The sequence below is a fragment of the Ruditapes philippinarum genome, unplaced genomic scaffold (assembly GCF_026571515.1).
Source record: "Ruditapes philippinarum isolate M1 unplaced genomic scaffold, ASM2657151v2 ctg6272_1_1_1_1, whole genome shotgun sequence".
NCBI lineage: Eukaryota > Metazoa > Mollusca > Bivalvia > Venerida > Veneridae > Ruditapes > Ruditapes philippinarum.
In genome coordinates, this window is record NW_026857250.1 from 1 (window position 1) to 57,795 (window position 57,795).

A 57,795-nucleotide genomic window follows, 5' to 3' on the forward strand; every position below is an offset into this window, starting at 1 on the left:
ACAAACCTCCTCTTTATTTCCTCGTTTGAGGAAATGTTGAGCAACATGTAGTGGCAATATATTGGCAACTAGTTTCAGATTGTAAGCTCTCAAACTCTCCATCTCCTCTTTCTCCTCTGTTGCCTGAAATCATAAAATCATAACCCCATTTATCACATAACCGTGCCTATTTTGCGGCTCTGTAATACTGGTATTGCATGGCCGTGCATATTTTTTTATGTGACTCATTAACGTTATTTATCACATACCCGTGCCTATTTTGCGACTCCATTAAAATTGTATTGCACGGCTGTGCATATATTTTGATGTGACGTATTTAACATTATTTATCACCTACCCGTACCTATTTTGCGGCTCCAAAAAAATGATATTGCCTTGCCGTGCATATATTTTGATGAGACATCATTTTTGTAATATAAACATAGCGTTAAGACGGGCTATTAATGTAAACGTTATACTACAGGCGCATCAATGAAATTGTTTATCACTTAAAATGGTCTTTATTTTATGTATGTGATAAATAGAATATTACAGTTCATTACTAAATTTATTGAAATATTCAATAAAACAATATTATGCTCGCCAGAGGCTCGGTTAATATAATTTTATTCAACTCATTCAATAAATTCTAAATATCAAACTTACACTTATTCAATATCCTCTTTATGTCAAATATTATACACACAAAATTTTGATGGTTCTGGTTAATAACTTTATACAGAATTTACTTTTGTTTCATTAGTTCAAACATATTTTATTTCTCAGAATATAATTTTAATACACATTACAATTAACAATATACAAAAAGCATTTGTAATATTCTTACATATAAGATTAGAATGAAAGAGAAAGTGTATTATCAAATTCTTCTCCTTCAGTTTGATTGCTTATCAGGAAGCTATAACCTTATAGACACACTTTCGAATCATGACTAAAAACTTAGACCCTGACAAACCCATTTGGCAGATCTAACAACTGAGTTATACATTGCCACTACATATAACACATATTCACCAATATAAGTCAACAGTTCTAATATTATACAGTGACAAATGAAAGTCCTAAATTCAGCTTAATCATTTATTCAATCTCAAAATACAAACTTTTAGCTACCAATTGTAGCAATTACAGAGTGAGATCAGACAATGCATGTACATGCTGACTTTGCTCTATTGTAGGCAATTCTAAAGCACATTTTTATTGTATCTTAAATGATCAGTAAATGGTAAACCATGAGCTTTACCTGAACTTTCCACAGGAAGTCTAGCCTAGCTGTAGACTCCACTTGTTGAGCATGGATGAACAGTATAAAAGTGAACACAATAAGTATTACTATTGTCTCCCATTTCTGTGGAATATTAGTTGTTGGCTCACCCATCTCTTTCCTGAAAATATATTGTGATATAAACACAGAACAATCACTGGCAATTTGTGATATATAAGCAAATCTAAAAGAAAGATTTGTCAATGCCATACTTTACTTGCCTACCAATCTTTAGACAACTAACATTATTCTTATTTTACCAGCTACTTGTGGACTTAACATCCAGCCGAGTATTTCAATACACTACATGCACTAAGAAAAATTACTTTAAGTAAGGGTCAGATATAAGGTGAAAGAATATGTCAAAAATGGCAAATATTTCAATGTCACAAAATTAACCACTTATACAGTATTTCATTACAAAGTGCCAAGAAAAAGATAATTGTGGTTTAAATTAAGTCATATTTGAGTTAAACTTTATCTTATAAAACCCAGGCAAAGGCAATATGGATATAAGCCCTATTTGATTTTTTATTTATTAACATCATCATTTAATTTATTCATTTATATCACAAACTGTCTTGACTTGAACATTTTGAGTTCAGGACCTATTTGAGTTACATTACATCACATAATTCTTAGGCTAAGACTAATAGTCCTCTCTGAGTTATATCATATCATATAAATGTCTAGGCTAAAACATTGAATGCTCAAGTCCTATTTGAGTTATATTACATCACATAATGTCTAAGCTAAGACACAGTCTAAGGTTCAATTCCTATTTGACTTATATTACATCGCATAATGTCTAAGCTAAAACACAGTAGTTTTAAATCCTATTTGAGTTATATTACATCACATAATGTCTAAGTTAAGACACAGTCTAAGGTTCAAGTCCTATTTGACTTATATTTCATCACATAATGTCTAAGCTAAAATACAATTGTTTCAAGACTTATTAGAGTTATATTATATCACATAGTGTATAAGTTAAAACACAGTCTAAGGTTCAACTCCTATTTGGCTTATATTACATCACATAATGTCTAAGCTTAGAAAGCACAGTAGTTTCAAGACCTATTTGAGTTATATTATATCACATAATGTCTAAGCTAAGACACAGTGGGTTCAAGTCCTACTTGAGTTATATTACATCATATAATGTCTAAGCTAAAACACAGTAGGTTCAAGTCCTATTTGAGTTATATTATATCATATAATTTCTAAGCTATTTAGACACAGTAGTTTCAAGACTTATTTGAGTTATATAATATCACATAGTGTATAAGTTAAAACACAGTCTAAGGTTCAACTCCTATTTGACTTATATTACATCACATAATGTCTAAGCTAAAGCACAGTAGTTTCAAGACCTATTTGAGTTATATTATATCATATAATGTCTAAGCTAAAACACAGTAGGTTCAAGTCCTAGTATTTGGGTTATATTATATCATATAATGTCTAAGCTAAGACACAGTAGGTTCAAGTCCTAGTATTTGAGTTATATTATATCATATAATTTCTAAGCTAAGACACAGTAGGTTCAAGTCCTATTTGAGTTATATTATATAATATAATGTCTAAGCTAAGACACAGTAGGTTCAAGTCCTAGTATTTGAGTTATATTATATCATATAATGTCTAAGCTAAGACACAGTAGGTTCAAGTCCTATATGAGTTATATTATATCATATAATGTCTAAGCTAAGACACAGTAGGTTCAAGTTCTATTTGAGTTATATTATATAATATAATGTCTAAGCTAAGACACAGTAGGTTCAAGTCCTAGTATTTGGGTTATATTATATCATATAATTTCTAAGCTAAGACACAGTAGGTTCAAGTTCTATTTGAGTTATATTATATAATATAATGTCTAAGCTAAGACACAGTAGGTTCAAGTTCTATTTGAGTTATATTATATCATATAATGTCTAAGCTAAGACACAGTAGGTTCAAGTCCTATTTGAGTTATATTATATCATATAATGTCTAAGCTAAGACACAGTAGGTTCAAGTCCTATTTGAGTTATATTATATCATATAATGTCTAAGCTAAGACACAGTAGGTTCAAGTCCTATTTGAGTTATATTATATCATATAATGTCTAAGCTAAGACACAGTAGTTTCAAGTCCTATTTGAGTTATATTATATCATATAATGTCTAAGCTAAGACACAGTAGGTTCAAGTTCTATTTGAGTTATATTATATAATATAATGTCTAAGCTAAGACACAGTAGGTTCAAGTCCTATTTGAGTTATATTATATAATATAATGTCTAAGCTAAGACACAGTAGGTTCAAGTCCTATTTGAGTTATATTATATAATATAATGTCTAAGCTAAGACACAGTAGGTTCAAGTCCTATATGAGTTATATTATATACCATAATGTCTAAGCTATAACACTGTGGGTTGACATCTTATTGAGCTATATTTCATCATTTTACACCAGTACCAATTAGTGGTAGGTTACAGATTGATTTATACATTAACTTTTAGCATTAATTTATACATAAGCTTTCAGCATTATTTATGCATAAGCTTTCAGTATTAATTTATACATAAGCTTTCAGCATTATTTATGCATAAGCTTTCAGCATTAATTTATACATAAGCTTTCAGCAATAATTCATACATAAACAATCAGCATTAATTTAGACATAAGCTTTCAGTATTAAGTTATATATAAGCTTTCAGCATTGATTTATGCATAAGCTTTCAACATTTATTTTTACATAAACTTTCAGCATTAATTTATACATAAACTTTCAGCATTAATTTATACATTAACTTTCAGCATAAATTCATACATAAGCTTTTAGCATTAATTTATACATAAACATTCAGCATTAATTGATACATATGCTTTCAGCATTAATTTATACATTAACTTTCAGCATTTTATCTATACATAAGCTTTCAGCGTTAATTTATAAATATGCTTTCAGCATTTTATCTATACATAAGCTTTCAGCATTAATTTTTACATAAAATTTCAGCATTCATTTGTAAATAAGCTTTCAGCATTTAATTTATACATAAGCTTTCAGCATTCATTTACAATTCAGAATCTTTTAGCATTCATTTATACATAAAATGATAAATCCATTAAAGCCTTAAATCTAAATCAAAATATTGATTTCTTCCCATTGATTTTAAATCTCATCCTAGAAATGTAAACAAAACAGCTTAAAGGCAATGTAACATGAATTTCTATTCAATAAAACATTATAATTACCCGACGTTTGCACGTAACAGTAAATCCCTGTTATCGAACATGTTAAAGTATTCTAATTCAACCATGGCTATGTACACAGATGACAGACATAACAGTAGAAGTAGCTTGATGATGCTGGAACTGTGAACATAAACTGAACTGCTTGTCATAGCCAGGCACACACAGAATGTAATGTACTGAAATAGATCAAAAATAATAATAGAGAATTATAAGCATGCTTATGTCTGATAAGGTAAAATTTATCAGGCATGGCTTATAGATAACAAGGGTGCCATGGTCACAAAATACGCCGTTTACGAAAGCTTTAGATGGAGATGGGGGCATTATGGATAAGTGTTACCTAGCAAGCAAGTTTTTATTCTTGGCACTGTGTTGTTAAATGAACCTTAAAACAAATTAGTAGGGAAGATATGCACAGGATATGTGACCTTGACCTTGGTCGCAGGGACCTGAATTTTATGCACGGCACTTAGCCTCACAATGATGAACATTTGTGCAAAATTATATTGAAATCCCTCTATGCATATAGAGGTTTTGCTCCAGACAAGCGTTTTTGTATGAGCTCTAACTGTGACCTTCACCTTTGACCTAGAGACTTGGTTCTCATGTGCAAGGCACTACGTCTCATGGTGGTGAACAATTCAATAAAGTAACATTAAAATTCCTCCATGCATGTAAAAAATATGCTCCGGACAACATCTGGATATTCAATCATCATCAGTGACCTTGACCTTGCAAATATTGACCCAAAATTATATGTGTAAAATTAAAATCATGTTTAAAAATTTGTCTACAAAAATAAAAGATGATAAAGGGTCCCTATACCATTTCAAATTTTTTATTGAACTTTATCTATGTGTATTATTTGGGCGCAGGATTTAATTTTTTGGTTGGGAAAGTCCAATGGTGAAATTTGTGAATTATTAATCCCCTAAAGAATTGAAAAAAGTTTTTCCGGACAAGTTTTTAATGACTTAAGGTGACTTACCTTTGACCTGGGACCTGGATCGTTGGAGCAATACATATATGGTGGTTAAACATTTCCATAAAAAATATTATAAAATTTTTTCCATAATAAAATGGGAAAATTGCCGACAAATTTGGATATTTCCCTCTTTAGTGACCTGGACCTTGATATATTGACCTAAAGTCTTTGTCAGGTGTATGAAATAATTTGTGTTACAATCCCTTATATAATGATGATATAAATCTTCCCTATACACATCTTTCATATTTTTATCTAAACTTTGACCTCTATGTGTGACCTTGACCTTGGCTGCAGGGACCTAAATTTTGTGTGCGACACTCCACCTCACAATGATGAACATTAGTGCCAAGTTATATTGAAATCCCTCTATGCATGTGGAAGTTTTGCTCCGGACAAGAGTTTTTCAATGAGCTCTAAGTGTGACCTTGACCTTTGACCTAGAGACCTAGGTCATATGCGTAACATTGCTTCTCATAATGGTGACTTTTCATTAAAATCCCTCCATGCGTGTAGGAGATATGCTCCGACAAAATCTGGATATTACATTATCTTTAGTGACCTTGACCTTGTATATATTGACCTAAATTATATGTATCACAGCCATAGTCTTGATAATGACCATTTGTGTTACAATCCCTGAATAAATGATAACTAAATGGTCCATATACACATCTTCATATTTTTATCTGAACTTTGACCTCTATGTGTGACCTTGACCTTGGCCGCAAGGACCTGAATCTTGCGCCCGACACTCCGCCTCACAATGGTTAACATTTGTGCCAAGTAATATTGAAATCCCTTCATATCGAATTTTTGCTCCGGACAAGAATTTTTCAATGAGCTCTAAGTGTGACCTTGATCTTTGACCTAGAGACCTGGTTCATGTGCGCGACACTGCTCCTCATAGTGGTGAACATTTCTATGAAGTTTCATTAAAATCCCTCAATACATGTAGGAGATATGCTCCGGACAAAATTGGACGCCGCCCGCCAACCGCCCGCCCGCCAGGGGCGTTCCCATAATACGTACCTTTTTTCAAACGGGCTTAAAAAAAAAGAAGGGAGAAGCTCAGTGCCGTCCGAGTCCTTATTTTTTTCATGCTGAGTCTGATAAATTATATAATATCAGAAACTTGTTTGGTACTATGTTAGTATTCTTTTTATCACATTTTAACTTTAAATATGTGTGTATTTTTTGAAAGTAAATATCTTTATAACTTCATGTCATGTGCAATAACATACATATTTAGATTGCCAATGTTCCCTTTGATAAGAAATAGTCCCAAATGATTTTAATCAATGTTATGTGAGACTTTAATGCTTAAAAGTTCTATTTCACTTAAAGTTAAACATTTCGATATTTTAAAAATAGTATGAATATCAGATATTCAGTTTTTTTGCATTTAATTTCAATGTGTAATATTTTATGGACCTGGTTGCTGATAAAGCTGGGGTGACTGATAAAGATTTCATCAGAAATGCAGTCTATCAACATAACCACATTTACCACAAAAACAGTGTTTGAGTTACGAATGTGGAAAAAACAATAACTCTATTTACCACAATGATATGTTCACTCAGGTTACTGCTGCAAAAATAATAATATAATGAAGGTTATGTCCCATTCAATCACTAGTTCTATTTACCAAAAGTCACACAGGGGCATCCGTGGCCGGGTGGTTAAGGCTGTTGATTTCAAAGCACTTGCCCCTCACCACTGTGGGTTCAAATCTTGCCAGGGACTTTAAATGTTTTGTGTGAGCAAGCTTTCCACTAACTTTGGTGATTCAGAACTCAGCTGTCTATTTGTGCCTGAAATAATGCACAGAGGAGCACCTGCATGAGGTCTTCCTCCACCAGTAAAGCTGGAAAGTCACCATAATTATGACCTTTAAAAAAGTGATATAGCCAAAGCATATTGGTTATTTTTTTCCAATCATAATACATAAGCTATTGACCACAAGGACATAATTATTCAGCTATGCTTTTAATGAATAACTATAACTATAATATACCACTTTAAACAAAACATTACCTCTATTTACCATATTGACAAATAGCTCACCTCTGGGTAATGAGTTGTAGGCACTTGTAAGTTACACAGTGAGATTTCTACCCCCATTGAGATATTGGCCTTCTCTATCAGTGAGTTATTGATACTGCTCTCAGATACCCCGTAATATTCCGCTAAACACGACTGTATATTTGTCCGATCTAACAATACCTGAAAATAAAATTAGTAAAGGTTTTGTCAATTTGGTTAGAATCACCATATTCTTGCATATCAGACTGGCGTTTCCGTTAGTTTTATACTCATGCCCGAAATTTTATCATGGCAGAATATGCAAGAAAAAATATCTGACATATTTGCAACTTAGATCAGAAAATCTGTCCCTTGGGAACCCGCCAATAAGCGGTAACTAGGCAACCTATGGTACTGCCCAATCATGGGTGGGTCCCCTCAAAATGGATATTCCGATTAGAACCACTATGACAGATATCAGTAAGTTAAACCCCAATAATTAATGTTATAATGAAGAATCAAATACATGTACCTTATGTCTTTTTATATCATTCTGACATAAAGTGAAAATAATAGACTTTTAACGACAATCCATGTAGTCTAACCTCAGGCTCTACACACACTATTGGCTGACCAATATTAAAGGCATAAATCCTGCTGTTACATATTACAGACTATATAGGTAGAAATGAAAACTGTATAACAGAAATTATCTCAACTGTGCATCACCTTATCATCTTACAATAGGATATTAACAGAAAAAAATTTAATACAGATAAAATTTGGGTTGGGGAGGGGAGGGGCTTGCTTTGTCATTCACTTACCATTGGTGAGAAAGCTATGATGTGGGATGAGATTGGAGGGGCTTGTTTGATCATTTACTTACCATTGGTGAAAAAGCTATGATGGTGGGATGGGAGGGGCTTGCTTTATTATCACTTACCATAGGTGATAAAGCTATGATGGGGGGATGGGAGGCCTAGGGGCTTGCTTTATTATCACTTACCACTGGTGAGAAAGCTATGATGGTGGGATGGAAGGGGCTTCCTGTATTATTACTTACTTACCATTGGTGAGAAAGCTATGATGTAAATCACAATAACTGCCACCAAAAGGATAACCTGTCGTAACCATCTGGTGACAGCAATTTTTGTTGCAATAGTCCGGAGACCCTTCGGTGTACATTGAAATACCTCTGATAGCATCAGCATGAACAGACTACCCGTAATCACAACCCCTAAAGGGTACACAACTGCCATTACTACCGTCCTGAAGAAAGTGAATAATGAAGAAAATGATATTTTATGACAGTCTTTTATAACTGACACTAATTATGGAATACAATATGTACAAATCCTGTAGTAAATGTATCAATTATATTTTGCCAAAACAATGTATTAGTTCATTTCAATTTTTGCAAATAAACATTTCTTAAACTAGTAACAATAAAAAATGTGCAGGTGCATGTTAACCCTTATTATGTTCAGTTTACCACTCCAAATTGCACTCGTTACCATAGTAACAAAAATCTTCTAAGAATTTCTAAATCAATGCTTCCAATATTAATTACTATAATCAGAGAATACATCATTAAAGCATGTTGAAATTAATTATAAAATCAATTAAAGGAGTGCAGGCATTGCTTTAACAATTTCATTTTTTTACTGTATACATGTATATAAATCAGTTCAATGAAAACAAATGCTTTTCTCTTTGAAACAAGTTTGTTTGTTGCTTTGTTTTGTTTTTTTTTGTTTTTTTTTGTTTGGTCTGGTTTGATCTTGGTTTTGCACTGGCTGCAAAATGTAGATCAGTTGTCACCAAGAAGGAAAAGGTTAATCTCTGAAGTGTCCATGTTGTAGTCACTGTTATCTATAGATTGGGTTTGCCCAAGGTTAAGAGATGCTGACAATAATTATAATGGTTGTTCTAAAAAGTTTCTTAGCTATATCTGATGGAAGAACCCCAAAATACCTTGCCCCATATTATCTTATTTCAGAGCTGTCTTCAAGGAAGGCAAATAATTTATAAGACCAGTTAAAATATTCCACAATATGCTTATGAATTAAACCATAGAGAAGATTGGGAAAATAATTCAATGATGGTTGTGGAAACATATACTGAAGAGCATTTTTTAACTTGTTGAACACCAATTGGATAAGAATTTTGAACTCATTGAGATATGATCTATAATAACTTGAGCCACCCATTGCACATCTGCAAATTCTGATTAGACTTTTGCATATATATGTGTACACTTCCTATGTTTTTATGCCATCTGATCATGGTCTAATGCCATCTGATCATGGTCTATGCCCAATCTGATCATGGTCTATGCCCAATCTGATCATGGTCTAATGCCATCTAATAATGTTCTTTTGCCATCTGATCATGGTTTATGCCCAAACTGATCATGGTATTTGCCCCATCTGATCATGGTCTATGCCCAATCTGACCATGGTCTATGCCCAATCTGACCATGGTCTATGTCCATCTGATCATGGTCTATGCCCAATCTGACCATGGTCTATGCCCAATCTGACCATGGTCTATGTCCCATCTGATCATGGTCTATGCCCAATCTGACCATGGTCTATGTCCCATCTGATCATGGTTTATTCCCAATCTGACCATGGTCTATGTCCCATCTGATCATGGTCTATGCCCAATCTGACCATGGTCTATGCCCAATCTGACCATGGTCTATGTCCCATCTGATCATGGTCTATGCCCAATCTGACCATGGTCTATGCCCAATCTGACCATGGTCTATGTCCCATCTGATCATGGTCTATGCCCAATCTGACCATGGTCTATGCCCAATCTGACCATGGTCTATGTCCCATCTGATCATGGTCTATGCCCAATCTGATCATGGTCTATGCCCAATCTGATCATGTTCTATGCCTCATCTGATCATGGTCTAATGCCATCTAAAAAGTTCTTTTGCCATCTGATCATGGTGCAAGCCATCTGATCATGGTTTATGCCATCTGATCATGGTTTATGCCATCTGATAATGGTATAGGCCATCTGATCATGGTCTTATGCCATCTGATCATTGTCTAATGCTATTTGATCACGGTCTAAGCCATCTGATCATGGTCTAATGCCATCTAATAATGGTCTAATGCAATCTAATAATGGTCTATGCCATCTGATCTAGTCTAGTCTAATGCCATCTGATCATGGTGGAGGTGTAATTTTCTCTGTGACAAATATCTCTGGTATTGAGTCTAATGATTATTTTTTGATTTCAGGATAACATGTCCATCACTTGTAGAGAAATTTGTAGAAACAAGTTAGTTATCCGGAAAAGCCAACAAGGTGGATCAACAACAAAGATATGACCAAAAAACAAAGTTAAATTCAGTGTAAAAGTCCATGAGAAATCAAACAAACACATCTTATACAGACTGGATTTGTGCTTTGTTTTACGAACCTGGACATTAAATGTAACATAACTTTCTAAATAATTCCTTTTTTGTTAATCATCGGATCACAAATTAATTTTGTTAAGCTTCCATTTTTATTTATTTGTCTCATATTCATTTTTGAGGACACCATTATGAAATTTAAAGTTGGTCAACCGAAAGTATTGAGCTTAATGGTTTAAAGTCTTTGCAGAGTAGTGCAAGCTTAGATGCCTTGCTCTAGTAACTGCTGGCAAAGGTTTCAACAAATTCTTCTGCCTCAGAAATGTCGAAATGTTTAGCATGCACCTTTAAATTGTCTGCAACAATGCTGCATTATTAAAGGGAAAGACAAGGTTAGAATAAAAACTTGATTTCAGAAAAAGAATACTATAAATAATAAATCTGCAAATTTTCTGCCGCCAAATAATAATATTAAACGAATGATAACAAAATTTAAATCGCTAAATCACCGATTTCTACAAATCAGAAGGCGCGGCCATGTTTGTGTATTGGCCGTATAAAAACAGGTGCGCGTGATGTCATTTCCCCACATCTTTCGACTTATGATAAATCTAGTTGAATCGTAGCGAAATATTAATACAATAAAGTATTGACCAGACAATTTAATTTTCACAGGAGAGATTTTCAGAGGAGATTTTTTATGGTTCAAAATAAGTAACAATAACCAAAAAAAAAAAAATAATAAAGAAACAAATAAAAAATCAACGTCTACCGGTCACACCATTTCAGGCCAGTGATGCCCGATACTCCAAACAATGATATGTTTATTAAAGTCTCATCTTAATGTAATTAAACAATATTTCACAGATTTAATAAATACACATGTTATAATTTAACAAAGTTTCACTATCAAATAATGCAATTAAATAAAGAAACGCACCAAAGAATAATTGGCTGTTAATTATTGAACGGCGATAATTATCATTAATATAAAAATCCTACTAAAACGTGTTCTTAATAGTACATGTAATTAAATTTTTGCAGTTTGATTCTGACTTTCAAATTAAAAGGTGTGAACATGTGTTATAAATGATGTACACATTTCAAAAATATAAGCAACTATTTTGAAAAGTAAATTGTTAACATGTCTGTCAACGTATGATGCTGCGTTGTATTTATTTACTTTGTAATCGTTGCAGGCAAAACATTTTTATTGGCTGCTCAAAAATCTAATTTGCATAATTTATTCACACAATTGCTGGTTCTTACTACTTATGTCTAAACTGTGCATTATCCATTTTAATTGTTCCTAATTTGCACCAAATGTTCCTGTCACACTGTGTACTGACGATTTTTATTGCTCCTTGTATGCCTCTGTGCCGACAGACCTTTTGATCATGCACAATGTTGCCCTGATTGGTTAATCACCCTTGTCAAATATTCTAATGACGAAATAGACATCTATTTCTTTACGCTTCATCAGTGAACTGAATGACCTTAGGGGAAATTAAGTTCCGCGCCTGTCAAGTTATACTGTAATTTACAGCATTTCATAAAATAGCAACACATTTTTTTTTCAGTTACCAATAATCATTTTAAATATTAAGTAGAATTATGATTTTTTGTTTTATTGGATTAAATTTACGGTAGTAGAAATGCGTATCTGTGTGGGAAAGGGATTGGGTAAGTAGATAACGTGGAAAAAAGCTATAGGGAACTGAATAAATCCGAGAATATGCGTAATTACAGGGGAATGGGCAACCTGTTGCTGTTGGTACCAGTTTTGACTGGGTGCCTAAATAACCTAACGGACAGTTTTGTTTTCATACGATATTAGTCTGGCTGCCGATTTTCCTGCGCAATTCTCATTTTTAGCGTCAATGGCGGAAAATCGCGTCCTCAGCTGATCTCTGGATATTGGATTTAGTTGATATTTTACGCTGAAAAAAAGATACATGACCGGCGATGTACCCTATTAGGACAGCTTGTCTAGCGAAAATTAAGTACAAAATAAAAGGATATATCGTCAATTTGAAGAAGTTTCTCATAGTACCCAAATTAAATTGATATGGTTTATATTTGAAAATTAAGCATTCATTGCTTAAATCATGTGGTGGGATCATCAGCAAGCTTGAAAATCGGACAAATGATAATTAATGTCGCGGCGTCTTCAATTAATTAATTAAAGCAATTCACTTCCATATGATGTTTTCATATATGATATATAATATGTACGCAATAAGATTAATAAGTTCTTCATCAAGTTGTACCAGCGTGTACACCTATACCGGAAGTGGGTGTAACACGTCACATTCTCGGTCTCGTCTGTCTCGCGAGAATGACGGAACGCAAAAATGGCGGCGCCCATGAACTTATTTCTAAAGTAAAAAATAGTGTCTTAAAACACGAATTTCTCACTTATAAGGTTGATGTCAACAGAAAAACTGTCATGGAACCTCTTTTTAAATGATGAATATTTATATTAGACAGACATCAATCCATCCATTCCTATTCCTTTAAAGTCATGTTCAAGTTAATTTATAGTTGGATGCCATAGCATAATTATAAACCTTAATTGAATCACTGAACAATCCTTCAAGAGAAAGATTTGATTGATTTACTAATGAGCTCTTCTTATAATTAACTTTACCAAGCAAAGTGATCAATACAATGATTCTGTGATTAAATGCAGTAATATGAACGGATAATGAAGTGAAATAACAAAATATGTTTGCACTTTTTACAAGAGGCTTAGTAAGGATATATTTACAGTGTATGGACCTTTATGGCTGTTGGATGCAAACAAGTTTTACAATTAAGATCAAGTAAATGGGGGAAACAACTAATGTATTAGTATAAACAAGATAAGAAATAAAGGAAAGTAAGGTCAAATATCTAAGTCAAGTACAAAGGACAAATCTGTATTAAGACAATATACCGGAATATAATATTATAATACATGTAAACTAAAGGGGCTAGGCTAATCTTTAGGGCAGACGGGTGCTGAAAAAAAATTTAAACTGGCCTGCCCGTGGGCAAGTAGATTAGTCTTGATTCCTCTTGCCTGTACTAAAATTTCACTTGTCCAGACAGCTTTAAATCTTACAATAAAATTCCAAATTAAGGTTGCCTTGAGTTTGTAGTTTATTACTGTATAATGATGTTTGTGGCATAAATTTTTTCATGAAAATATATTTGTATGTCAGATACCAGTGAGTTAGGCATTAAATTCGCAATTTTGTATCAAACAACTTTTGACAAGCTGTACATGAAAATAATTGCCAAAGGAAAAGTTATAATTTAGGACAATCATAATGTGTAAGTAAATAAGGCATGTTATTTAGACAAGTATTAATTATTAAAGCAAGCCTTTAAGAAAAAAATAATCATGTGATATGAATATATAGACCAAGACTTTAAGACAAGTATTTAGAAGAAAAAATTAAGACCTTCTAAAGTACATTGTAGTATTGAAATAGCCCCAAAAACAAGAACAGCAACCCCTATTCTTATCTGTACAAACCTGGGCTTTGATCAATCATTTGACATGGCAATGTAATCACTTTCAAAATATAAAAAATTATGTCAAGACAAAATACTTAATTAAAATACAGGTATCATGATATATAGAAAGTATTTAGGACAAGTATAAGGGGGCAAAATTATAAGAAAATAATGTGTACAGCAAATAACTTAAGGTAAACCTATAAATAGTATACATGTATTATTTTAAATTAAAGAACATATATACACACATATATCGTCACTTTAGTGCAAAAACTTGATGTTAACTTTTTTATTAAAGTTAAGAAGGGCTTTACACGCTAATGCACTATTAGGTGGCAACATATACATGTATGCATATCAATTGACAAAAACTTCAATCAAATGTGTGAGGCAAGAATATACAAAAGTATTATATATATGCAAAACAAATTTATATAGTTTGTGCAGAGTTAGTCAAGTCAATAGGAAAATCACATTTATCATATCAATGTTTATGAGAATAATTATGTTACTCTATTTTTCAACTCTGTTCTTAGGGCTGAACAGAGCAAAACAAAAATGTTTCATGAGATGTTCACGTTGAAAGAATTAAAAATCTCTGATGTCCCCAAAAATATGCAGTTTGAAATGATTTAATACTAGAAATGTGTCATCATGCCACGGATGCCCCCGCATGCAGCCAAAATTTCAGATGGTGCATTAATTTTTTTTTATTTTAAGTTCAAAGCCCTTAAAACTTTTCAATGTTAACACAAACCATTTTCATACACTGTTTAAGGCACTGAAATTATTCAGTCTTAACCTTTTAAAAATAGCATATTGCATATTTGTAGCCAAAATAATGGCTAAAAGTATGAGTGCTGAAACTGAAAGTTCAAAATATTTCCTACATTCAGGAAAGATAAGTTTGTCTAAAATCATTGAACCACAACCAAATTCAAACTTAAACTGCTTATTCCTAAGATGTATCTATATTATTTTCAAAGTGAAAGGGACATAACTCTGCCAAAAAATCATCAAACCATGACCAAATTCCAACTTGACCTGCCAATTCCTTTGACATATCTATATGTAAAATTTAAGTTGAATATGTAACACTGTTGGGTAGATAATGAACAGAAACTGTAAATTTCATATTATTTTTCAAAGTGAAAGGGGCATTAGTCTGCCAAAAATCATTGAACCATGACCAAATTTGAACTTGACCTGGGCATTCCAAAAACATATCCATATGTCAAATTTGGGTTAAATGTGTTGAACCATTGGGGAGATAATGAACGGAAACTGAAAATTTCATATTATTTCAAAGTAAAAGGGGCATACTCTGCCAAAAATCATCAAACCATGACCAAATTCGAACTTGACCTGTATTTTCTCATGACATATCCATATGTCAAGTTTGAGTTGAATGTGTTGTACCGTTGGGGAGAATTTGAAAGGAAACTGAAAATTTCATTTTATTTTCAAAGTAAAAGGGGCATAACTCTGCCAAAAATCATCGAACCATGACCAAATTTGAACTTGACTTGTATTTTCTCATGACATATCCATATGTCAAGTTTGAGTTGAATGTGTTGTACCGTTGGGGAGATAATGAACGGAAACTGAAAATTTCATATTATTTTCAAAGTAAAAGGGGCATAACTCTGCCAAAAATCATCGAACCATGACCAAATTCGAACTTGACCTGTATTTTTTCATGACATATCCATATGTCAAGTTTAAGTTGAATGTGTTGTACCGTTGGGGAGATAATGAACGGAAACTGATATTTCATATTATTTTCAAAGTAAAAGGGGCATAACTGTGCCAAAAATCATCGAACCATGACCAAATTCGAACTTGACCTGTATTTTCTCATGATATATCCATATGTCAAATTTGAGTTGAATGTGTGCAACCGTTCTTAAGATAATGAACGGAAACTGATGATGACGGAATGACAGAATGACGGAAGGACGGAAGGACGGAAGGACGGAAGGATGGAAGGACGGAAGGACGGAATGACGGAACAGGGTAACACTATATGCCCCGGCCATTACATGGCGGGGGCATAATAAAAATATTGACTTACTTGCCAGTACAGTACATCATCAAAATGCTATACACTGAATAAATTTAAAGTAAATCTGACAAGTTATTCAAAGAGAAAAATATTAAACGGCTCCAGATACGATCTTGCTAATTTTTTTTTCATGAAAATTTTGAAATGAATTAAGTAAATAATTTACGCATTGCAAATGGCACTTACAAAAAATGAAAATTACAAAAGTAAAAATAGCTAAAAAATTGCATCAAATGGCACTATGTATAAGGAACTTATTAGAAATATGTGAAAAATTGGTCATAAATAGCGAAAAAAACATAGAAATTATTACTTATAAAATAAATCTTTTACTATTCTAAATGTTAAATTATTTATCTCAAGTTTGATTTTCTTAAAATATTTTGGCTAATCTGGAGGCATGCAGTTTTATTATGATGACCCAACATTAGATGCCCGAGGGTATATACAAGCCAGACCATATGCTATTATAAATAACTGATCATGACCCTGATTTAGGTCAGTTAAAATGTTGGTATGTTGACAACAATTAAGGTATGGTATTTTTTAACAACAGGACACAAACCTTTGAATGATAATAAGTTGCAGTACACATATAGTGACAAGCATGGCTAAAGTGCATCCCAAGTGTGCAGTGAACATTGTGTCTCGTACACGGCAAAACTGAAACACATCCAATATGTTAACATACGGTTAAAATAAGCAGTGCTACATAAAAAAACAATGTCTGTTTTCTAGTTCAATGCCATAATACAATAATTTAGCTTAACAAAAATAATTTTGCATCTTTTTTTCTTTTTTAGCAAAAGTCGAAAAAACATTGATGTGTTGATTTTTTTATTTATTTTTTTTATATTTTTTTGCACATAAAAATTTATTAGTATGGCCAAAATACTATAATTTAATTTTTTTTTAAAAATCAACTGTAGTGTTAAGGGTATATTGGAAAACTGGAAACAAGACATTATTTATGTGAATTAAGGAATATGCAGGTAAATTTCAGGTAAAAAATCAATTGAAAAACGTAATTGCATTCTAAAATATAACATTTTAGTACAATTTATCACAAAATCATGAATATAACTGTTCAGACAACCAAGAATATTTGTGCTGGTGTTAAAGTTACCAATTAACTTACAAAATTAACCAGAGATCAAAATGACAAGATTGTTGTGTAATTCCAGGCAATGAAATCATATGTACTTCGGGTAAAGTAAATGTGTGCTTCATATTTTATAATGAATTCTAACACAACCCTATTAAACATAGAAGGACCTAAAGTGTGTGCTATTATGATTCTTACACGACCCACATTTTTCCCTATTGAACATAGAAGAACAGAAAGTGTGTGTTATTAATGATGCAAAAAAAATCACAGTTTGACATTCTATATTTAGACATGTGACATAATCATTATACATATGATGTTACCAATTAAAATGTGACATGCTGAAAATGAGTACGGAAACAAAACAAGCGCAATTTGGCTTAATATCAGGTATGGAAGCATTTATTTGTTGATGTCGTGTTAGAATCAAAATATTATATCCAAATCAGTGATTTTTTCACTTGATAAAGTCACTGTTTGTCTTTCGGATATGCATCATTATACAATTCCTTGCATCCAAACTCCAAACAATCGATAAAATCACTGATTTGGATATATTATTTCTTAATTAATGAAATTGATATGTAAATATTAATAACTAAATATCTGTACAAAAAGTGCTCTTCAGGGTTAGATGACAATAAAACAAGAGAACATAGATTAGAATCAAATTTGTATGAATTTAAATTTTGATGTGATAAAAAGTTTTTTTAAGAAATAATATCTGTCTTCTGAAACAGTCGACAACAACACCTGAATTAAAATATCTTATCAATCATGCATTCCTCTATAGCTTTTATCAGGACAAACTGTTTCAGTTTGATTTAGTTTTACTGCATAGTAACACAATTAAGGTCATATGGCACTGAAACTGGAAAGATGATTTTGGCTAACTTCGGGTGTTACAAACTTGCAAGCAACACCAGAGGGATCTAAACCACCTCACCTGCTAGAGCTAAGAGATACATAGACTCCAATAATTCAGACCTTAGTAAGCCGCCTCCTACACTCATGCAGGGAAAAACGGTGCCTGCAATTCTGATGCCTCAACTCTAAAAGGCAACCCCTTAGCCATAAGGGAGTCGTATAAATGATATAATTATTAAACATAGGACATAACATAATACTATGGATAACAAATGTCAAAAGGTCAGACGTTTTATTTTAATTATGAAGATAAAAAAGTACAATATCACTGTTCTCAACTGATAACTTGAAAACAGTAACAAAATATTATTGACAGTATTTGCCAAGAGACAAAATTGCAAAAGCCTTCTGTTTTCCAGTCATTCTTTCTAAAGTTAAGGGAAAAATGCTTTTCATGATCCGATTCTGAGAGTCTGTTCTAATGCTTCCTAGCATGCAATTGTGCATCGACAGGTATTTGCATCATCCTCATCATTTCAGGGTCTTTATGCCGTCCTATATTGTTGTCCCCAAAACCTCAGTCTTGTAGTAATAAAGCAAAAAAGATCCTTCTGATAATAATTAACATACAAGGCCCAAAATTTGAAAACAAATTTGATCATAATCCCGCCATGACATAAGTTTTTTTCAAGGGATAACGAAAACAGCAACAGTAAAGGGGTAAAGGGCAAGATGGAAGACTCCCTTGGAATGCAATGAAACAATATTTGTACAAATGAAATTTAAGACTCCAGTTGTAATTGATGTAATGTTAATGTGATAGTTAATATGTTAAAAAGTGCACATCTCCCACACACCCTTATTGTTAGCGCCTAGCTTAAGCAGTATTCAATTTTCAACATTAATGGTCCCCCGACGACGAGAAAATATAACGTTACAATGAGGTTAAGTATTATAATGGCAACAATTTACAGCTACAACCACACATCATCTGGTAACTTCTGCTCTTCTTGTGTCAGTATAAAAACAAAGACTGAAGTGCTTAAATATGAACCAAGAAGATCCAAACTTTACGGTTGTTTTACTGTAATGATTTCCCATCAAAAATTTATTACATCGGCCAATATCGTTATAAATCATTTCTGGACTGTTATTTTTCCCAATTTTCGGTATTCTATAATCTTTAACCATTTAAAACCGGAATTTAGTACATTATAAGCAATAAAGGATAATTGATTCCGGAAATAACCTATTAATGCTACAAAATGGGCTGATATTATAATATTTTTGGGGTTAAACTACCTTAAAATAAAAATGTTTAAATTGCCAGTATTGACATTGGCATGGTTTTGTAATAAATCAAACTAAGAAAAAATACAAAATAACCTTGACTTTCTGTATTGACTCATAGACTGTCTAAACACCAGATATAAATGAACTCCAGAATGCTCAGTCACAGTCGTTATTTCTTACAGAAATTTTTCATTACGTATAGTTCTAGCTTGATAGAAAATTGCCGTAAAAAATTATAATGGCTCATTAACGTTTATAATTTAGCTGACTGAGTCCTGACGTATTCAAATCAAGTCTTATTGTTGGTAATTAAGCCTAAAGATTGCTAATCAATTTATCAAATCTGTCATTTATCAGCCTTATATTATTGATATTCCAAACAAGTACAAATGTACTTAAACAAGTACAAAAGTACATAAAACTCTTTTTCATTTTTAATGCAAGATCAGACATTCTGAACATATTCTTATGCTATTAAGTTCATCAGGAACAAGGTCACCCACTTATAAAGGAGGGTTAATAACTTTTATGATGACAGGAGCTACATTTTCTTGTTCCATCAAAATAGAGTCAAGTCAACAAGCTTGTATATCAATGTATGTTGTCTGACCTGATACATACATTATACCATTCAGTGCTTTTCTAAGGGCTGATTTTGGGGCTGATATACAAAGTTCAGCCCATGATTCCCCTCATATCTCTAAAAAGTATTAATTTTTCACCAATTATTGAAAACAATTCCTTTCCTTATCAAAAGTGAAGAGCATTTCTTTATAAGTTTGAAATGATAATTAATGGTGCTGCATCGCAATTTAACATAAATGGAATGTTTTTGCCTTTTTATAAATTTTCCTCTATTTCCCCCTGTATCAGATGTCATTAATTTTTCCCCTCTTTATGCATGGCTGTGCAAATTATTTATTCCCCTAAAAACATATGCCTAAATGTGAAAGTAAGCATTGCTGCTAGTAGTTAGTGGCTGTCTTATTTATGTAATATTACATAAAATTCCTCACAATAACGTTCAAATAACAATGGCCTCACATAGTTCAATTTAACTCCAAAAGTTTGACCACTGCCATAATCCATTACACAAATCCAGCATGCTTTTTAAAGGTTAATCTTGAAAACCCATCGCTTAATAATTATGCAGACACCAGTCCTTAACCATGCTTGCTTTTCTTGCCATTTATATTTGTTTGGGTCGTCAGACCAAACAAATAATGGTAGCGAAATTTCAGACCCTGATGCTGTTAATTGCAAATGCAGAAAGTAGTCTGCTTTTTTGAAGCGGTTACTTCCCTTTATATGTACACCAACACCGAAAAATTCAGGAGAGATCACTGCGTAAAGATGGTCAAATGACAGGCACATTAATTTTCAAGCAAACTAGTTCCCGAATGGTCGAAGATTTCTAATATTGTTTTATTCTTTATAGATATACATGCTTATAGTAAGCTCCATGATTATTTACATCTGTGTTAAACAACAGTAATAAGGGTTACAAACCCTAATTTAGAATAATATGGTTTTCTTCAGACCATTAACATATAACTTCACTGTGGCCGAGGGGTTTGCGCACTCGCTTAGGAAGCGAGAGGTCTGGAGTTCAAATCCCAGTTAAGGCAACTCATTTTTTTTTCAAATAGTTTAAGTCAAATAAACATTGAATTGAATATCAGTGTTGCAATTAGTCTTATAGCCAATTTAAATACTACAATTAAAAAGCTGGAAAGCATTGGTAGCACTATACAAAAACAAATTGGTTTATAATCTCACAACCTTCACCTTTCTGACATTCTGAGACCCAAACAAATTCAGCACCTTCTGTGCTTTGATTTACTAGGGATATCATTTATTAATATTCAAACAATAAACTTACTTGTTGTGTATATTGGCGTTAGCATCTTCACCAAATCCCATCGTCTTCATGCCTTTACTTAGGTTACTGTTGGTTAACTGATTATGAAGACCTGTACGACTATTTTTAGGTACCTGTATACCAATAAAAATTTCTTTTTTAAATAAGATCAGTGTTTCTACTATTTTAAGGTTACAAGTGTAGACTAATAAAATTTCTTTTAAAAGATCTGTTTTAACTATTGTTCCATATTTAATATTGTACCATTATTTAATTAATGTACAATACATACATAGTTACTGGTATATGGTTTTAAAAAATGGGTCAAAGAAAAGGCCGGGTTGCATTTGTATACCAAATATCATGATCAGGCTGTGATGTTACAAAAAATGTTTACCATTAATTTGACCATTAATGTCAAAAATTTAACTAAGTCTGTAAATTATAGGAAGTGGACGAGCCGCTGCCGCCACCCATCATTCACCATACTATAACCCAGGTTTGCATATGTGCAACCCGCCAAAAAAGGATGTTCTGTCAATCAACTTACTATATAAATATATCATTATCATAATAATTATTTTGTATTCCATTTGAACAAGTTATTGATTTATATACATGTATCTAATGATGCTCAAACGATCTTCCCCACTGAAGTATCAGAAGGACAAAATCAATGTGCTACCCTTTGCAGTCTGGCCATTTTTTATTTTTTCTAAAAATTACTTCAGTCAATAAAGTATATAATGTACAAGTTTATGACCTTTTCCTTCTCTCTGTGTTGCCCATTTTTAATGAGATAAGTCTTGATGTTGTTGTCACGTAAATACTGGTTCCTATCTCCACCATTACCTTCCTCCACTTCAAAATCTCCGTTGAGACATTTCAACGTCTCTTCTGTTATATGAACCCTCCTACAACATTTGTTATATAAGTTAATAAAAAACATTAATTAAACACCTAGTTAAATCTATAATAGTATTATTTTAAATCTATTTTCATTAGACAATTGTGATGTTTAAAGTATCTTTATTATACATTGTAATACAGCATGTGTTTGTAAGACCAATTTTCATTGGATAATTGGCAGTTATTTAATCAATTTTTTAATATATGCATGGCTAATCTGTCAATCAATGAGGTAATTATCAGTTATTAAAGTGGAAGTTTAGGAGAGAGACCCTATGTAAAGCAATAAACTCTTTTTACAACAACAGTTTCAATAATCTTCTGAAGTAAGGTTTAGCAATGAGTTTAAAACCATAGAGACGCTGCAGCATCATTATGACTCCTCTCAGTTCATCAGTACAAAAAAAGTTTTTCTCCTTTAAGGCTGTCTCTATGCAGATAATATTCATTTTTCAACTTACCCTGGTATACCTCCTGCTTCCATGTTATTGGCTAAGGTAACGTCATTTGACCAGACGTCAAACTGCCATTTCCGCAGTCCAAGTACGCCACAATGCACCCTACCAGAGTGTATACCGATTCGCATATTTACCTCTGTGCCTGTCACATTTCGTATCAACCTGTAAATTAAAATATTATATTAAGAAAATAAAATTAACAATACAGGATGGGTTATTGTAGGTTAGGTTAATTACATAAGGTAAATTGGAGGTTAAATGGGCAAAAATAGACAAAACAGTTGGCAGGCCATTTTGTCAGGAAATAACTATGTGAACAAAAGTATGAACTTATTTTCATCTGATTGAAAATGCTAAAGGTGGAAATTAAAAGGGTAAACAAAGGCATAAAAAAAGGTGTCAACAATGGTATGAGCAAGATTTGACCAAACCTATGATTGAATCTAATAATATCATCTTTTCTGTTAATAGAATGAAATGAAATTTTCATGCTTATTCAAAATGCATTTTAATTAAGGTAATCAAGTAAACTTACGAGATTGCCTCGATCATGTCTAGCCCCATGTCTATACAGCACTGAGCATGGTCTGCTCTTGCCTCCGGCACTCCACACACACAGTAATAACAATCTCCTAAAATCTTGATTCTGTGTAAGAAAACAACATACAATTAATAATACTGTTTTGATATCATAATTACAACAGAAAACTCAAAGAAAACAGATATATTATAAAAACCTATGATAGACAATAATTAGCTATTTGGTAAGCGCTTTTAAATTTCTGCAATAAAATACCAATAACAACAATCATGATGACCATTTAAATTGTCTGGTTGGTGGGCAATTTCTGGTTAAACCGAATTCTTTTAGTTTGTAATATCTAATAAAACTATCATGATTTCCATGACAATTTTAACCTGTATGCAAATCCAGGTAAAATCTTAACACTTGTGATCATAACTTTTAACTTGTTTGCAATACCAGGTGATATTATCATTATTGTGTCACAACTATGACAATAAATTTAACTTGTATGCAATACCTAGAAAATTACTAGCATATAACTGTGACCATAACCTTTATTTTGAACAGAACTGAACATATCTTTAATTCACCAAGGTACAAGAAGATATCATATTGTACAACATGGGGTTATTACAAAATTTACAATTACACAAAATAATATACATGTAGTATCCAGTAAATGAGTATTACAATGTTACAATATTACAAGAAAGAGAGAAAGAAAGTATTGTCTGCAATACTTAAAATTACAATCACTATTAAAATGTGTGCAATACTTGGTGTTTTTATCATTATTGTGACAATAATTTTAAATTGTTTGCAATACCCAGTAAAATCTATTGCACTACAAGGTATAAGATTTTTAATACTTGTGACCAAAATTTTCAACTTGTTTGCAATACCTTTTGTAAAATTATCATAATTGTAACAATAAGTTACTCTTTAAAAGTTTGCAATACCAGGGGTGAAGTGATCCTTATCATTACCATAACTTTAAAATTGTTTGCAATGAATGATAAAATTAATCATAAGTGTGATAAATTATCAGTATAGTGAATACAACTTAACTAGTGTGCCTTTCCTTGTAAAATTATCATCATACAACAATAATTTTAACTCTAAATTGTATGCAATTCTTGGTAAGTTTATCATAAGTGTAACAAAAATTCTGATTTTTCTATGCAATACTTGGAAAATTATCAAAATATACAGACTATAATTATGACTCATTTCAACTATTGTGCAACATCTGGTAAAATTATCATAACTGCAGCGATAATTTTAATTTGAATGCAATATCTGGTTACCGTAAATTTATCATAACTGTAGCAATAGTTTTAACTTGTATGCAATACTTGAAAAAATTATCATACATTGTAACTGCAGCAATAATTTAAAGTTGTATGCAATACCTCAGACAATGATTATCTGCAGCCAGGCAGTCAAATCTGGCAAATATTTCATTGAGCAGCTGTACCAATTCTTGAGCCGTGCACTGTGAAGATAACTGGGTAAACCCACACATATCAGCAAATGCAATACTGAAATGATAAACAAAGAATATTATGTATAAGATATAATTGATAACAGCAAATGAATACCTGAAACAACAAAGGTAATTATATGCAATGACTATTATATAACATGTATTAATTTTGCAAAAGCAATACTTATGATGTATCTGAAATGGCAATACTACTAGGTGTAAAAAGAATCATTTACCAATAATATCTCACAGTACAACCTCTACAGAAACAACCTTAGAAAGACAAAGATAAGCGGTTGTTGCTGAGACACAGAGGTTTTCCTCTTGAGTGTTAAAATTTATTTTTAAAGACACATCTACATTTACTTTAAAGGCACATTATGCCTTAGAAATGAATATTTTTTTCAAATTCTTTAGAAAGGTCAAATATGTGTTAAATAATTGTTTAGGAAATGAATTTATAGCTTTTAAGATGATCAACAGCAGACAAATACAGCAATTAACATGTAGTAATGTGTCATAAAGGCAGCACAATGTCGACAAAGTAGTATTTTGACATACACAATACTAAATTTTTATAATTATAATTACATGAATAGCAATTGCCAAAGAGAAAAGGAGCAAAAGATAAATCATCTATATGACCTATTTTAACTGTCACAATAAAAAAGAAAGTTTTTTAAAAATAAAATTTAGAGCATTTTTCAGGCTTAATGGGTCTATAGGTTTCATTTTGAATAGTATTGTTACTATTCTTGTAAAGAGGTTATTACTCTACAGAGGGGAGGCTACTCTGTTGGCATACATATTATAGGGCAATTGGACTGTTTTTTCAGGGCTTCTGATTTTCATTCATACTGGGTATGAAGATTATACTTATTAGTTTGAATCGTCTTAAATGTTTACACTCTGTCCCACTGAAAAAAATTTGTCTATTCATCAACATTATCAAGTACTACATATTTTAATACTGAATTCATTTTAGTAAGATTGTTGAGGAAGCTTAGACGCTAAAAGACACACTCTAAAACCAACCAGTACTTATCAGATCAAGTAATGTAAAGTTTCAGCCCCGCCACCCCCCCAAAAAAAACACACAAAAAAAACACCCACGAAAAAGAACCTGAACTCTTACCAACCCCATGATTGAAGCATTCTGAATTTTTAACAAGATTGCCTCCCCTGATACTTGTATTTATATGTCAATACAATAATGAATAGCTGACAGTTGATGACATATGACTGGCATCTATAATCTATAGAGTGTCTCCGATATCAGTTGGCCAGCCACTATCAGTTACTTGATGACTTTCAAGTGCTACCATATTGTAAAAACTGATTAGCTGAAATAAAATTTCCTGCTATTTATTGATCCTTATTGGGCAAATATCCTGATGTTCTGTAATATGTACTGTTAAAGCCGAGGGTACAAAATTCTTTATAAAACCAAACAGACAAGCCAATAAATCGTGACAAACTTTAGATAGCTTAAAGTGTCTCAATACATTATATCTCCGGAGTTGAAAAATTAGTAGATAACATTTTCTTTTTATATTTTATTTGCTTTTTATTTGTACAAAGAAAAAAAACAACACGTTTTATAAAGTGCTACTTTATGACACATTGTTACTCCTAAAACACTGCTTTCTTCACATGGTAAGCATTTAAATTGCATATCCGTTTCTTATTAACTTCATCAGATATGGGTTTTACACACATACTTGTCACTCACTGTGACATTAACCTTTGACTTAAATAACCTTGGTGACCTATAGTCCATGGCCGCTGACCCTTAACAAAGTTTAACAAACTAAGGATCATTGATCAGACAAAAATATTTCCATTTTTGAACTGTGATTTTCTAGGGATCATATACTGACCATAGACAAAGTGCCATCAAGTTTAACAAACTTTTAAAACTTACACCTTCTCTAATGATTGATTGGACAAGGACTTCCACAGTACCACTGTGACCTTGACCATTGACCTTATGACCTTAAAATCAATATAATTCATTCTACTAGCCATTGGCACTGTCTTTTCCTAAATAATGCAAGTAACAAACAATGTCTTATTCCTTCTGCAGTTATATACCTGACTGAAACATGGATAACATGAAGTACAGAAGGAAAGACCAACCCCATCAAAGTCATGCTCCCTCATTTTAAGTCAGGAATTTATGAAGCACAATTACTCTGTGGCTTTGAAACTGTCTATGATACCAACTTATGTAAGAAGCACTCTGTAAAAAAAATTCCTTTAAATTTGGACAATTTAGGCAACAACTCTATGAAAACTGTTCTAAAATAGCCTGGGTATTTAACTCCTATGCTTGATATCACCAGCCAATTGATATCTATGTAAAAATGGATAATTTTCTGTCATTTTCTATTACTAAATGCCATGTTTACACTATATATTCAGCAGCCACTGATATCACAGTTCAGAATGCCACGGATACAAAAAAAAGCTAGACATGAGACAATGCTGGTTGGGGGGATATGCAAAAATGACAGGCCTTAATTAATTGTTGTGTGAAAGCCATACCAGAATTTAAGAATGTTAAATATGAATTGCCATGACAGCCACAGTGTGGATATGATACATTTAAAGTCTGTAGCAGACATGGTAAAAAAATGTGACAGTACATTAAATAAAGCAATAATAAATCTAAGAAGCAATCAATATTGGGATGGAAACATTTTTTTATTCATATTACCCAACACCTTATGTTCTTTTATAGTAATGTTTTAATTATGATGCACCTAAACTAGTCTCAATATTTCTACTGCAAGACCGACCATTGTTTTATAATTTGATATATCATAGATGTCTTTCTTTACGAAGGGCAACCATCATCTGTATAATATAATTTAGCCCTATAAAGCGCACAATTTGTTGGGCTAGTGTGTAATATTGTTGAGTTCTTCCATAGTCTGACAATAGGCCTTTAGTCTGATAGGTGTCAAACAGTAACAGGGTTCTCATTTATATAATCAGATTGTCGATCCATATCATTGGCTAAAATGCTGTGGATATTGGTTGTATTTTCAGTCTGAAGATTAAAATATCCCCCTTAACCCTTAGCCAAATTGGTTGTTTTCGTTGGCACAATTGTTGCCTCAGGTAAACAAGAGCGATCAGTAATCACGTGTGTCGCCTCATGATGGCCAATTTCATGTTGGGACAAATTTTGTGACAGACGGACAGACAGACGGACAGACAGACGGACAGTGCACAACTAGACTTGGTACTGATCATTCCTGTAAAGTTTGGATAAAATTGCACCAGTAGTTTATGAGGAGTAGTCCGGACAAGCTTTTGCGTATCTGGCAACACACAGAAAAAAAACACCTTTTTATCAAAGGGCCATAACTCAGCCAAAAATCATTCAACCGGAAAACCCGTGCAATATGCGCAAGGACTTGAGCTACAGATCAATCCTGTAAAGTTTCATTGAAATTGCATTAGTGGTATAAGAGAAGTAGTCAGGACAAACTTTAAAAATAAAAATTATTAAAGGGCCATAACTCAAACACAAATCATTGAACCGGAAAATGCTGACAATATGCACAACTAGACTTGGTACTGATCATTCCTGTAAAGTTTGGATGAAATTGCACCAGTAGTTTATGAGGAGTAGTCCGGACAAGCTTTTGTGTATCTGGCAACACACAGAAAAAGAAACCTTTTTATCAAAGGGCCATAACTCGGCCAAAAATCATTCAACCGGAAAACCCGTGCAATATGCGCAAGGACTTGAGCTACAGATCAATCCTGTAAAGTTTCATTGAAATTGCATTAGTGGTATAAGAGAAGTAGTCCGGACAAACTTTAAAATTAAAAATTATTAAAGGGCCATAACTCTGACAAAAATCATTGAACCGGAAAATGCTGACAATATGCACAACTAGACTTGGTACTGATCATTCCTGTAAAGTTTGGATGAAATTGCACCAGTAGTTTATGAGAAGTAGTCCGGACAAGTTTTGTGACGGACGGACAGACAGACAGACAGACAGACAGACAGACCACGGAGAAGTGATCCCTATATGTCGCCACTACTCCGTAGAGGCGACACAAAAATGAAAACCCTGAAGTTATGATACTAATTGTCTTTCAGAAGAGAACATGTAGAAAATAATGTTGCCATACAACAATGGTTTATACAAGGCATGTCAAAGAACTAAGGGCTGTTTATGTATGCACAGTAACTCAGAGATACAGCTGCTTCAAAGTGCAATTTCCCAAAAATAACTCAGTACGAGTTCCATAGTAATTTTGTCAACCGAAATGCTACATTAAATTAACACAAATAGGGTGTCCGTTTGAAATGACTCTTTAACCCTTCAAATTTCAACCCTTCAAATTTCCAAAAGGCTTAATTTGACCCTAAGGATTTTAACTGGAAGGTCAAAATTTGTTAAAATCATGGGGATTTGGCCTTGTTGAGTTAGTTAAACTTAGTCCATTCTGGTCAAAATGACCCTCAGGATTTCATGGCTAGAGGATACCCTGACAAAGGCATCTAGAAATGTGTATTAGGTTAAATGCCCTCAAATATCATTATGTTATACATGTAAGTCTGCAGACAAACTGCAGGACAACAGGATAGGTGTTGACAACATGACTGATGCACAAGGGCAAATCTATATTCCCCCTCCCCCCTGACTGCATCCAAAAGAGTGAGGGGCATTATAAAAAGCAGGCAAACGACTGCTTGTCAATAATTCTGTGGATAAATTTAGCATAATCTAACAAGATTTGGATAAGAAGACTAAAATGGCAAAAAAAATTATGGCGCAATAGATTTCAGGCAAAAAGACAACAGAGTTAAAACATCTAGAATAAGTTTAAGAAATGACAAAGTCAGGGTATTATTCAAATATCTATGATAAACTACAACAAGAAAAATATTACATACATTCGTATGTAATATAGGTACGATTGCATACTACTTTTTGTGAAAACCTTTTATGCTTGCTGCATTATATGTGTAATGTAAAATGAACAAACATGTCATGAGATATTTTATATCTTTAAACATTTTCATGGAATGTAATTAATGTATCATCATATTAAAGTTGCATGCCTTCAGATGAGAAAAATGATTTCAAGAAATCAAAATATGAAAAAAAAATTCACGGTCAATTATTGACTGCCTTGAAGCATAATCACAGAATAAAATTACAGAAAATTAAAAACCTTTTTAATACACTAAAGGTAGAATTTCATTGTAAGTCATTTATAGTCACAGATTTGAGATATGATTATTTATTCACATTAACATCATTATTGGTTATATATATTGATAAAAAAACCCTAAAGACACAGTTTGTAAATATTTATTACAATAAAATATGAAAAAAGGTATTTTCCATCTTATGCGACGCGCCGAGGTTAGCTATATTTATAATTCCCGCGCTAAGTCAAGGTACCGTGCTTGGGATAATCACTTGATACTGTAAATGGCAGCCATTTTACGATACGAAAATGCCTGGCCTTCCTCGGACAGTTTATCCTACCGAAAAGATATGCAAAAATACTTGCAATTCAAAGTTTGTTTGCTACATAAAGATTATCGATTTACTCTTTGCAAACTTTTTCTCTGCCTGATTGTAATAATATTGATGTGTTTTAATTGGCTTAAACCATCACGTTATCAATACACATAAAGGTGTGAACTAATTTCGTGTTCATTAAAATCATTCCGTTAATAGACATATAACAATCTTATTTACAAATGAATTGATAAAACAACAATCCCAGAAGCATTTAAGATAATAACAATCATTGGAAAAAAATAAATGCATATAAATTGTGTATGACAACTCACCCCCTAAACAAAACATAATAGACTGAACCAAAATTCTTAACCTAACTATGTAGTTGCATGACCATGATTAGAAATAGCAAACCAAATCTAAGAGGTAAACCTATTGTAAAAATAATACTATGACCACAGCAGATTTCGTACAGAAAAGTATAATCTCACAAAAACCTGTTAGGTTTTTCGTTACAATATTGTCATAAAGAGCAATACATGTTACACAATTTCTTAAATATCTGTCACCTTAACACAATATGTGACCTCATCTTTGAGAAAATGTGCCGTCATTAACTTACAAATGAGAATCTGTACTTAAGTCTACCCATAAAACTGACACTTCTTTGTCAGACAAGCGATGATGGAGAAATTGGTAAATGCAAAAACATGTAAAGAACTCTCACTATTTAGTAACTACTTTTCGAAGACTGTGAAAGAAGAACCGGATAAAATACATTCATTCAGAAAATAAATCTTAGAATGTTTGCACGAAACCAAATATTTGTGACATTTCGCCAGTGAAAAGATTTAATGCTAGTTTTTTCCTAGACACTGATGATCAATAAGTTACAAATATTGTCCATTATGACAACAACCTGCCGATATTGTTTATTTTCTCCACCTATAATAATGAAGACATTGTGATTTAAAATTGACACTTTTATACCATTAACAACTTATCGGCATAAGTTCGGATGACCGACTTCGAATAATGTCAACAAGAGCTCCGATGAGGCGGAGTAATGTGGCTGATGGCAAATGGACCTTTCCATTTTTTCGCAAATTATTAAGCCACACCTTTTCTATTCATTGCTAGGTCAACTGCTCACAAACAGTATCACAAACATAACCATGTGTTCTTTTGTGCAAATGACTATGTATAATCTCAGTGTAGCAGATAACAAGTTAGCTAATTTACATAAAGCTGTAAACACTGGAAAGGTCCATTTACAAGAGGGTATCATGGACAAAAATGTGCCTTAATAAATAGCAATCTTTTATTATTGTTGTTGTTGTTGTTGTGCTTTACATTGCACCAACACAGTATAGGTCAATGACCCCTGCAAAAACATGTTCATCAATAATTCATGAATTCTCATGAACAGTTCATGAATATTTGAGAACATCTTTCATCTGTTCATCATTTTGGAAGAAATATTCATGAAGGCAATACTATTAGGTGTATGAAGGAATCTAAAGTAACTGTCGGGATTCAAAATCATATCAGTAAGGGGTAAGTCAGGTTTTAAGTCATTACAACCATAACCACTCGGCCACAGACGTCCCTATATATTATTGTAAATGGCTCAGATAATGACTTTTCCATCAAATATAAAACAAACATACAGTAAACTCTGCTTATATTAACGAACTCATTGGGACATTCAAAATCTGTTCCTAAATATATCCGGAGTTCCTTGTAAGCATTTAGCGAATTAGTTCCTTGTATCAGAAGTTTTTATAAAGAACAGATTTACATATAACGAACTGATTGTTTACCATCATTCTCCATTTTGAAGTGCATTTGATTAATTTTATTTTAATTTTTAGCTCGACTTTTCTATGAAAAGGGGAGCTATCCTACTCGCCCCGGCGTCGGCGTCGGCGTTGGCGTCACACCTTGGTTAAGTTTTTCGTACCACCCCACTTTATTTCAGAAGTATTACAAGTATGGCTTTGAAACTTACCATACTTGTTCACCATCATAACCTCCATCTACAGACAAGAGTACATAACTCTGTCAAGGTTTTTGACAGAATTATGGCCCTTTTTTGACTTAGAAAGTGTATTGAGCTTGGTTAAGTTTTTTGTACCACCTCACTTTATTTCAAAACCATTGGAGGTATTGCTTTGAAACTGACCATACTTGTTTACCATCACGACCTTCATCAACAGACAAGAGGACATAACTCTGTCAAGGTTTTTGACAGAATTATGCCCCTTTTTGACTTAGAAAATACATTGAATATGGGTAAAATCCACTTATTGCCTTAACCCTTTGAGATATTGCTTTGAAACTTTTAATGCTATTTCACATCATTACCCACATCTGTACGCAAGAGAAGGTAACTCTGTCAAGGATTTGTTTTAAAAATTAAGGCCTTTTATCGACTTAGAATCTTGGTTAAGTTTTTAGTACCAGTCCACTTTTTGACTGAACTGTTTGAGATATTAATTTGAAAGTTGGAATACTTGTTTACAATCATGATTCCCAAACATGTCCAGGAGAAGGTAATTCTGTCAAAGATTTTATTTGAATTATGGCCCTTAACTGTCAATGTTTTGTATTATAGGCAAGCACTAAAAAACTTAAAAAATCTAAAAAAATTCATTCCTATCCACTTGTTCACTTTACCATAAATTATGTCATATAAACATTGCTGTAATATTCAAGGGTATCAAACAACTAGTTTTTTTTTCTTTCTTACCAGCCCTCTTTTGACTTAAACATTTCAAACTTTGCTGCAGTGTTCAAGGGTATCACACAATTCAGTAAAATAATTCTTCACTAAATATCTTAATGCTCATAGCCATTGTTCACTTTAAAAATACAGAGATTCTTGTATTGCCTTTTACTGCAAAAACTTTTTTTATTGGCAAGCAATAAAAAAGTCGAGCGCGCTGTCTTACGGACAGCTCTTGTTTTCTTTTTTTTTAAGACTAAATACCCGAGAGCTTACTTTTTGGAATTTGAAAATCCTTTGCTATTTCAGTTTTAGTTTTATTCCCTTTCTCAATTTCTCATAAAATATCATATTTTGTTTCTAAACTCAGGCTTTTAATTTTCTTTCCATGATTAGGAATAAACAAGATTTTCGATTTTTTCTTCCTTTTATATTGAATATCTTCTGTTATATTTTAAAGGTGACTTTTACTGATGGAAGATATAGGTTTCTTTTCATTTCAATCAAGCGAACTTTAAATTGTAGACTTTTCAATGGATTATGCTCGCAAGCATGCGTGATTATGTTGAAAACCGTTTAAAAATGATCAGAATTATTTTACTCGAGCTATACAAATTCATTTTTATAGATGTATTGAAAAACATACAACAATAAACGGTACATTCGTTTGAGTTTTAATCCGTGCCGATGAAAACGACAGTTGAAAATGCAGGATCTATCTATGGATAGCCGATATTTCGGAGTTCGTTATAAAAGTGTAATTTTCTGTACTTCTAATTGGGACTAAGAAATGAGTTTCTTATAAGCGATAATTCCTTATAACCGTGTTCGCTTATGATAACCGTATATTTTTATATTAAATAAAGAAGGGCAAAATTCGGGCCAAAATTAAAATTGTTCGTTATAACAGGAAGTTCACTATAACCTTGTTCGCTTTAAGTGAAGTTTAGACTGTACAGTCTTTTTTCTAGGTTAACATGTTAATTACAGACAGAAGTATAACTTAACATTATGAATTCATTTCATTTTGATTGAAAGAAACTAGTAAAATCAAGGTTGCAATTAGTTGATTGCAGAGACAATAAAACTTCAATGTGTTTTGATATTATTACATACTTGCATGCAAAATATAAACATGTTCAGTGAAATCCATTTAAAGTTACTCTACTGAGAACAATAATTCCACAGAAAATTTTATAAAAATTTAAGGACATTATTCTCAATCTTCCAGTAAAGAGTTGATTGCAATGGAAAATCGAACATAATAAACTTTTGTTTTGATAATTATAACATATTTGCATGCCAAATACAAACAGAATCATTGAAATCCTTCAGAAACCAGTAATTTCACTTAAAAAGAGACTTAAAATTGGATATAGCTCTTATTAATAATGAGTTGATTTAACTTTGTCAGGTGTGTTTTCAGACTATGCCATACCAATATTTATCATCATGATCAAAAGGTCAATTAATGACTATACTACCTGCAAAATATAACAGTTCAGCTGTTTAGGGACTATACCTTTTAAGAAACTGTACCATAACACCAAAAAAAATATAGAGCTTTTCTGTAATTGAAAATAATAGCATTTTTTGGGCTTAAAGGGCCTTTAATAAAACAGAGCAACAACCATTAAAGGGTCTTTAAGTGGAGCTTCACACTATAACTTGTAATTATTGTACTAAACTACAGCACTCTAAGAGTTTAATGAACATCAGATTTGCAATTATTGCCTGGATTAGGTCACCCTAGATCAATACAATAAACAGTATCAATTATCAAAGTGTCACCAATAGCAACCCTGTGTGTCTTTATAAATATAGCACTTAAATCCTTTATTATAAAAGTTATTGGCTCACAAGAAATGCCTTATCATTTACAATCAACTTACAAGTTTTTCTATGTGGAAATATTTTGATGAAAATATGTGGTGATAACATAGTTTCACAAATATCTGCAAGCATACTGGGAAAAGGTCAAGAGTTACATTAGAAGAATATGTACCATTGGAATCAGCAAATATTTGCTTTGAATATGGAATATGTTTATTATTCAAATATTAAAAGTTCTTACTAAAAATTAGAAATTACCTTTAATTCATGGGAATGGGCATTTAGGCTGTGACCAAATGTCATGTAATCACCCACCCTGAATTAACATATCCATTAGAGGTCTTGTACAATTGGATTGTCCGTAACCCACCTTCAGGCAAATGTGATAAACACCGAGCATGTCAAAGAACCAGGAAACATTTAATGGAACAGAACACTCCCTTTTTAAAAAAACAAAGGGGGAAACCCTAATTTTTAAACAAAAAAAAACATCTTTTCAAAAAAACCGGGGGACTTTTTGGAAACAGATTTAACTGCTTTTAAAAAGGGGACCTAGGAACTTTTGGGAAAAACAAAATAATTTGTTTGTCAAAAAAAGGGGAAAATTTTTTGGAACAAAATCATTTGCTTTTCTAAGAACCGGGAAAAACTTTTTGGAACAGAAAAACTGTTTGCAAAAAAATGGGAATTTTTTGGGGAGTGGGGAAAAAAAAGGGCTGTAAAAGAAACCGGGGGAATTTTTTGGAACAACATTTTTGCTGTCAAAAAACCCGGAAACTTTTTGGAAAAACAAAATTTTGCTGAAAAAAGAATTTGGGAAAAATTTTGGGAAAAGTAGAAAAAAACGGGCCTTTTCAAAAACCGGGAAAACCCTTTTGGGAACAAAAAATTAATTTCCCTTGAAAAGAACTAGGGAAATTTGGATTTAAAAATAAATGCCTTTTTAAAAAAAACCGGGGGGAAAAACTTTTGAAAACAAAATCACTGTTCCCAAAAACCAAGGGGAAAAAATTTTGGAAAAAGGAGTAATTTGGCGTAAAAAAACCCGCGGAAAAAATTTGGCAAAAATCATTTGGCTGTCAAAGAACCGGGGAAACTTTTGGAAAAATAACTGTTGACAAAAAAAACTGGGGAAAAATTTTTGGAGTAGAAAAAATTTCCCTTTTTAAAAGAACCAGGGAATTTTTGGAAACGAAATAAATTGCGGTCTTAAAAAAGGGGGAAAAATTTTTTGGGAAAAGGGGAAAACTGCTGAAAAAAGGGAATGGGGGAATATTTGGAGTAGAATAAATGCTGTAAAAGAACCAGGGAATATTTGGAACAGACATATTGCTGTCAAAGAACCCGGAAACATTTGGAACAGAATAACTGCTGACAAAGAACTAGGAAACATTTGGAGTAGAATAACTGCTGTCAAAGAACCAGGAAACATTTGGAACAGAATAACTGCTGACAAAGAACTAGGGAACATTTGGAGTAGAATAAATGCTGTAAAAGAACCAGGGAACATTTGCAACAGAATCACTGCTTCCCAAAAACCAGGGAAAATTTGGAAAGAGTAACTGCTGTAAAAGAACCAGGGAAAATTTGGCACAAAATCACTGCTGTCAAAGAACCAGGGAACATTTGGAACAGAATAACTGCTGACAAAGAACTAGGGAACATTTGGAGTAGAATAAATGCTGTAAAAGAACCAGGAAACATTTGGAACAGAATAAATGCTGTCTAAGAACCAGGAAACATTTGTCACAGAATAACTGCTGTTAAAGAATCAGGGAACATTTGGAACAGATTAACTGCTGTCAAAGAACCAGGAAACATTTGGAACAGAGTACCTGCTGTCAAAGAACCAGGAAACATTTGGAACAGAGTAACTGCTGTCAAAGAACCAGGAAACATTTGGAACAGAATAACTGCTGACAAAGAACTAGGGAATATTTGGAGTAGAATAAATGCTGTAAAAGACCCAGGGAATATTTAGAACAGACTAAATGCTGTCAAAGAACCAGGGAACATTTGGAACAGAGTACCTGCTGTCAAAGAACAAGGAAACATTTGGAACAGAATAACTGCTGACAAAGAACTAAGGAACATTTGGAGTAGAATAAATGCTGTAAAAGAACCAGGGAACATTTGGAACAGAATCACTGCTTCCAAAGAACCAGGGAACATTTGGAACAGAATAACTGCTGTCAAAGAACCAGGAAACATTTGGAACAGAATAACTGCTGACAAAGAACTAGGGAATATTTGGAGTAGAATAAATGTTGTGAAAGAACCAGGGAATATTTGGAACAGACTAAAAGCTGTCTAAGAACCAGGAAACATTTGTTACAGAATAACTGCTGACAAATAACCAGGGAACATTTGGAACAGAATAACTACTGTTAAAGAATCAGGGAACATTTTGAGTAGAATAACTGCTGACAATGAACCAGGGAACATTTGGAACAGAATAAATGCTGTCAAAGAACCAGGGAACATTTGTAACAGAATAACTTCTGTTAAAGAACCAGGGAACATTTGGAACAGAATAACTGCTGTCAAAAATAACTGACCTGATCATAATCAAGATCATGTTGACAGGCCAAGATCCTGTTGACAGGCCAAGATCATGTTGACAGGCCAAGATCATGTTGACAGGCCAAGATCATGTTGACAGGGGTTCATTATTCAGTCATAACTGTAATTTTTCCAAAAAAAAAACTGATCAATGGTTTTGTCAAAATAAAAAGATGGACAAATCCATTTATTCAATAAGAGTTTGTCACCATGATATGGGATAATATAAACTGAAGTTCCATTTAAAGTGCTACAAGTTCATTGTACATATTTTAGTGGTAAATGTAAAATTATTCCTAAAACAAAATAGTATTTTGACTTCCATAAATTAAATACTAAGTCACTACAACTGTACTTACTGCCAAAAAAGCAACAGAAGCAAAAGATGGTTAAAGATTAATTTGGTCAATGATTAACTTTTCTGAAACTTTAACAGGACACAAAAAAATCAATATCTGTCAAGAAATTTAAATGAAAACCATTTCTGGAGCATAAATGAGCCTATAAATTAATACCATTCAGGTTGATTTTAACAGCAAATGTTTACTCATACACTTTTATGAACTTTCTATACTCCAATGCTATCATATAATGCAAGGCTTTTATCTTTCACTACTATGATGCAATAATGACTGCCTCGTTAGATTCTTGTTTTATCACCATGACTGTAATCATTTTATTATCAAAACATAGTGGGCACTTGTTACAATGAAAAATACTTTTTATTTTTTACAAATACCAATAAATTTTACTTTTATTGTACATTTAGCATTACAAAAGAATAATAGAAAACTAATATGAAAGAGAGCATTAAAATTGAACAGTTTTGCCATTTTAGGTTTTGGCATTTTTGGGATAGAAGTGCTTTTGACCAAGACAGTTTTATCTCAGTTTTGCCATTTTGGGGATAGAAGTGCTTTTGATCAAGAGGGTTTTGTCTCAGTTTTGCCATTTTGGGGATAGAAGTGCTTTTGACCAAGAAGGTTTTATCTCAGTTTTGCCATTTTTTGGGATAAAAGTGCTTTCGATTAAGAGGGTTTTGTGTCAGTTTTACTATTTTTGGGATAGAAGTGCTTTTGATCAACAGAGCTTTGTCTCAGTTTTGCCAGGTTTGGAGAGAAATGCTTTTGACCAAGAAGGTTTTATCTCAGTTTTGCCATTCTTTAGGATTTAGCATTTTTGGGATAGAAGTGCTTTTGACCAAGAGGGTTTTGTCTCAGCTTTGCCATTTTTGAATAGAAGTGCTTTTTGCCAAGAGGGGTTTGTCTCAGTTTTGCCATTTTTGGATAGAAGTGCTTTCGACCAAGAGGGTTTTGTCTCAGTTTTGCCATTTTTGGGATAGAAGTGCTTTTGACCAAGAGGGTTTAGTCTCAGCTTTGAAATTTTTGAATAGAAGTGCTTTTTGCCAAGAGGGTTTTGTCTCATGAAATGCAGTGTTGTCATGTTTGGAAAGAAATCCTTTTGACCAAGAGGGTTTTGTCTCAGTTTTGCCATATTTGGATTAAAGTGTTTTTGTCCAATAGTGTTTTGTCTCAGTTTTGCCATTTTTGGGATAGAAGTGCTTTTTGCCATCTCAGTTTTGCCATTTTTGGATAGAAGTGCTTTCGACCAAGAGGGTTTTGTCTCAGTTTTGCCATTTTTGGGATAGAAGTGCTTTTGACCAAGAGGGTTTTGTCTCAGTTTTGCCATTTTTGGGATAGAAGTGCTTTTGACCAAGAGGGTTTTGTCTCAGCTTTGCCATTTTTGGGATAGAAGTGCTTTTGACCAAGAGGGTTTTGTCTCAGCTTTGCCATTTTTGGGATAGAAGTGCTTTTGACCAAGAGGGTTTTGTCTCAGTTTTGCCATTTTTGGGATAGAAGTGCTTTTGACCAAGAGGGTTTTGTCTCAGCTTTGCCTTTTTTGGATAGAAGTGCTTTTTGCCAAGAGGGTTTTGTCTCAATTTTGCCATTTTTGGGATAGAAGTGCTTTTGACCAAGAGGGTTTTGTCTCAGCTTTGCCATTTTTGTATAGAAGTGCTTTTGACCAAGAGGGTTTTATCTCAGCTTTGCCTTTTTTGGACAGAAGTGCTTTTGATCAAAAGGGTTTTGTCCGTTTTGCCATTTTTGGATTAAAGTGTTTTTGACCAAGAGTGTCTTTTGTCTGGGATACCTCAACTTTCTCCTAAAAAATGTATATAAATATTTAAATGTTTACCTAACATTCTCATGTCTCTGTATATAGATCTTGTGAAACATGGTGTCTTTAGGTTTGCCTGCTATGTCTGCTTTCATCTCCATGGCGATATGCCTCGGTAACACAGACAACAATAATCTCTCCTGAAATAGTTACCAGTGACAATCATAGCATATTATAGTTAAGATGTGAAACTTTCATATCTAGAAATGTGTTTTAATTAATACATTTTTGTTGAGTATAATAATATATGATTATAATTCACACTGAGAATTTAAAATTGTCATAATACTGTCATCTTTAACCTTGGATGTTGCAAACTTAACAGCAACACCAGGGGTCAAAACCACCCCACCTGCTGGAGCTAAGAGAGCATAGACTCCATTTATTCAAACCCATATAGTCACCTTTTATGATCACACAGGGATAAATGATGGCTGCAATTCTTATGCCTCAACCATAAAAGGCAACCCCTCTGAGCCACAAGGGGTCATTTTTATAGTAATATAATACCAAAAAGCATTACTGAATAATTATATACTAACTTAATTGTGATTCAAGGAGACAAAGCTTTAACTAAATAAACTAAATTTGTCATTTTAAACAGTTGACAATCAACAGTACTAATGAGTCAATTTAAACATTATCAAAATGACAGCAGATATTTAACTTAAACATTCTGTTTGTGTAGAGGCTTAGCTTTTGGATAGCAGTACCCACATGTACAATTCTTGTGACATCCTATATTAGAAAAAGAGTTACCCACCTGTTCCTGATTTTCTCTTTGAGTTGTTAAACGTGCCTCAATACAGCGTCTTGTCTCAAGAAATGCCTTCCTCTGAGCAACCTCAGTTGGGTAATGTGTAAATATTCCTGCTATGTTGGCACATATAAATACAGGATGTTACTAACGAACTGAAATGTAAATGACATTTATGGTTTATTTGTAACCCCAAAACCACTGCTTCAGAACAGACTGGGTGTCCATTGTTAAAATGGCTGACTTAAAAACACCTGCTTCTTACAACTGTAGGTTCTAATCCAGCAAGGGACTTTGATTCTTACAGAATAATAAAAAAATCTATTTCAGCTAGCATACAGAAGAGCAGTTTTAAAGAAGTGTTACAAGTTTTACAGAATAGCAGTTTTATAGAAGAGCAGTATTCCAGAAGAGCAGTTATAAAGATGAGCAGTTTTAAAGAGCAGTTTTCCAGAAGAGTTGTTATAGAGTAGAACAGTTTTAAAGAAGAGCAGTTTTCCTCAAGAACAGTATTGCAGACCAGTTTTACAGGAGAACTGGTTAAAGGCGTCCAAAGGAAAACAGGAAGTTTTATCTAAAAAAAACAAAAAAACAAAAAATGAAGTTCCATAGCTAAGATCCCCAGAGTACTGTATGTGTATTTAAATTCGGGAAGCAAATTTTCGCGGAAAGGTCCACTTTGGGGGTCTATACAAATATTCGCGCTATTTTGAATTCGCGAAGACCACGAAAATTTGAAGCCCGCGAATATTTCTACACATACAGTAACTCTCCAGTCCATTTCCTGAAACTTATCAAAGCTAGTGCCAAATGACTTAACAAGAGGGCCAGGATGGCCCTGAGGTCGCTCACCTGTATATAGGCCCCCGGAGCGGGGCCAGTTTAAACCTCAGGGCTTTTATTTGAGCAAACTTGGAAGACACCCATTAGAAGATGTTTCATGATGTTAAGTTTTTACTACACACATATAATGAAAAACAATGACCTCCCCCCCCCCTTGGCAGGGCCCAATTTAAACCCAAGGGCTTTTATTTGGACAAACTTGGTAGACACCAACAAAAAGATGTTTCCTGCTTAAAATTCTAATCTCTAGCTCATTGGGTTTTTTAAAAGAAGATTTTTTAAGTTTTTACTATACACATATAGTTAAAAACAATGACACCTCTGGGGCTTGGGCAGTTTTAACCCCAGGGCTTTTATTTGAACAAACTTTGTAGACACTTACTAGAAGCTGTTTCATTCTTAATATCTAAACTCTAGCTATTTCGTTTTTTTCAAAGAAGATTTTTTAAGTTTTTTGCATACACATATAAGGAAATCAATGACCCCTGGGCGGGCCAATTTTGACCCAGGACTTTTATTTGAACAAACTTTGTAGACACCCATTAGAACATGTTTCATGCTAAATATCTTAGCTCTAGCTCTTTGGGTTCTTTAAAAGAAGATTTTTTAAGTTTTTACTATATGCATAAAGGGAAAATCAATGACCCCCTGGGGCGGGGCCAATTTTGACCCAAGGGCTTTTATTTGAACAAACTTGGTAGACACTCACTAGAAGATGTTTCATGCTTAATATCTAAACTCTAGCTATTTGGGTTTTTTCAAAGAAGATTTTTTAATTTTTTGCTATACACATATAAGGAAAATCAATGACCCCCTGGGGGCGGGGCCAATTTTGACCCCAGGGCTTTTATTTGAACAAACTTGGTAGACACTCATTAGAAGATGTTTCATGCTAAATATCTTAGCTCTAGCTCTATGGGTTCTTTAAAAGAAGACTTTTTAAGTTTTTACTATATGCATATAGGGAAAATCAATGACCCCCTGGGGCGGGGCCAATTTTGACCCCAGGGCTTTTATTTGAACAAACTTGGTAGACACTCACTAGAAGATGTTTCATGCCAAAAATCTTAGCTCTAGCTCTTTGGGTTCTTTAAAAGAAGATTTTTTAAGTTTTTACTATATGCATATAGGAAAAATCAATGACCCCCTGGGGCGGGGCCAATTTTGACCCCAGGGCTTTTATTTGAACAAACTTGGTAGACACCCATTAGAAGATGTTTCATGCTAAATATCTTAGCTCTAGCTCTATGGGTTCTTTAAAAGAAGACTTTTTAAGTTTTTACTATATGCATAAAGGGAAAATCAATGACCCCCTGGGGCGGGGCCAATTTTGACCCCAGGGCTTTTATTTGAACAAACTTGGTAGACACTCACTAGAAGATGTTTCATGCCAAATATCTTAGCTCTAGCTCTTTGGGTTCTTTTAAAGAAGATTTTTTAAGTTTTTACTATATGCATATAGGGAAAATCAATGACCCCCGGGGCGGGGCCAATTTTGACCCCAGGGCTTTTATTTGAACAAACTTGGTAGACACCCATTAGAAGATGTTTCATGCTAAATATCTTAGCTCTAGCTCTATGGGTTCTTTAAAAGAAGATTTTTTAAGTTTTTACTATATGCATATAGGGAAAATCAATGACCCCCTGGGGCGGGGCCAATTTTGACCCCAGGGCTTTTATTTGAACAAACTTGGTAGACACTCACTAGAAGATGTTTCATGCCAAATATTTAAGCTCTAGCTCTTTGGGTTTTTTAAAAGAAGATATTTAAAGTTTTTTCTTTTGGTTGCCATGGCAACTAAAAAAACATGGTTGTGACCTCTGAGTAGGGCTAAAATTGAACCAATTTTCCCTCTATTCCTATTCTGAGAGGCAGATATCTTTAAATTAACCATTTAAGCACACGTAGCTTTCTTAAAGTTTTGGATGCTGCTAAAAGGCCCATTATGCCTCAAAAATGCTAAAAAAAAAATTTCTTGTTAACAGTTTCAAAAAAAAAGCACACACTCATTTGCAACATATATCCACTATCTTTGCTTATTTTGCCTTAATGTTGGCAACTTGCATATAATTATAGTGAATTATTATCATAAATTAGGATTTCATATTGTAGTCAAAATAAAACTTTGTTTGCATTTTAATCGCTACCTTTATGACATAACTGCATGTTCAGCGCTACTTTCTTCACTTGTTTAACATCTAACATGCTCTTAATCCATTATTATCACATTATTAAACAGAAGTGATGTTTAACATTTTTAAGGAATTTAATAAGTTTGAATTTCTGAAGCATAATGTGCCTTTAAAATGGAAGATTATTTTAAGGTGAATCGAAAAAATAATTACCTGTTTCCATACAGAATTGTCATCATAATTCCTTATAACAGTTATAATGAGATGTAGAAGAGTTATACAATTGGCACTAAAAACAGCTATACGCATACGAACTGGTAATAGCGTGTACGTCATATACACAAACAGAATTGCACACCATACGCTGTCGGACGCAGAACGCGGATCCGTATCCACGGTAATGATACAAATAAATCCACACAGTATAACAATAATAGCATAACAGACCAGCTGAGCTTGTTTTTGATCAAATGAACTTCTATTACAAAGAATTTCTAGAAAGACAAATATCACAATTATGAGTCCGAGGCAAACGCCGCGCATAGGTAGCACCCCTCCACTGACGTAGTAAAAAATTACCATGAGAATAGAAATCACACAAAAAACTGCCATCAGAATTGAGAGATTGTACTGGTTTAACTTGAAAAAATATCTTTGATAAAGGCTCTCTAATTTTGGATTTTTGAACTGTTTCGTCTTAAACACCTGTTTATATGATCTTTGATTAAACCATGTTTCATTTCGCAGGACATCGATGTCTTCGATTTTTACCTCTTTCCGGCGCGATTTTTTACATCGATCTTCCGCCTCAAAAGCATCTTGAGCACGTTCCCAAGCTGATTTTCTCGTAGCAGATGTTGGAGACTGTACCGGCAATGGTGAAACTTTTCCGGTAGATTTAAGGTTGAAATAATCCCTACCTGATTGTTTTCTATGGGTTTCTGATTTTCTATTATGATTACTTGTAGCACCCATGTAGCTCACTTTAATTCCTGAATCAGATCCACTTTCACCTCCGAAATCCTCGACACGAGTCAATTGTACCTGACCATTGCTAGTGTTAGTCCTCGCGTTAAACATTTCCATGTTAGGTGTAGCCATTTTTATATCAACATGAGGTTTAGCCATTTTTATATCAACATCGCCTTCCATGCTATATTGCTCACAAACACGATTTTCCTCAACAGCATCAAAGTGGCCTGTGGTCTAACATGATTAGCTGGAGAAGAAAAAAAAACACCAATAATATTTTTCAATAACAATGATTAGCAGAGAATTTAGCTAGGTGTGATTGCCTGCCTTCATAAGGAATTGATCTAAAACAATATTATTATCAGCTTTTATAATTAAAGCCAACAAAGTCATGAAGCTTAATTATTGTACATCTAAAAATAAAAGCAATTTTCAGTAGTACCGGTATTTAAAGTGTTTACTGACCATGCTTTATTGTATAATAGCGATGCATTAATAACAACAAAATTTCTAAATATTAAAGGACTTTATTATGAAAAAAAAATTTCAATTTATGTGAAAAAAGCAACAACAAAAAAAGGGAAAAAAAACTTTTTATGAAAGTTAATTACTTTAAGTAAATGAATCAAAATGAAGTCTTGTATTTTTTTCTTAACTTTACACAAATATGTCACCTGAATTTTTTTTTTTATAATTCTAGTTGCTTTTAAATTGTCAGTCAGTTCGATTTAATTAAATATTTTCAAGACTCGTCTTAAAAAGTTTTATATAACATCAGGGTTATTTTCTGACCCATTTTGATGACCGATATTGGGTCATTTTCCCTGAATGCCAGAAAGCATGGTTTTTTACCCCAATTTCAAGGAGAAAATTCCCAATTCAAGGAACAAAAAATAAAATAAATGAAATGATTGCCATTTTGTTACATTTAACTGCACTGTCACATACATGACTTGCATTCTTAATTGTAATAAATGCTTATGAGTGAAATATTAAATGGGTTTAATTAACCATATATTTGATTTTTTTCTCTTATTTGATGTATACAATGTTTTGTCATTTTTCACAATTTGTCTAAAATACCGTAAAATTTCCCGATTCTGGGGATCATCATGTTCCCAAATTGCTGAGGAAAAAACCCTGAACATCTTTAATTCCTATAAATGCACTAGACATTATTGTAACTCTGGCCCAAATATCCTCAAGGAAATGTTGTGGGGTTGGAAATGAACCATTAGATTTCTCTATCTCCTGTTTAAATTTTCCTTGACTCAGCAAAAAATAACCCCTTTGGGCTATTATAAGCTTTTCAAAATCTTTGCTGATACGACTTAATGAGAAAATTTTTCTTAATCTTATAATTGTCTGTTATTGAAATCTACAAATGTAACTTGAAATATATTAACTGTCACTATAATATGCTTTTTTGTGTAGAATGGTAACCATGGTGACAGCTGCTTTTAAGAAATTATTATTGATGTTCAACCATTAATTTCTATAATGAGGCTGAATTATTTTCCCTGTAGATTTGTATCACAGGGTAGGACAGTACCTTGGTAACCAGAAGATCTCTTTATCGAGGTATCAGATAATAGGAATTGATAAATAGCTGTATATATTATGATATATCTTTAGAACATTGAACTACAGGTGACACAGGTATATAAGTACTTATAGACAGATCAGATAATAAAATAATGACAATAAAATTGAATTTTATGTATATGTTAGTGTTTGAAATTATTTTTTGTCCAATAGGATTGCAGTGTATTTCAAATGAATCGTAACATATTTATGTTGGTAAATCAGCAAACTGTTAATCAGTCTAATATTATAAAATTGACTGTTTATAAAAATAATTTAAAACACTAAGTTGGTTAAAATTTATAAGTACGTATTTACAAAATTAAATTGGTTGGGCGGCTTTGCCAATTTTTTTTTGTAAATATTTAATTACTTGTACTTATAGCGTTCATCAGTATCTGTTCTACAGAAATTAGAAACTTCGACGGGAGTGATAGCGACAGGAAAATGTTTCTAATTTCTCTAGAACAGATACGAATGAATGCTAACATATACTTTAAGTCACAGTCAAGCTTTATTTGGCTTCATACTTTTCATTTTATTACATCACAACTATTTTATTAACACAGTTCTATGACATACTATGAAAAATAAAAGGCAAGTATGAATTGAATTTGACATAGTACTGACTTTTGTTCTTCTATAAAAATTAACAAACAGATTTTTTAAGAAATACAGTGTTTTCATTAGATGACAAATAAAGCTGGACACTATAATTATATTAATTTTAATTAAAGTATCTTAAGATTTTTATAATGGTAATAAAATTGTTCTGAATCAAAATAAAAATAAATAATTATTAATTTTAAAGGCCCTAAATATGCCCTAGAATTGGTTTTATTTTTATTTATCAAAAGATTTTTATTTTTTAACAAATTTTTACAAAAATATTATAATTATATAAATATCATTTAAAAACAATATACATATTTCTTGAACATTAGTCAATATCCAAACATCCAGTATCATTATAAGTTAAACAATTTGCATCTCTCAAACAGATTTATTAATTGGCTTTTTTTGCAAATTATTCATTATATCAGTTACGGACTATTCTTGTAAAACTAATCAATATGCATGTATAGTCTAAGTACCTCCTCTTTTGCTTCTTAAAATTAAATTTCCAAACATCTCCTGTTGCCTTTAAAAATGTTAAACCAAAAAAAAAAATATGTTGAAACCTTACCTCCAATCTTCAAATATTGATTTTCAAATTGTTTTCATCACAAATGCGTTTAAAATTTACAACTCTTAATATCAATTAAGTTTCTATTTTAAAATAAAGTCTCATGATTTTACCATAAATAATAACAACAATGCAATGTTAAATTTGTTTAATTTATATAAATATCTTAAAACTTTCACACCATCTACTACTTATAACAAAAGAGACTGTATTTCAAACAGGCACACTTTTTCACTTTTCCACCTGGCCTTGCCATCTGCTTCCAGCATGATTTTTCACACATTTGATGACTTTGTTATTGATGTTGTAAACAAAATTGTATACAAAAATAAATGTCACTATTATGTAAATAATATTATATATATATATATATACTAATACAGTGTACATGATGATGAATACAAAGGAAAAGAGGAATTAACACATGTGTCAGTCAAAATCTAGTAAAATATGTTAAGATTTAATGTTTAACTGTGATTTATCAATTAATTTAACAACTCTACTAATTTTGAACAACATACATACATGTCAAGGGCTTACCTCGGCTTAATCTGAGTGCACGCCGAGTGCCGGTTTTTGGCCGAAGGATCACCAGAGACTTATATATCAAATATAGTTATGTGTTATAACTAAGGATTTAGGGGATATTTAAGCTAAATGTTACGACTACTATTGTCTTTATCTATACTTATGAAAATAACATCAAGTACATATTTTGAATGTAAGAGAAATAGCACGAAGTCTAACGTGTACACTGTTTTAAAAGTTCAAAAGTTATTGGCTTTTAGAAAAACAAAACATAATAGTCAGGTGTCTCTCGTGTAAAAAAGATGGGTTTTATTTCCTTTTGTAACAAGACTAGTTTAGTTTTTTTCTTGTTATTTTCTTTTGTTTCACCATAACTTAACGTGAGATATAATCAAGGAAAATATGCTTTAAAATGATCTGTATGACTTTAATACAAACAGACAACAGCTTAAATGTTTAGTGTAACGAAAAGTTATCGTATTCATAACTAAAAAACATATAGTTATTCGCATGATCATTTAGCTTTCTTAAAATATTTTGTAATGAGTATTATGTCAATGTTGTAGACAATAAATATTGTCTTAACATTTTTGTTCTCAACTCTAGTCTTTCAATTTCCTTTCGAAATATTTAAGTTATTTCATTACGAAGTTAAATGCTTCACGCACATAAAGCATATTGGTATAAACAGACTCGCCAATTTGTTATCTAAAGTCGGCGAAAATAAAAGAATTTAGACATGACGTGTCTCATATGGACGTTGTATATTTGTCTATGTTTTAAATATGTATAGATGAGACTACATATAATAAAGAATATATATCATTGTTTTCAGAAGTGTGCAATTTTTTACTCAATAAAATAATACAGTAGAAAAAAATTTCTGTAGTGATATATTTTGTAAATACTTCTTTTTTACAGTCAAAGAAACAAAAGTTGAATTTGGTTTGTGACGATGGATGTTGGCAATAGTTCACTTTAAAGATCTGATTCACAGTGTCAAAACTATTCTACATAATTTGAAATGAATATAAGTTGAATGAATATTACTAACTTAAAAATAATATACTGATTTATAGTTAAAAGGTAAAATATAAATGACATATTCCATACAGCTAACTCGATCACTCCCTTCCATTGTGCTTCAAACGCCAAGTTGCAAACAAGATCTTTATTTTGCATATAGATCTAGATGTAAAAACAAAATAAATGTTTACTTTTCACTGATTTGATTCTTCTGAAAAAAATGATTATAATATATTGGACAATTTCTTATCCTTATTTGCATTTTGAAGAGGTTTATTAGCATATTATAACGCTTAACTGACAAGCTGAAAAAAGAGAAAATTCCAAAGAAATTGTTAATATCATATTTTTACCCCCTTTCTTCATAATTGAAGTTTTGATTGTGCATAAAAAGGTAACACATATTCGAATATTAGGTAACATCCTAAGCATACCTGTAGAATCAATTAGCAGCTATGAATATGTTTATCGATCTACACCCAAATTAATGATTTCATTTTTGAAATTTTATTTTTTTCAAAACTTTTTCTTTTTATACGCCCATGCGTATTGGCGTATCGGTAGGTACGCCACTGCATGTATACAAGCTTAAGTTCTTCATCAGTTACATTACAAAGAAATTAATTCCTAATTTTATACTTCTTTTATTCATTTTTATTTAAATTCTTGCACAAATTTGCTTTTTGTATTTCAAAACAAAATACTGTGGCCCAATTCCAAATACAAATTAATTGTTAAATTTGTCCCAATTTCTAAATAATAAAGTTTTTCTTTATTAAGGAAAATTAAATCAGAATTCATAATGAACATGTAAGTTTGTTTGTGTTGGGATATTGAACACTTAAAGTGCACAGTTTATTGATAAGGTTTCACCACCACCTTTTACTCCCAAAGGAAGACCCTGAATTGTTACACAGACCTCAAAGTTCTCATCCCAGCCCCACCTAGCCACAACCAGGACAGTGTGGGTCAGATAGTGCGAGAAGATGTGTAAGATGTGGGTATATCTGCAGAATGGTCTTCAGAGGATTCCCAGGTTTGAGTCCTTGTCAGGCTGCACATTTTTCTTAGCCTGTGACATGATTGTGTGCCTAATAAAATCCCTGGGATATGATCATCCAAAAGTCAAAGTCCCCACTATACGTCCCCACTATACTGATCTCTATAGGGTCATGTGGGGATAAGGATTAAAATTCACAGGTTAATTAGTCTCAGTTTGTCTATAAAGCCACTATAGTATGATACTATAATTACGTGTATTTTTTACCTAAATTGCTATTTATGAACTGTCCATCACAAAAATTGTTGGCTTTGAAATATGATTCATGGTGTTATCCTTGTCTGTATCAGTGACAATCATAAACAATATCTAAAATTCAGTAACAAACAGATAAATATAAATTATATGAGCCACGTCACGACAAAACCAACATACTGGGTTTGCGACCAGCATGGATCCAGACCAGCCTGCGCATCCGCGCAGCCTGATCAGGATCCATGCTGTTTGCTTACCAACCTTATTAAGTAGAGAAACTGATAACAAACAGCATGGATCCTGATCAGACTGCATGGATGCGCAGGCTGGTCTGGATCCATGCTGGTCGCAAACACATTATGTTGATTTTGTTGTGACGCGGCACAAATTATACAGTCTTAACCCATTACTTCATGAGCATTTTGTGAAAAATGGCTGTTTTCATTGAAAAGTCTCCCGTTACAAGTTCAAATTGCTATAATACTATAAAAACTGCTTCAACACTAATCAAACTTGGCACAAATGTTGACTGGACCATTGCACTTGCAACAACATGCTCAGGCTTAAATTTTCTGTTACCATGGCAACGAGGGGACATCTCAAAATTGCCAAAAATCACTATTTTGCGTTGATTTTTTCCATCAAAATTGATTTCAAAGTGCTGCACTTTCTCAATGGATTGAGATAGAGTCAAATGCTTTTCAGCGTTGGTTACACGTTACCTTATGATCAATCTGGGGTCATTTACAGCCTCTCACAAGTCCAAAATTTTTCTTGGCGATGAGGGGGACTCCGCCCCCCTTCAAACCCCCCAAACAGAAGGGGGCACATCCCCCTTCTGGCAACCCCCTGATGTATCTTTTGGTTGGGGGGCCGCGCCGAAAAAGAGGTCACTTTTTTTAACAACATTTCTCAAACAAAAACAAGTGTTGGGGCCTAAATAAGGCATTTTTTCATCATTTGAGACAACAAAAAGGGGGGGGGTGAAAAAAGCGTTAAAAGGCGTGTATATGAGGTAATGGGTTAAGCACTTAAATTTTCAATACGATTCATGCACCTGTATATATATAGTAAATTAGCCATTTTCATTTTTTATTTGATGAACATCAAAGATATACAAACACAATGTTACAAGTGAGAAATTTATTACTTCAGAAATGCAGTTTTACAACAGACCATGTTTTTTTTGTATTAAACTTCCATAAAAAAAATTCAGTCTTTAATTTGTAAAGCTAAGTGATCACTAATGTTATTATTATGAGTAAACATATATTCTAATAAATTGTAATCTAAACTTTATCTTTCCTTGAACGAGTTTTTCTAATGATAAAAGTTTGTTTGTAATTAAAATCTCATTATCATTTAGTAAAAGAGCTAGCAGTTTATTGAACTAAAGAATATCATTATTACACACCTGAAGTTTTCTGTTTTGAATTTAATTTAAGTATTTCCCATAGGTGTTGAGCGTGTTCAGTGATTAGATGCAAAAAATGATACATTATTACACTGCCTGTATACACTTATATAATCATTTCAGTTTTGAATATCTTTTTGAGAAACAAAAGAAATTAAATGGCAATCATATTTAGATATTTAAACAAACTTTACATGAAAAGTTCTTCAATTTATGTATTTAGAAGAGGTATGGGGGATTGTAGAGGGGGTTGGTGTATTGACCAATGTGCCAAATAACTTGTCAAATATTAACTTTTTGGACAACCTTTCAATAAATATACACCTCAACATCTTCTTATAGCATAGAACACAAACCTCAACTTACTGAGTTGTGCAACGTTAATTCACACTAAATAGGATCCCTTTGACCCTTGGCTAGCTGGCAGTCACCTGTTGCTAAATTGGATAAAAATAAAATCCCTGAAAACTATTTTTAGTGCTCGCCAATTTTTTTAAGCCAATCACGGACGAGGATTTTTCAAATTTTCAGGTTACAATAATAGAACAGATTTTATATAAACTGGACGTTTTATATTATAAAACGCAAGTGGGCGGAGCACTAAGCCGGTTAGAGTGCATATTGGATGTTCTTCGTAAATAAGAAAGCTACAGTCGCTTCGCAAGCTCCGCTCCTTTTTAGCTTTCTTATTTAAGAAGAACACCCAATATGCACTCTAACCTATACATAAACATATATAATACTAACATCATTATTTTGATTTAGTGTTTTCTTTGACATTGAAAAAAAAAACGAAAAAAAATAACAATAGTTAATGCCTAACATTTAGATAGGTAAGAAACTGTGTAAAATTACCATAACAATAGATAAAAGTTTCTATACTTAGTCATTATAAATATATTTATGTCATTAATTACATTATTTTTAGATGCCTGTTATGATTCATAATTAATGAGAAGCATCTTTTTATATTGTATAGAGGTTATTACCCCCATATTTTATGTAGGATCACAACACCATGATAAATGGAAACATCTATTTATTATATATACACAAATATATTCTAAGACCTGTAAACATTTTATTTACTTTATATTTCTTCAGAAAAGGAAAAATTAGTGTATTAAAAGTAATAATTGAAAATAAAGAAATTTTATAAAAAAAACAAAAGTTGTGAACAATTGTTTTAATTTGAAGGAATATATAAATAAATTTAATGAAATAAAAATTTGATTTTGTTTTGTCTACTCAACAGACAGAGTAATCTTGACACCCCTATTCCTTAGTACAAATTTCATATGATATAAATATAAAAGTACATGTATGCCGTATAAGATAAATATTTTTAGTATGTTAAAATATACATGTACATGTAGGTCTTTACTTTATTTACTCATTTAAAGTACTGAATACTGCACATGAATTCATGACTCAAAACAAGATATGACAAAGCCTTTATAAGTTTCAAATCTGATTATGTCCATGCATTTATTGAACATAAATGCACTAACACAGCTAGCTGAAGGATTGCCTGTCATAAAACTAGAACTCTTAACAGCTTATTGGACTCGTTATAATTTTATAGATTAAACTATTGAATCACTTTGTCATCATGAATATAAATAGAAAACTCTATATTATTTTATATCGTTTAATGCTCTTTTCTTATTTTCATGCAATTCTTTACATAATTTTATTTAGGAATATTTACTTGCACCAAGTTTTAGTAATAGTGTCACTTAAATACTTATTTGATATAGATTTACCATAGTATAATTTACCTGGCTGTCGTTTTTTATTTTAAAATTTCCCTCCACAAGAATATTTCCGTGCAACGCCTCGTTAGTTTCTTTGTAATGTCTACAGTACGTAAAATAATTAAACTGTAATGCTTGAATAAACAATAATACACACACCTGTATTATACCTGTAACTTCCTGTTTATTATTATCAGACGCAGTGAAGGAATTGTAGCCACCTGATTGGTCAATATTAAATGACACATTATCGAGATGAACTATCGGGAATTTGTTTGTTAACGCGTTTCGTTGTCATAGAAACAGTTGCTGCTGCTAATCAATATACACGATGTATACAAACGTGATAAATGGTGTTAAATGACCATACACACAGACACGTACATACAGTTTAAATACAAAATGCATACGTTGTGTCGCATTCTTTAATTTTAATTTTTATTTAGTGCCAAACACAGGTCTTACACCCGAAGGCCTTTTAGATAGTTTCTGTGCCCACATGGGTCATCGGAAAGTCGCACAGTTTCTTACCGATGCTCAATCTTGACATCCATATGGAGTATACCCACGTGTTAATGTCCACGGCTCTTCTTTTCCTGGGTCGGAGTAACAATAAACAATATATCATACGTATAATAATAATGGAAATTTTATCTATATATATATTACTTATTTCATTTAAGTTATGTTATTTTCTGACGCTTTAAGTCGGGATGTAGGTTTGGACTATATAACTTGCATTAAAAATGCCCACGTAAATGGACCACACAAAATGAGCTAATTAAGATTTGTATTTTATAAGAAATTGTCTATAACAAAATAGAAATTCGATATGCAATTATGCACCCTGTGACAGACAGTTCTGCACATATATCAGCTTTTTAATGGTAAGCTATAGAGAGCATAATTATATTGCATGGTAGATGTCGTTAAGCGCAATCTGAAATTAATCGCGCACACGGCAAAATAATAAAAATAACAACAGTAGGCTTTAGGTCTTTAATTTTCTGCTTGCAGGCAAAACGGCCAAATTAAAATTACCTTTTTCAGCATAAATTGCTTTTACTTTAATACCATTAGCTTTTGATAACGTATATAAAGTTTGATAAGTTTATTTCAATATTCCATTGGACCAAATGGTCCATGAGGATAAACAGATACATGATACATGACAAGACAGTGTAAAGCATATACATACAATAACATGTGTAAATGGAGAAGGTATACACAAAATTGTATATCATCAATTAAAATGAACATCATAACAAAAGGACATTCAAATTTACCTAATGTTAAATAAATTACCACTGTCTAGCAAAACTTACAGAGAAGTGAATTTCATACATTGTTTTGAGTTAATTTGATAAGATACATGTATATAATATAATGCATCATATAAATTTATATTCATATTTGCTTGAGTATGTATATGCTGTTCTTGTCGAATCAAAATACAAGAACAAACATAACCATTTGTCGGTAAATGTCTATAATTTAGATATAGAACGTGAATCAATTTAAAAACAAAAATAAATGAATTTTGACAAAAACTCGGATGTATATACTGTATAATATAAAATTATATTTATACTTGTTCGAGTACGTGTATATATACACACGCAATTTGTTTACATTCAAGAGTAAATGCATTAGTTATCAAAGTGACCAGGTTAATTAGTGACAATAATCACACATCTAGTTTTCATGAACTTAGTGAAATTTAGTCTATTTTCACCTCGCTAGATATCTTAAATCGAATTGTCCGTCTTTTAAAATGGACATGAACTGAACAGAGCAGAACTTTTAATTCTTTGGTTTGAAAATAGTACATCATCATATACAACATATAATTTCAGAGTAACAAATTAATACATTTCAGTGCTATCAATCAGGACAATTCACCATTTTAGGGAAATTTGTACCGACTGAATAACGATCGAAAGTGCCGCACTGGTCGAAATGGCGAAATTCAGCGGCCGCCAGCATGGTTCATTAAATTCAATTAACCTCATTAAAGTAACAATTAATTAATATGAGGGAGAGTAAAATAAAAACATGAATTACGCTACAATTAACATTGTATATATATAGCTATCACAAAGAATAAAAAAATCATTTATTTGCATTCATTAAAGCTTTAATTAGATATTAAGTTCTTTTCAGCACCGTCAAGTTTCAAGCACGCCCAAGATTTTGCAAAGACATGTTTCTATTTAATAATCTGTTGAAATCTTTATCATCTGTTTCGATTAGCTTTGCGTATATATGTATACTACTATTGCACATGGTCCTGATTAAACTTTTACAAAAATGTATTGCAATCTTCGATTTTTAAGGGTGATCCCTTGAGATCAAACAGCCATAAGTCATGGAATATGAAAATCTTGCGTATTGCCTTACAGGGACAATTCAAATGAAGTATGAAAATGATAATGGGGAAATGAACTAAGAATTATCTAAAAAAAACAACATTGATATTATTAGCGATTCTTAGCCCTTTTCATTTTTATGTCATTTTGCAAAATAAAAATGTTATTCTGGATAAAAAAAAACGGAGTGAGCAATTTATCTGAAATTTCACACACAAGTAGAAGAAGAAGAAGAAGAAGAAAAAAGAACGTTTATTTATCGCTTAAACAACAAGTTTCTTTTGATAAATATTTACATACATACAAGCATACACATATATTGGCATGGAAAGTACATGCACAATGATATTAAAGTTTGCATGATATATTGAATGGACGGAACTAAATATAAATGGCAAGAATAAAAAGTATGATGGTAAATACGCAGCATAAACCTTTCATTAGTTTGGACCTGTAAGGTATACATAGAATTAGGTTTAATTACATATACATGTACATAATTATGATCTGAACATTAATAATCCGGTATCGTAAGTTGATTTTCAAGCTTCATTTATATATTGGCAAAGCATTTTTTTTGTTTCTTTATTTTTATCCCTTCGTAATAATTAAATAAACTTAAACAAACTTGGTCAAACATATTTGGTATATTTCTATCATAATTTTTATATATATAAATTTTCCTATGCATGACACTTATTAAACACAAAATGGAACTCATCCTCAATTTCATTTGTATTGCAAATTAACCTCTTTCACGCTGAAATACGCAGTTTTATCCAAACTATTCTAAGTCTTCTTAATACATGTGTGTATTTTCTAAATCATGTGTCATTTCAAAACTGTCCTTTACCGATTTATTAAAAAATGATACATCATTAGAATTTATAATATCTTTCCATTCTTTAAAAACAATAATAAAATGATTTTGATTTACGCTTAAAGGGTTTGACCATGTACCTAAACAAACGTATTTTTCCAAGAGACTTCCTAAATTAGCAAACCGGACTTATATCAGATATACATTAACAATTGCAATTTATAATATTACTTAATTACAACTTAATCTTAAACCCAACTTTTACATTTCGGCATATCTGTTTATATACAGCGGATATCTTCCTAGTCCGTACACTGCTTTTTCTAACACTAAGAATAGTTTTACAAAATTTCAAACTTTTTTTTTCACTTACAAAAACCCTTTACTTCACTTGCGTATCTTGAAATAGAACAGAACAGAATAACCTTTTTGGACTTAAGCATAGCTTCTCGTCCACAATAATAATGATTACAATAATGATCAAAACACAAAGTAAGCAGAAAATTGAAATAGAACCAATAAAAGAGTCAAACAACTGTAAGGCTATTTTTGGTTTTGTTTCACACATTTTGTCAAATCTACCTCTAGAATTATTTATGAGCGTCAATTTGATAGGTAGTTGGTTATTCGTAATTAACAGCTGCTAGTTGGTAATGCAAATAATCACTAGCAATGTTCAGAATAAAGGAGGGGACCTAATTGGTTATTCGCGCGAATCTCAACCCTACTAATCCATATATATATATTGTGATGTAAAATGATATATGCTTGTAGATTTGCAAAATGAAATATGTTTAAACTATGGAGGTAGTTGTTAATTCGGATATTGCATGTATTCCTCTGAAAAAAAATAAGTAAGAAACAAATGTTACGGTAATATAACGAGATATGCCTTTTCTATAATATGGTTACATCCCCTTCACAATAAATCGACCAGGGGACTCATTTGGTTATTCGCGTGAATCCCAAGGCAGTTGGTTATTACATGTAATTGTATTTCTCTAAAATAAAAAAAAACAACAACAAAAAAAAACAGAAAATATTTTTTTCAGAATAAAAGTAAAAAATATATGACAAGGTGGATAAATTCTACCATGTAGTTGGGGATTCACACGTATATAACCAACTGAGTCCCCTGGCCGACGTAGGAAGGCGGGATGATAACATTTGGTAGAATTAATCCATCTTGTTAACTGAGTCCCCTGGTTGACATAAGGAGACATGGTGCTTCCACGTTGAAGAACACATCTTTCTTTTTATATATACTAGTATCCGTCATATTTATTCCGGAAATGTTCTCTCTGTTTTGAGGGGAGGAACAAGGTTCGAATAACCAACTGATTTTTTTTTATAGAGAAATACATGTAATGT

The 57,795-nt window shown here is 32.4% G+C and overlaps 1 protein-coding gene across 1 annotated transcript; it reads right to left on the reverse strand.

The window, feature by feature from the left end:
- Positions 1-6: 6 nt before the first annotated feature.
- Positions 7-53,430, reverse strand: LOC132749184 (adenylate cyclase type 5-like; the record flags this gene model as incomplete). The annotated part of the gene is given in 16 exon segments (XM_060738897.1): positions 7-123; positions 1,244-1,385; positions 4,512-4,687; positions 7,564-7,722; positions 8,589-8,790; positions 17,036-17,149; positions 21,621-21,733; positions 22,363-22,513; positions 22,970-23,128; positions 23,502-23,612; positions 24,905-25,033; positions 39,799-39,920; positions 40,544-40,674; positions 40,677-40,692; positions 43,727-44,732; positions 53,260-53,430. Coding segments are annotated over 15 exon segments (2,781 nt in total), but the record flags the coding sequence as incomplete, so codon positions are not given.
- Between the last annotated feature and the right edge of the window lie 4,365 nt (positions 53,431-57,795).